Source organism: Schistocerca americana, chromosome 5 (assembly GCF_021461395.2).
Source record: "Schistocerca americana isolate TAMUIC-IGC-003095 chromosome 5, iqSchAmer2.1, whole genome shotgun sequence".
Lineage (NCBI taxonomy): Eukaryota > Metazoa > Arthropoda > Insecta > Orthoptera > Acrididae > Schistocerca > Schistocerca americana.
The window spans coordinates 610,125,460-610,197,548 of record NC_060123.1 but is presented as its reverse complement, the minus strand read 5'-3'; the positions used below and the strand labels follow the sequence as shown (position 1 = coordinate 610,197,548).

General features: G+C 44.6%; 1 protein-coding gene across 1 annotated transcript; it reads right to left on the bottom strand.

Moving 5' to 3' along the window:
* Window positions 1-35,566: 35,566 nt before the first annotated feature.
* Window positions 35,567-59,410, bottom strand: LOC124615582 (probable cytochrome b5 2). The gene is made up of 4 exons (XM_047143567.1): window positions 59,234-59,410; window positions 43,626-43,711; window positions 39,955-40,137; window positions 35,567-36,771 (listed from the first exon to the last, which is right to left on the bottom strand). The coding sequence occupies exons 2-4, from the start codon at window positions 43,677-43,679 to the stop codon at window positions 36,592-36,594; spliced, it is 417 nt and encodes a 138-aa protein (XP_046999523.1). The 5' UTR covers window positions 43,680-43,711; window positions 59,234-59,410; the 3' UTR covers window positions 35,567-36,591.
* Window positions 59,411-72,089: the final 12,679 nt, after the last annotated feature.

The window sequence follows — 72,089 nt, the reverse complement described above, 5'->3', positions numbered from 1 at the left end:
ATCCAAGTTTTCTCACCTCCCGCTTAACTGTCATTGTTAGGAATTCCTGTGAGATGGTCTGTATGGAGGTCTGCTATTATACATTACGACCGTCTTCAACTGCCGGCGGTCTCTGTCAGTCAACAGACGAGGTAGGCCTGTACACTTTTGTGCTGTAAATGTCTCTTGACGTTTCCACTTCGCCATCACGTCGGAAACAATGGACCTAGTGATGTTTAAGAGTGTGGAAATCTCGCGTACGGACGTATGACACAAGTGACACACAATCACGCGACCACGTTCTAAGTCCGTGAGTTACGCGGAGTGTCCCATTCTGCCCTCTCACGATGTCTAAAGACTACTGAGGTCGGTGATGTAGAGTTCCTGGCAGTAGGTGAGAGCACAATGCAACTAATATGAAAAACGTATGTTTTTCCGGGTGTTCGGATACTTTTGATCCCATAATGTATAGAAATAATGAACGTCTAAGTCTTCCCATGTGAGCACTGATTTTACATGTTTTATTACGATGGTCACTTCTCGCTATGTAAGTCTGAGTCCTTAAAATATTTTCACATTCGGAGAAGAAAGTCGATGACTAATGCTTTATGAAAAGATCTAGCCGCAACAAATGCCGCCTTTGTTTTAATGATTGTCGTCCCAGTTCACTTATCATACCCGTGAGCGTCTCTTTCCTTTTTCGTGATGGTACGAAACGAGCTCCCATTCCTTGGAGCTTTTCAATGTCCTTCATCAATCCTGTCTGGTAAGGATCCCAAAGCGCGCACCAGTACTCTAGCAGAGGACGAAAAAGCCTACTGCACGCAATTTCTTTCGTAGATCTGTTGCATCTTCTGAGTGTTCAGCCAATTACGCGCAATCGATGGCTCATCTTCCCCACATTTTCTGTCTGGTGGTTCCAATTTAAATTGACTGTAACTGTAATCCATAGGTATTCAGTTGAATGTGCGATCTTCAAACATGGGTCATTTATCGTGTAAACGAAATTTAACGGAGTTTTAATACTCGTGTGGAGAACTCGACAATTTTTATTGTTTAGAGTCGATTACCACTTATTGCACCATGAAGTATCTTGTCTAAATCACTTCTCGAATCGTTTTGATCTTCTGATGACTTTACTAGCGGTGAAAAACAGCATCATCTGCAAACAATGTGAGGGGACTGCAAAGATTGTCTCCCTATTAAGAACAGCAGAGGGCCTATAACACTTCCTTGGAGATCACAACATACCACTCTGATTTCACTTGGTGACTTCCCGTCATTTACTAAGACCTGAATCCTTTCTGACAGCAAGTCACGAATCCATTCTCAAAACAGACGATACTCCATAGGCACAAAGTTTGACTAGCAACCGCTCGCGATAAATATTATCAAAAGCCTTCTGCAATTTTAGAAATATGATATCAGTCTGAGACTTCCTGTCGATAGCACTCAATATTTTGTATGAATAAAGGGCCAGTTGTATTTTCCAAGAATGATACTTTCTGAATCAGTATTGGTCATGTGTCAATAGATCGTTTCCTTCGAGGTAGCTCATAATGTTGGAACACAACGTATCACCTAACATCCTCCAGCAAATCAATGTCAGAGATACGAGTTAGTAATTTAATGAATTACTTCTATTTCCTTTCTTTTGTGGTGTTGTGCCCGTGCGGTTTTGTAGTCTTTAGGTGCGGATTCTTCGTCGAGCGACAGTTGTATATGATTGCTGAAAATGGAAGTATTTTATCAGCATGCTGTGAAGGAAACGGAGTTAGTATACAGTCTGGACCGAACTACTTGACTATATTAAGAGAATTGAGTTGCTTCGCTACATTGCTGCATCATCTCTGGAGCTAGACAGACGCGCATATACGAAGCTCTCGCCAAGTTAAGTGATTAATATTGAAATAAGAGCTAATTTAGTTAATATTACATTTTAAACTAGTGTATGTATTCTTCTCTAGGCTATCTATTGAAGGTTTCGCTTTTCTGACCATATTCTTTGTCGAGCGACAGTTGTATATGATTGCTGAAAATGGAGGTATTTTATCAGCACGCTGTGAAGGAAACGGAGTTAGTATACAGTCTGGACCGAACTACTTGACTATATTAAGAGACTTGAGTTGCTTCGCTACATTGCTGCATCATCTCTGGAGCTAGACAGACGCGCATATACGAAGCTCTCGCCAAGTTAAGTGATTAATATTGAAATAAGAGCTAAATTAGTTAATATTACATTTTAAACTAGAGTATGTATTCTTCTCTAGGCTATCTATTGAAGGTTTCGCTTTTCTGACCATATTTAGATCGAAAAATAAGTATTTCGTAAAAGGCCGGTAGTCGCTAGTTTTGTTTACGTTTTTTAGGTGTAAATTTCGCGCGAGTGTAGATTTTCCTTTTTCACTAGAGTTATCGCTTCAAAGTCAAATTAATTCGTGCCGGTCACACAGAGTTTAAGTAGTTAAAACTTTCGGAAGCTAGTTTAAAAGTTTGTTTACATTAGTGTTTATTTACGGATTAGTAGGCTAAAGGTTACAAAACGTCTGTGGTCTTGTGCCAACTTATTCTCTGCTGTTGTGTTAAGTTTTTCTATCAAACCATGTGTGACAAATGTGGTGGTTGCCGTAGAATTTTGAAAGAGGGGGTGTTTTGTATAGACTGTAAGTTATGGTTTCATTGGGGCGAATGTAGCGGCGAGGAAACGAGGGTAGAAAATGAGGCTCTTCCATGGCAGTGTAGGTTATGTAGAAAGGACAGAAAAATCGCGAAACAGGAGGCAAAAATTTGTGCCCTTAAGGCTGAATTAGAAAATGCGAACTTGGAGTTACGTAGGTTAATGGAGGAAAATGAGACTGGGAATTGGGAAAAGGTAGCAAGCAAAGGGAGAAAAAGGGAAACAGTGGAAAAAATTCCAGAAATTCAATTAGTAAATCAGTATGGCTTGCAGTCAGAAGCGGAGGAAGGGCCTCATCCAGATGTAGTTGAAAGTAGGTTGAAGCAGAATATTAGCTTAAAGAAAAAAGACATGTCGGGATCAAACTAGAATCGGAAAAGAAGAATTCTGCTTGTAGGCAGCAGTCATGGAAGGGGGTGGGCCAGCAGTTTCAGGAGAAATTAGGAGCAGGGTACCAGGTCACAAGTTTTGTGAAACCTAGTCCTAGCCTTAGCCAGGTGACAGAAAACTTAGGTCAGCTATGCAAGGACTTTGAGAAGGAGGAATAGGTAATTATGTTTGGGGAAGCAGGAAACATCCAAGAGTGACCTGGATAAAATAGGACCAGAAAATGAGCACACAAATGTGTGGTTTGTGGAGGTCTTTTAGCGCCATGATCAGCCCTGGGTAAACACTGCTGTAAGGCATGTTAACACTGAGCTGAACAGGATGTTCCAGGCACCGGCAAAATCTCACAAAAGTGTTGTTCCAGTAAATGCTATTGGTAGGTGGGGATACACTACACATGGGCTGCACCTGAATTGGATGGGGAAACGTAAGTTAGCTTCTCTATTAGCAGAAACTGTAAGGGGGTCCACAGTCACACAAGGGGTGATCCCTGTGGTTAATGGGTCCAGGCAGACAAGTTTTTTAGGTTAAAGCCAAAGTCCAAAGAGATGACAATCAAGATAAATAGAATAAAATAAACTTCAAGTACAGTTAATTGGGGTAAAGCTAAGGGCAGCATCAACATACTTCATCAAAATATCAGGGGAATAAAAAATAAAGTAGATGAGCTATCAGTCGGTTTAGATTATCTCAAAAATAAGAATGAGATTGATACACTCTGTCTGTCTGAACACCATGTAACTGTGGGCATGGATAGCGTCAGTATAAGTGGGTATAATTTAGCATCTTACACTTGTAGATCTAGGATGGATAAAGGAGGAGTTGCACATTTTCATGAAACAAGGGTATAAATGCAAAACTGTAGAAGTAAGCTAATTTTATGTTGATCAGCACTTTGAGGTTGGTGCATGTGAACTTCAGCTAGATAATATAGTATTCATATTAGCAACAGTGTACAGGTCCCCATTAGGAGACTGGGAGCTGTTCATAAAAAAGTTTGACTCCCTATTATGCTGTCTGTCAAACAAAAAGAAAAAGTTATTAATCTGTAGTGATTTCAATGTAAACTTTCTAAGTAATTCTGATAGGAAAAGTGAACTAGAAGTGTTATTAACAACATATAACTTAGAATCAGTGATCAATTTCCCTACACATATAGTTCAGGACAGTAGCACACTAAAAGATAATGTATTTTTACAGAAAGAGAATGTAAAACAAACATGTGCTTTCCCTATGGTAAATGGATTGTCACACCATGATTCACAACTCATTAACTTACAAAACTTAACAGGGTGCACAGTTCAGAAACCATTAAGTAAAAGTGTGAGGTCACTCAACCCGGTATCTATACAGCACTTCAGAGAAAGCCTAAGAAATATTAATCGAGGAGATGTATATAATGAGCCAAATGCTAATGATAAATGCAACATAAATCTTGATAAATTTATATCCCACTTTGAACATTGTTTCCCAAAGAAAATTACTAAGTGTAACACCACACACTTTTCAAAGAAACCTTGGATTACTACAGGTATTAAAGTGTCTTCAGAAAGAATAAGAAAACTGTATGAGACAGCAAGAACTAGTAAAGATCCAGAAGTAGTTTCACGCTATAAAAATTATTGTAATATACTGAGAAAAGTTGAAATCAAGAAATATGTATGTTAGAGAAGAAATTAACAACTCTGGCAATAAAATCAAATCAATATGGAATGTTGTTAGAAGGGAGACAGGAAAAGTAACCACTGGGGTAGGTGGTATTACTTTTAAAGAGAAAGAGACCATCCAACAGTACACAAGTAGCTAATGTATTTAACAATCATCTCCTAAGTGTAGGAGAAAAAATTGGTAAGAAGAGTTCAAAAGAAAAAGCTAGGCAGTACATGGAAGAGTCCGTTTTGAAAAAATTTAGTCAGATTTAGTTTCACCTAACAACCTCTTGTGAAATAAGTAAAATTATTAAATCTCTGAAAAATAAATGTTCTGTTGAAGTTGATGACATCTCTAATAAGATATTAAAACAATGTGGAGCATTACAGCTGATGTTCTGAGTCACATATGTAATGCATCACTAACTCAGGGTATTTTCCCAGACAGGTTAAAATATGCTACTGTCAGGCCTCTCTGCAAAAAGAGGGACACCACAGATGTCAATGATTATCGGCCAGTATCCTTGCTTACAACATTCTCAAAAATCTTCGAGAAAGTAATGTACTCAAGAGTGGTTAGCCATCACAACAGTAATGGGATACTTAGTAAATCACAGTTCGGATTTCAAAAATGCTGTTCCACTGAGACAGCAATATACAATTTCACTGTCCACATAATAGAGTCTTTAATAGTAAAATGTCACGAATAGGAATTTCCTGTGACTTGTCCAAAGCATTTGATTGTGTGAACCATGACATTATGTCACAGAAATTACAATTCTATGGTATAAATGGAATAGCATATGAGTAGTTTAAGTCATACCTACAGAACAGGAAGCAAAAAGTTTCCTTATATAGGTCAAGTGGTTTAAATAAGTTTGCCACTTCATCTAACTGGGGTGAAATTACATTAGCTGTTCCACAGGATTCAATCATGGGTCCCCTTCTGTTCTTGATATATGTGAACGACCTCCCTTCCTATCTGAAACAGGAAGGTGATCTGACACCGTTTGCTGATGATACAAGCATAATTATTAATCCAGTAAAAGTAATTCCACTTGAAAATGATACAAATAAGGTCTTTGGAAAAGTCATTAATTGGTCTTCTGCAAATGGGCTTGCTCTAAACTTTGAAAAAAACACGGTACATCCAGTTTTCTTCTGCAAAAAGTGCAGTTCCTTCAATAAATATAACACATCAACAGAAGTCAGCAGACAGGGTAGAGCATAGGCTACTAAGTTTTTGGGTGTACATATAGATGAGAATCTTAATTGAAAAATTCATATTTTGGATCTCCTAAAGCGACTAGGTTCAGCAACTTTTGCGATCAGAATAATTGCCAATTTTGAGGATATAGAAATTAGTAAGCTAACATACTTTGCATCCTTTCACTCTCTGATATCATATGGAATAATTTTTTGGTGTAACTCAACATTTAGACTAAAAGTATTCGCTGCTCAAAAGAAAATGGTTAGAATAATGTGTGACGTTCATAGTCGCACATCTTATAGACATCTTTTTAAAAGATTGGGAATTCTTACAACAGCCTCACAATTCATCTACTCACTAGTGAAATTTGTTCTCAGCAACATGGACCAGTTTAAAAACAACAGTGATATTCATGATTATAATGCCAGAAGAAAGAAAGACTCAACCTATCTTTGGCGCAGAAAGGGGTAAAATATGCTGCTATAAAAATTTTCGACAAATTACCGGATGAAATAAGGTATCTGACAGACAGCAGTAATAGCTTCAAAAATAAATGAAAATCATATCTCCTTGACAACTATATATATATATATATATATATATATATATATATATATATATATATATATTAAAAAATTTGTTTCATATCTGCATTTCTTGTGCACTTGACACATTCCACATCATAACTGCTACCTTACCCAGCAATTGATCAATGGAGCACGCAACCAACTAACTAACTTGCGGGTATCTACTTCAAAATTACTCATGTCGGCAGCTGTTCTTGATTTAAAATTTAGAACATTAACTGTATCTTCCTTGGGGTATTCGTATTTACTGCATCTTCCTTGGTGAAGGAATTTCGGGAAACTGTGTTTAGTAACTCCACTTTAGCACAGCTGTCGTCAGTGACATTGACATCATGCAGTAAAGGTATCAGCTGTGCCTTGCTGCTGGTATACTTTGCATATGATCAGAATCTCTTCGGATATTCTGCCAGATTTCGAGACGGAGCGTACAGAAAAAAATGGTACTGTCAATGGAAAGAATCAAACACTAGCAAAGGACATTGTGTGCCGTCAAGTAGCAACATCACCCTACCGTCATATCACACATGCAAGTTTCCGTGAGACGCAGATAGCAGTCGTCCAGGATCCGGCTGACGCAATGGACCACGCCCACTGAGCGACGCCTGTGGTAGCTGTACAGTTCGAGTGCCCTCTGCCGCCTCAACATAGACCGGTCACTTGGCGGCGCTCCGTCCATTCGCGCTCGGAGCCACTTTTCTACAGGACACCGCTCGTATGCTGCCTAGTCGTGGCCCCAACATCACCGTTGTTGCCATTGTATGAATTGGACTCTATTTCTTGTTGCACCGTTTGGAATGAGTCTTCCGGCATTTGAAGAAATACAAGTTAAGATGGACCGACAGGGTGACGGATGAAAAAACTCGATTTTTTTAAATTACGGAATTCGAATGTATACGGGTTGAAGAATTATTCGCCAAAATATTGTGCGCGAACTCCGTACAGTAATGATTCTGTGAGCGTTCGAAGCTGAGCGTGCACACCCTGAGATGTTTAGGGTTGATTCTAATGGGTGACGGCTGATCCCAAGCAGGCTTCCCATTGTCTTTCGAACCATGCTGCTTATACCGCCCCAATGGATAAAGCTTTTTGCCAGTGTCTGGAACAAATAGCAGACTTTCACTTTTCTTCTTTGGAGATACGCTACAAAACTAACATTCAGCCAAAGCGAAACTGTTAACATTGCTTCCAATTTGGCCTTATGTCTATTCAGTGTAGACCATACTGCATTGAGGCAAGTGGCAAATGCCGTTCAAATCAAAATCGGCGATGAAATACGCCGATTCTGTGAGGGTAGAGACGCCAGCGGCGATGCATTCAGCGACGAAAAGTGAGGGCTTATCAGGCCAGAGTAGGAGAAAGCGACAATGCAGAAGCCGGGGCGATATATGATAAATACTTGCCAAACGCTAAACGCATTTTTCTCTAAACCATGTTTTTCGGCATGGTGGTCGTCGCCCACGCTACAATTTTCATCCGATTTTAATGATTTTTGGTCTGCCTTGAAGCAAACTGAGTTTTCTTCAGTTCATCGCAGCCGATTTTTTATTTGATATTTAATATATTTTGCGGGCAAGAAAGAGGGGTACAAAAATGACCATTTTTTCAAATATCTATAATTTCGTCATAAATATTTTTTTTGCAAATCCCTACGACGAACTAAAATTTGATCTGTAAGGATCAGGATGATTTGTTAAAGTCATGTTTCAGATAACCGCTAACCGCAACTGGAGTTACAGCGACAACTGGCGATCTACCGTTTTGCAGAGCTGCCTCGGGAAAATCCTAATTACACAGTGAAGATATTAATATTTATCAAAAAAAACCTAATAAAAACGTCAATATATGCTTTATTCATTGCAGCAAATCCCATTTGTGTACTACATTCCAGTACGGAGAAAAAAATGCTGAATTTGACCTATATATTCGTTCGTCACCATGCCGTCCGTTCCCCCTCAAGTAAGTCTCGTTTTCTGTGTTACTTATTCGCTAATCATTTCTGCTCCTGTCTGCTTTCCTACTACGACAGTTGCCGCACCATTTTGTGGGCCACCTCTCCTCACTGTTGAGTCCGATGTCGTACAGGACACATCGCTATACTGAGTACACCCGTATGTATGAGCATCTTAAGGTACGCTATACGAAACGTACCACTAAGATAACGCAGCCGTAGAACGTCCAAAATTCCAAAATGATGCCTTAAACAATATCTACCTCAGAATGGCAAGGTAATATATGCTATGTAATCAAAAATATCCGGACACACCCAAAAACATACGTTTTTCATATTAGGTGCATTGTGCTGCTATCTACTGCCAGGTACTCTATATAAACGACCTCAGTAGTCATTAAACATCGTGAGAGAGCAGAATGGGGCGCTCCGGGGAACTCACGGACTTCGAACGTGGTCAGGTGATTGGGTGTCACTTGTGTCATACGTCAGTACGCGAGATTTCCGCACTCCTTAACATCACTAGGTCCACTGTTTCCGATGTGATAGTGAAGCGGAAACATGAAGGGACACGTACAGCACAAAAGCGCAAGGCCGACCTCGTCTGTTGATTGACAGAGTCCGTCAACAGTTGAAGAGCGCCGAAATGTGTAATAGGCAGACATTTTCCAGACCATCACACAGGAATTCCAAACTGCTCAGGATCCATTGCAAATACTATGACAGTTAGGCGGGGGGTGAGAAAACTTGGTTTTCATGTTCGAGCGGCTGCTCCTAAGCCACACATCACGCCGGTAAATTCCAAACGACGCTTCGCTTAATGTAAGGAGCGTAAACATTGGACGATTGAACATTGAGAAAACGTTGTGTGGATTGACGAATCACGGTTCACAATGTAGAGAGCCGATCGCAGGGTGTGGGCATGGCGAATGCACGGTGAACGCCATCTGCCAGCGTATGTAGTGCCAACAGTAAAATTCGGAGGCGGTGGTGTTATAGTGTGGTTGTGTGTTTCATGGACACCTTGTTGTTTTGCATGGCACTATCGCACAACAAGCCTACGCTGATGTTTTTAAGCACATCTTGCTTCCCACTGTTGAAGAGTAATTCGGGGATGGCGATTGCATCTTTCAACACGATCGAACACTTGTTCATAATGCGCGGCCTGTGGCGGAGTGGTTACATGAAAATAACATCCCTATAATGGACTGGCCTGCACAGAGTCCTGACCTGAAGGACACGTTTGGGATGTTTTGGAACGCCAACTTCGTGCCAGGCCTCACCGACCGACATCGATACCTCTCCTCAGTGCAGCACTCCGTGAAGAATGGCCTGCCATTCCCCAAGAAACCTTCCAGCACCCGACTGAACGTATGCCTGCGGGAGTGGAGGCTGTCATCAAGGCTAAGGATGGGCCAACACCATATTGAATTCCAGCATTACTGACGGAGGGCGCCACGAACTTGGAAGTCATTTTGAGCCAGGTGTCCGGATACTTTTAATCACTTAGTGTATATCATACTGTGAGTGGTGGAGGGCAACAGGATATTAACCAAGGTGTCCTCGCCTGCCTAGAAGGTAAACATACAAAGGCTATCCCACTTGATCTGCTGCTGAACTTGGTTTGCATGGGACCTCACAGCATCACTACCCACGTGTCTACCGCCAGTGTCAGTGTCTTCACTCTACCGTAGAACTCGCATACTGCAGATGGGATGAGATGAGAGCGAAGCCTTAAAACAAAGAAGAGTTGTGTAATGATCTGTATGTTTGAAGTTCAACGAAAAAAATTTTGACATGAGAGTGTGTGTGTGTGTGTGGGAGAACGTATGCTTGAAACAGTGTCCTCATCGAAAGAAGATTACGTGAATGTATGCTTTAACAATCATGTTAATAGTATAATATGCGTGATGGTTGCATCATGATCTAATCAGAGCCAACATTGGACGAGTATAGTGCAGTAAAAACTGAACTAAACTTCACCCGAAGAGGCCATGGAGGTCCGACGGTACCGACGGGCGGCCGTGTCGTCCTCAGCCCACAGGCGTCGCTATATGTGGTTATGGACGGGCACGCGATCAGCACACTGCTCTCCCAGCCGTACATCAATTTACAAGGCCGGAGCCGCTACTTCTCATTTATGTAGCTCCACAGATTGCCAAACAAAAGCTGAGTGCACCCCGTTTGCAAACAGCGCTTGGCAGACCGAATGGTCACCCATCCAAGTGCTAGCCCAGCCCGACAGCGCTTAACTTTGGTGAGATGACGGAAACCGCTGTTACCACTGCGGCAAGGCCGTTGGGAGCATAGAGTAGTACCCGGCAAAAAAGTAAAGCACACGGAAGGGGAGAAGAAAACGAAATTAAATTTCGCAGATTGAGAGGGTTTGTCACATTATTTCAGTGATTACAACATCGGTTGTCAGTGTGACGTTACGCCACCTGTAGGCTGTATGCGTGCTCTGATTCGACTCGTAGGGGTATCGGGGGAGTGGCTACATCGGTGTCGCTCATTCGCTGATTGGGCTTCCAGTGACTGTCTTCTGTTATGGTCGCGTTGCTAGGTACCAACCTTGCTTTAGCACCTCACTCTTCAGACGGCACCACAACTTTCACTACATTTTATTATGAAATCTATCAGAAAATGGATGTACAGGAAATAACTGAGCGGAGAGAAACTGCTGCCTCCACTACAATATATGGAACTTGTGCTACGAAAGCAGTAGAAGCTAAGAAAAAGTAGTTAAAGAGTTATTCTTCATTCTTGATCATTTTATTCTAGTCGCTTCAGATTATTCTATAAGTCACCAGTTTGTATCGAAGAAAGCGTGCCCATCACTTCACACCAGGCTGGGCCCATGCTGGAGCAATTCAGATGGGCGTTTAGCTATGTTCATTACTCTGTGTTGCCTTATTGTTCACTTAATATTGGACTTACATATAGTAGGATCCGTCACCAATGAGCTCCAAAAACATTAAGCACGACTTATATACAGGGTGTAGCACTGACGCACTGTGCTACCTAACCACAAAGCATGTAGAAGCAAGGTATCAACTGATAAAGATAAAGTACTCTGACGAAAGGGGAGTGCCCACGTAAAATTTAGTTAATACTTGTGATTACATATTACTAGCCGACTGATACTGGTCACAAGCTAATCGGTCCCTGGTTTAAAAGTCGATTTAGTTGAATGCCTATTAAATCATATTGTGGTGCGGCGGGTGGAAAAGTTTCTATTGTTGCCGTTCTCGAGACAGACTCTCTAACAACGATGTTGGCAACCAGAAAGTGATTAGCATAAAGGCCTGTAATTAAAGCTCACAGTGCCCACTCTGATGAAGAAATAAAGTTATTGATCATTGGAGTTCATAACGCAGAGAATTTAGGATGATGTCTGGAATTCATAGAAAATGCAGTTTACTATTACAATTTTCACTATATTCTGAAAACGATAAAGTGTAATGTTCCTGACAAAAGTTTATCCAAGCAATGCTACTATGAGCTCTTGTACTATCAGAACTGTTATCCCTAGACAACGAAACTGTTCAATAATAGTTATCGATGTAAATTTTGAAAGTGAATGCTCGCCGAAATTTGACGTTAATACTTATCAAACGCCACACTAGTAATGATAGAAGGTATGTCCTGCGCCGACACGTGAAAATACGACAAACTGACAGTAAATCACTGAGGTCGTTCCACAATTAACACTTTGACCCAATGCGAACTCATTGTTATGTGCATACCGAGTTACGTAATATGGCATCCAAGGCTGTTCCTATCAACTGCACAGACGCGACGCGGCTTCCATCACGGAGTGCATGCTGATACAAATCTAAAAGAGAACTGGGGCCTCACTCTAGCTCGCAGCGCTCTTATTTATATAGCCGCGGTGCGGACCGCCGAAAGCCCAGCCGATAAAATTTGCCTCCCTGACTAGTTGCTCGGGCTAGTAGAGCACCACTTCAAGTTACTAAATAATTAATTGCTTCATTCACTGTAGGCTGATGAAGCTCTCAATTTAATTGTGCAATCAGCACACAGGTACGTATCTATGATAAAATTCTGATGTGGCTAGGTTAAATACTTTTGGCGAGAGAATTATTTTGTTGCGCTGCACGCAATAGACGAGCTCTGAAGTTGCCGTTTGGAGAGATGCTACAGCTATAGTCTTATAGCTACCTTTTGGAAACTTCTCACATCTTTGTTATTATAGCGTATCTCCATCCTACCTAAATCTAAACATCCTAGCTTTATCTAATCACTTACTTAATCCATTCCGGAACTGCGCGACTGCTACGGTCGCAGGTTCGAATCCTGCCTCGGGCATGGATGTGTGTGATGTCCTTAGGTTAGTTAGGTGTAAGTAGTTCTAAGTTCTGGGGGACTGATGACCTCCGACGTTAAGTCCCATAGTGCTCAAAGCCATTTGAATCATTTGAACTTAATCCATCTCGCTTTCGTACTTTTAGGACACAAAAACAGAAAATCATCAATTTCGTCCAAAATATTACTTTGTGAGATCCAGCATGCTGTTTCCTTTAAATTAAAATGAAAAAGGGATCCGAACATAAAGTTTGAAGTTTCTAGCTTCTGCCTGTTGTGCCGATGATTTTTATGTAAAACGTTCAAATTTCGAAAACTGTTAAAGTTACTAAACTGAAACTTAACACATTATCATTTTAGCATCACTATTGACATGCTATTAACTTTTCAGATTATTTACTTTACTTTTAAGGTAATGCGGCACATTCGTGACGTCATAGCTAGTTACAGCGGACTAAGCTGGCATACAATGGAAAGCATATGAATTCTATATGGTGTGAGTTGGCTGCTTCCCTACAATATGAATGGAATTTTCCTCAGAATCTATGGACCTCCGCAGGCTTGCCTGATCACAAGACTCCTGTTTCGTGAAGACATTATGATTTCTGACCTCTGGTTTAATTAATATAGAATTTGTAAAATACGACATATTCGTGGAACGCCAAGGTAGCCATTAGTTTGAATTTCAGTTCTTCTTCACCAGTGGCGAGGGACACACCTGGCCAGCCGTTTTCGTGGAAGACCCGTTATTCCAGGTCTCCCAACCTGTGCGCCATTCGCAAGAGTTGTTAGGTGGCTCACAGGGCTCCTCTTTTTACCAGCAGAGGCGTACTGTGTCACTAGGTCTTCTACACAAAACTGACGAGAGACGCCATATCTTCGGCCTCCAGAAGAGTTAAGTTCTCGTTTGGAGCAGGTTCGTGACCATCGTCAGCTAGTCAGTTGCTGCCATTATGCACAGGTGTGGAAGCTAATTGCATCGGTAGCGGCCATTGGTCGCGCGACTACCCACATTACTGGACGATAGCTGTTATGCAGTGCAAGGATTCAAGGTTCAGGGATTCATCCCGATGCCCGTTATTTGTTCCCTGTTTACCTGTTTAACTGTTCTTGTGGCTTTGACCTGCAGCAAGACTAGTTCTCGCTAGTTTCTTCCATTTATTTGTATGCAGTAACCGGTGTTCACTTGTAACAGGCTACCTCTCGTTTAATTTGTTCTTCCAGGTTAATATGTGCAACATTTTACCGGATCTGTCTCTTTTCCTTGGTCTGTATCTTCCCCATGTTGTCTCTCCTTATTATCATTTCGAATACAGACACCCCAGCTAGAAGTGATGCAATCTGACGCCAGGCGCAGTCGGGACGACTGCAGAACCACAGGCGATGTTTAACATAGCCAACTCATTAGGGGAACATGGCTGACTGACAGCCAGTTCAATCGTTGATATCATACATTCAATTAATCGCATCATCTCACGCCTTCACAAGAAACAGCAGCCACAGAACCACCCCGTTTATCTGAAATTGCAATCCTTTCTTTGTCAGTACATGTACATCACGTCTACTGATAACCGACAGGAACTGTCGATGACATGCCTCGCTCAGGCCGCCCAAGGGCTATTACTGCAGTAGATGACCGCTACCTACGGATTACGACTCGGAGGAACCCTGACAGCCACGCCACCATGTTGAATACTGCTTTTCGTGCAGCCACAAGACGTCGTGTTACGACTCAAACTGTGCGCAATAGACTGCATGATGCGCAAAGTATGGCCTTGCTTGAGGCAAAGGAAACAGCGGTTACACAACTTCATTATTCTGAGACGCCATTGTATCTTCAGAACAGTTTGCCATGCCAGTGACGCCTTTGGGCAGAACATGTAATACGATTCTAGTGTCCGCTTAATATTCCATTTAGAGCGAGTTTGTTTAGGCTATATATTAAGAGGGTAGCGTGTTTGAGTTTGGTTGTGGTGATATCAGATCTGGGGACTCGAAAATTCAGACCATCGTTGGCATTACATCAAACACGTGCCACAGCGACTGATCCGGATTTTCCCGAAGAGATTTATGAAATGAATCTCAGTGACGCATCATCAAAGACGAATTCAACGAGGTAGTAAATACTAAACTTAAAACTGGGAAACATACTGTAAACATTGTACTAGAAGTCACCCTGAGGGTCTGTTTCCTGCTACTACAAAGTGAGAGAATGTGGTACAATTCGAGGAACTAAGCACCATGGATTTGGTAGCGGTACACAAGTGCTTTACCTGCTGGGGCCTAAGAATTTAGAATTTCTCCGGCTGTGACAGAGAACAGGTCTCTGGAAGATGTGAGAAAGCTGGCCTTAGGAGGGCAGACTGCCGTGAAGAAACAGCTGATGGGTGTATTCCGTGCAAATATCGAACAGGGTTTGTGAGAAAACTAGGGGGCCTAAAGGTCCGGTATATAGGGTGTTATATGACCGACAGACTGAGCGCAACGATGATAATGTTTACTAATACAGAATATAACTAAACTGGCGGTACAACAACCCATATCTGAAACACGGGTGCAGACTATACTATGGATAATATAGTTAAGAGTAATTACACATCACTGTCAACTAGGGTCAGCGGTCACTGGAGGAAACACATGGGCTTACGCCAACCAGGGCCTAAAAACAGTGGCTGTCGCTTCATTCGTGTGATAAAATTCAGCAGACAGACTACATCTACGGTGTAAATATGCATGTAAGATGTCACAGACAACTACGAAGCCAGGAAAATTAAGCACGGCATATATCAATGGGCCACCTTCCAAACCAGGACCTTACAGTACTTAAAATGGGGAACATTAGAGTGGGAATTTATCTGTCGAGATACTGGTAATACACACACACATGTAGATACACCGAATAACCAATGGAGCAGCTGGAGTACTCAGCATCAGAACACCGAAATTAGTTAAATAGCTGTACACCTGGACACATATACACGTCACACATCACATTCACGCTAACACGCCACCAGATAGTAATAAAACACAAACCCCTAACACACCCAATGCAGAGACACCGAGATTAAAACCAGAATATGACAAAATAAAATGTAGACCATACATAAAACTTGTGTTCTTTGCTTGTGAATGATATCAACACAATTATCACATTGAAGTACCTGTAATAGACAGATCAGCAACATGCGAGCAGAATGCAAATAAATCAAAGGTTAAAACAACGTCAATGTGAAGCGAGAGGAGACCAGGAGGAGATAGGTAGGGAGAGGGGGCATGGGGTGATGAATAGAGAGAATGGGACAAGGAGAGGTAGAGAGAGAGAGGAGGAGGAGGAGATGGACAAGAAGAAAGAGGGGAAGACGAGGTGGACAAAGAAGAAAGGGAGAAGTGAAGATGGACAGAGAGAGATGGGGGAGGAGGAGTAGATTGATGGAGAGGGGAAGGGAAGACGGAGGTGGCAGGAAGAGATGGGTGGATATGGAGGAGGAGGAGATGGGTGACGAGATGAAAAGGATGAGATGGGGAGAGCGGAAGGGAGGATGAGATGGATCAAGTACGGGAAGTGCGAGATGTGTACAAGATATGCGCCGAAAACGAATGCGACCAAAGCCACAGGGAAAAGGCTAGAGGAAATAAAGACAAACATCAGGACATATCGCCAGATGAAGACCAGAAATATGAATTTTACATAATAAATGTAATCGATTATGATGACATTGTGACACAACGACGTAACACCAGGCTCCTTTATAAATATACAGGGTGTTACAAAAAGGTACGGCCAAACTTTCAGGAAACATTCCTCACACACAAATAAAGAAAAGATTTTTTGTGGACATGTGTCCGGAAACGCTTAATTTCCATGTTAGAGCTCATTTTAGTTTCGTCAGTATGTACTGTACTTCCTCGATTCACCGCCAGTTGGCCCAATTGAAGGAAGGTAATGTTGACTTCGCTGCTTGTGTTGACATGCAACTCATTGCTCTACAGTACTAGCATCAAGCACATCAGTACGTAGCATCAACAGGTTAGTGTTCATCACGAACGTGGTTTTGCAGTCAGTGCAATGTTTACAAATGCGGAGTTGGCACATGCCCATTTGATGTATGGATTAGCACGGGGCAATAGCCGTGGCGCGGTACGTTTGTATCGAGACAGATTTCCAGAACGAAGGTGTCCCGACAGGAAGACGATCGAAGCAATTGATCGGCGTCTTAGGGAGCACGAAAGGTTTCAGCCTATTACTCGCGACTGGGGAAGACCTAGAACGACGAGGACACCTGCAATGGACGAGGCAATTCTTCGTGCAGTTGACGATAAGCCCTAATGTCAGCGTCAAAGAAGTTGCTGCTGTACAAGGTAACGTTGACCACGTCACTGTATGGAGAGTGCTACGGGAAAACCAGTTGTTTCCGTACCATGTACAGCGTGTGCGGGCAATATCAGCGGCTGATTGGCCTCCACGGGTACACTTCTGCGAATGGTTCATCCAACAACGTGTCAATCCTCAATTCAGTGCAGATGTTCTCTTTACGGATGAGGCTTCATTCCAACGTGATCAAATTGTAAATTTTCACAATCAACATGTGTGGGCTGACGAGAAGCCGCACGCAATTGTGCAATCACGTCATCAACACAGATTTTCTGTGAACGTTTGGGCAGGCATTGTTGATAATGTCTTGATTGGGCCCAATGTTCTTCCACCTACTCTCAATGGAGCACGTTATCATGATTTCATACGGGATACTCTACCTGTGCTGCTAGAACATGTGCCTTTACGACACATGTTGTTCATGCACGATGGAGCTCCTGCACATTTCAGTCGAAGTGTTCGTGCGCTTCTCAACAACAGATTCAGTGACCGATGAATTGGTAGAGGCGGACCAATTCGATGACCTCCACGCTCTCCTGACCTCAACCCTCTTGACTTTCATTTACAGGGGCATTTGAAAGCTCTTGTCTACGCAACCCCGGTACCAAATGTAGAGACTCTTTGTGCTCGTATTGTGGACGCTGTGATACAATACGCCATTCTCCAGGGCTGCATCAGCGCATCAGGGATTCCATGCGACGGATGGTGGATGCATGTATCGTCGCTAACGGAGGATATTTTGAACATTTCCTGTAACAAAGTGTTTGAACTCACGCTGGTACGTTCTGTTGCTGTGTGTCCATTCCCTGATTAATGTGATTTGAGGAGAAGTAATAAAATGAGCTCTAACATGGAAAGTAAGCGTTTCCGGACACATGTCCACATAACATATTTTCTTTCTTTGTGTGTGAGGAATGTTTCCTGAAAGTTTGGCCGTACCTTTTTATAACACCCTGCATATATATATCAGACTGTACTACACTTAGTTACACGTCTTAATCAGCCAGACGGACAAACAATATACTATCCGACCACAGTGCAGACAGACCACATGATCTTCTGGACTGTTAACCTCCGAACTGACAAGTGTGAACTCTGCGACTTCTTGGAAGCAAAATGCATATGGTGAGGAGAGGATTTGAACATCGAGAAAGCCTATAAGAAATTTGTAAGAACACACGAACGTGTCTATTGCGACCCCAATGAGACTACACTAAAATGTTTCGCTTACACGAAATATCCATTCTAAAGAATAATACAGCTACATCGTGTGAGTAGTACATTAGTAGGCATATAATTTATCGGCTTCTGGATGAAGCAGGAGCGGATGTACTCTGCCTCCGGGAACAGCCGGCCGCGGTGGTCTCGTGGTTCTAGGCGCTCAGTCCGGAACCGCGCGACTGCTACGGTCGCAGGTTCGAATCCTGCCAAGGGCATGGATGTGTGTGATGTCCTTAGGTTAGTTAGGTTTAAGTAGTTCTAAGTTCTAGGGGACTGATGACCACAGATGTTAAGTCCCATAGTGCTCAGAGCCATTTGAACCATTCTGATCCTCCGGGAACGATATATACTTGGTGTACGGAGTACATCAAAAAAGTTCAGAGAAAGGCTGCACGTTTTGTATTATCGCGAAATATGGGAGAGAATGTAGCAGAAATGATACAGGATTTGGGCTGGAAATCATTAAAAGAAAGGCGTTTCTCGTTGCCACGGAATCTTCTCACAAAATTCCAATCACCAACTTTCTCCTCCGAATGATAAAATATTTTGTTGACACCGACCTACATAGGGAGGTACGATCACCACCATAAAATAAGGTAAATCAGAGCCAGCTGTGGTCACTCATCGTCACGACAGATGGATAAACACACCGATGTATGCACAATACTCGTACGAAATTGAACTTTCGCAGACCTAATCAGAAAATTTGCACAATTCTCTATAGATCGAAGGCTAGTTATACTCACAAACATTAATGCCCGCTCTATTTTCTGGCGTGTTGACGGAACAAATACGTGAGGACAAATAACAGATGGTAGCATAAATGAGTGCAATCTCTTTGTATTAAGCAAGGCAGGACAAGCGCCAACATACTGTGGTAACACTGGAAGAGTCAGTAATATAAAAATATCAGTAGCAAACAAAAAGTCACTAGCACACGTAACAAATGGAAAGTACTGGGCCATGCACCACACAATGACCACAATAATTCACACAGATACATAGAAGAAGACAGACACACCACAACCTCACATCATCAGCGATTACTTTTAAGTAGTGCCAATTGCCAGAAAATTAGGGATATAGTATCAGCCTTTCTCCTACACGCTAAACGTGGCAGCACAGACTACAAGACACACGTTTTAACGGTCTTAGTCCAAATAGCGGAGTCGGCAACCTTTACACGAGCGAACGCCGCACGGAAACACAAAATACCATAGTCTACAGAGTTGACAAGACTACAGAAACACTCACGTGACACAAGAATATGCTACCAAAGAGCCAAAACAACATAATAAAGACAGCCCAGACTTGAAATATACTGTGACGCGGAAAGGAGAGACCATTGGGACAACTTGGCTAAAACACAGCACCAGAATACCTGATGGGGAGAACCGTTTAAGTATGGCAGATGGCACGACGTCACTGGGCTGAGTATCTTCCTAGCATGCTCCTCCCTGTTGACGAACCTACGCATTACCAGCAACACAATACGTGCTTACATGACAAAATGAGCAATATTTACACAAATGGCGGTGTTACCACCTCTTAGTCCCGTCAAGAGGTAGCTCTAGCAATAGCTAGACCTGCTGTCACACATGTCACCACCTTTCTGACATGCTAAACGACGCCCTACAAAAAGTAAGAGTTCCTGCTCTTTGGAAAATCTCCAGCGTGTTCATTATTTAGAAATCAGAGGACAGGGATCCAACTGTCCTCAAAATATGCAGACCAGTCTGACTCCTAAGCACATTGGCTAAGGTCTAGGAGGTTCCTTTGTGATCGGCTACAACCACACAGGCAGCTGCTTCGCCTTAGTCACACCAATAAGGTTTTAGGGCAAATTATTAATAGACGATTCAGTCAACGGCGCATTAGAAATAATAAAGATGAGAAACGATAAAAGTACATCCATATACATCCTGCAGTGACAGGCCCTGAACACAACGCGCTGGTTTTATAAATTTTCTCCATTCCTTTCTGTTTCGCACTTGTTTCTTCCAGGTGTTCCATCTCCAGGGCTGCCAGGACTTTCGCCTTGGTTGTCTTATAGGACGTCTGGTGGTTTGTTTCCCCTTAAGTACCTTCTTCTCCTGTGTTTCTTCTGGCATTCGGACACGATGGCCCGCCCATTGGATTCTTTTGCTCTTCGGCTTCTGTAGGACTGTTGGTTGTTGCATAAAGAGGTAGATTCCTTCGTTCTTCCTCCTCCTCCATTTTTCTTTATCTAAGATCGGTCTCCATCTCTTCCTCATTAGTCTTCTTTTAAATATTAATAGTTTTTCCATTTCTCTTTTAGTCTTGCCTCAGGTCTCTGAGCCGTACATAATTGCTGAGTGCATCACTGTGTTACAGATTCTCGTCTTAGAGATCACTGATACTGATCTTAAGTTGAGCGTCTTCCTGAGGGAATACATGCATTTCATTCCCACTGATGGTCTTTCCGTGCTGCTCATTTATAAGCTGTTGTCACTGGTAAGCCAAGATTCCGAGTATTTGAATTGGTGAAGTCTCTTGAACCTTATGCCATCTAATATCAAGAAATTCTCCCTGTTCTTGCCTTCTTCCTAATAAATTGCATGAACTGTGTTTTGTGCAGATTCATCTGTGGTCCAACTTCTATACGTAGACGTCCATTTTCTGGTGCATTTGTTTCAACTCATGGTTTACTTGCTTAGTAGAACTGCACCATCTACGTATGCGAGACAATTGAAATTACCATCCATGTGTACTCCAGCCCACTCCCGTTTCCTACATTCCCTTGTTACTTTCTCTAAGATGTCATTGAACGTAATATGTGAGAGAGCATCCCCTTGCCGAGACCTTCCTGAATCTCGAACGTTTCTGATGTGACCCTTCGTAAAGGCACTGCCGCTCCTGACCTATCCACATAAGTCTGCATATAACGACCAGCTTCTCAGGTATTCCACTGTCACGCAATGTACTGTATAGGCTTTCCCTGTCTACGCTGTCGTATGCACGATGAAAGTCGGCGAACGCACTATAAATATCTTTATCATATGCCCAGTGTTTTTAAGACAATTGTCTTAGAGCTAAAATGTGACCTATTGTCGATCGGTTTGGTTGAAAGCTATCTTGGTGTTCCTGTATGTTGTTCTTTATTAATGGCTCTAATTTTCTGAGCGTAATGATAGACAGTACCTTGTAGTTTACATTCAGCAAGCTGTTACCTCTGTAGTTACCACAGTACATTTTGTTTTCCTTCTTGTATATCGAACATATTTTGGCCGATTTCCTTTCTTCTGGCAATGTCTCATTCTTCCACATCATCTGGATCAGGCTATATATCTCTAAGCTTTTTGATTAATTCTCCTGTTCTTCTGTCCTGCCCTGGGGCTTTGATGTTTCTGAGCTTTTGATTGCAATCTCCACATCTTCTTCAGTCAGTTCCCATTCTTCTTCATCTTTCGTTTACTCTGTGGTATCTGCAGATAACATTTGATCTTGGTCTGGGCGGTTCAAGAATTGTATGACGTAGTCTTTCCATCTTTCTACAATTATTTCCTTGTAATTTATCAAGTTGCCATTCTTATCTCAAACGAAAATGGTTGGGGCCTGAAATCCACGTTTCCGATTTTTGATGCATTGGAAAAATTGTCTTGAATTCTTGTTGTGGCGTTCTGCCTAAATTTTTCCTGGCAGACTGGTTTGATACATTGTCTACTCTGTTCTCTGGATTCTCTTCGTCTGCCTTCTAATGCTGAAAAAAGTTTCCCTTTTCTGCTCATTCTCATTGTCAGCCGGCCACTTCTCTATTATCTTCCTTCTATTTTCTATAGCTTCCTGGCATGTCTCGTTGAAATACATATTTATTGGGACGACAGACTTAAAAAGATAAATACGCAGTTTCATCTTAAATGGACATCGGAGGTGCATTTGACAACATGTGGTGGCGTGCGTCGTTCGCTAGGTTGAGGCAAATGCAACTACCAACTGCCCTGTACTACAGTTTACCGGATTTGTGCAAAAAATATGGGCAGGAAGGTGACAAGCAGGACACTTGCAAGTAGACAAGGAAATTATGAAAGAATGCCAGCAAGGCTCAATCTGTGAACTAATATTTTGGGACATTGCTATCGAGTCGCTGCTAAACAACATGGATGTGGATGACAAGGAAACAAGTTTGTCGCTTACACGGAGATATATTGCTGTTGGGCCTAGAAAACAAAACCACACAACTTCTCATCAGTATGAGAAACTGGTGTACCGAAAACAATCTCAAAACAAATGGAAACAGAACAGTATATCTGTTACTGAAAAGGGCACTAGAACAGAAGTGAGTTTAAATGCTTGTGAAGATTATTCTTATTTCTAGTATTGATTCACTGAATTGAACTGGTGGTTTGAAAAAGTGATATTTTTTAATGACAAATTTCATTAAGGAAACAATCTCAAAGCAGATGGAAACAGAACAGTATATCTGTTACTCAAAAGGGCACTAGAACAGAACCCAATATAATTACAGTGCATAGCGTTAACATAAAATGGTTCAAATGGCTCTGAGCACTATGGGACTTAACTTCTCAGGTCATCAGTCCCCTAGAACTTAGAACTACTTAAACCTAACTAACCTAAGGACATCACACACATCCATGCCCGAGGCAGGATTCGGACCTGCGACGGTAGCGGTCGCGCAGTTCAAGACTGTAGCGCCTAGAACCGTTCGGTCACTACGGCCGGCCATTAACGTAACGTAGAAGGGAGAAACACGGTATCTGGGTATACATATTGCCGAACGACTTACATTCAATGTGCACACCAGATCTGCTATTGACAAAGCGACGGAACTAATGCAAAGACTTGCAAGACTAAATACCACACAGTACAGACTACCTTTGAAGGTGCTACGCACGTATAGCCGCAGTACGTTTTGCAGCAAGGACATGGGCGCATAGCTTGTGTCTAGGGACCTGTCGAAACACAGTAAGGCAAGCACAGAGGAGTTAATTGCTAAAAACGTCGGGTGCTTTTGGCACAGCATCAATAGAAGCCTTGTGTGTAGTTCTGGGGACTTGCCACATTGACATTGTTATACGTCACAAAGCGGCGGCACACTGTCTAAAGAGAGCCAGACACGACAAGATTCATGAAATGAAGGGGGAAAGCATTGAAAACAGGCTTCAGACAAACAGCTGGCGCCTTTACGCGTGGCGACGAGAGTGGGAGGTGACCGACGAGGTCGTCGCGTTTTCTCCTCGTCTCCCCAATATGCGGGAACGACTGAAGTTGAAGCACGCGGATCCAAGGCGTGACACGGTTCACTTTTTGACGGGCCACGGCGCGCACCCAGCACATAAGAACTACGAGGGCCTCAGCCACGCACATGTGGGGCATATGGGTTTCCTGAACACGTGACACTACATTACAACACTCTCACCCACGTAAGAATACGGTGAAATCAAAGACGTGTTACGAGACCCAGACAATATCGCTGATAAGGTTTCAAGGACTCTGCACGACGACTGTAAACAAGCAAATCCACACGGCAAATCTCGGACAGACACAACAGCAGGTCCTTGGGATGACACAATCACAGACACAGGTGTAGAAACAGAAACACAGACAGGCTGCTAACATGAGCATAGCACCTGAAGTAGATAAGTTAGGTAAATGTAAGAAAAACAGACATAGCACGTGATTGGTCCACGTACCTAAACTGCATTTTAAATATGATAACTAAATAATGAGTAACGTAAACAATGAGACTATCGTCAAACGTATGGAACACGCCATTCGGAGAGACGATGATGATGATAAGGTTCTGAGGGAGTATGACAGCAAGTCTTTAGCGCCTCGGGCAGGCGAGGCTCGAAGTTTAAATTCAGAGGCTCTCCTCCTGCCTATGTGATTGGTTATTGGTTAGGGGGGGGGGGGGCAGCGTCATGTAGACAAAAATACGACCTAACAGCACACATACAACGTGCAGATCTAAGTCTATACAGAGCAAAAGAAATAGTGCAATTGGTACGTGGTTCATGAGTTCTTAGACACTAGAAAGAAATAGAGCCGGCCGCGGTGACCGAGCGGTTGTAGGCGCTTCAGTCTAGAACCGCGCTGCTGCTACGGTCGCAGGTTCGAATCCTGCTTCGGGCATGGAGGTGTGTGATGTCCTTAGGTTAGTTAGGTTTAAGTAGTTCTAAGTCTAGGGGATTGATGACCTCAGATGTTGTCCCATAGTGCTTAGAGCCATTTGAACCATTTGAAACAAATACACACAGAATCACTCTAGGTGTATTTCATTTAGTAATGTAATAATTCTGTATGCTGCTTCAGGTGAGACAGGCTCAATGTTTGGAAATGTACTTCTCCTCGGATCTTCTGAGCAATGAACGCTCTATCTAATTCGACCGCTGGCAACTTCATTAATTTTAAAACTTTCTCTTCGGAGAAGTTATGTCTTTGTAAGCGAATTATCCAGAGACGACGAAATTCTTTTGGGAAGGCGCGCAATATCTTCGGAAGTAAGACTCTGCCATTGGCATTGATATCTTACCCTAATCATTTTAATGCCCGCATTCTTCGATTAAATTCTATGAATTTAAAATAGAGGTTATCCGGAGATACGAACTGAATTTGCACAATTGCTTCCAAAAACTCTAGGTGCGACTGAATGATGCTGTTACCATCTCCGTAGCGTTCCCGAAGAATTTTCCTTGTATCCTCGTAAGTGGACGCGAATACAGCAATACCGGCAAGGAGAAATTTAGGTTCACCTTCGAGATAGACTCCAAGAAATAAATGCTTATTAACGGAGGACAAAGAGGGGTTACTATCTACCGAGGTTTCAAAATGTTCCCAAAATCAAAGCCAGCTCTCAGCGCCTCCTGAGAAGGGCCCAAATTTAATTGATGGCAATGTGAGTGTCGTAGTTACTGCGCTGGCAGGAGGGACCACATTATTCGTCCTTCAAGACAAATGGATTCGAAGAGTTTCCTTCCAATGCTGTTGAACGCGACGTTAAGCGAGCGCTTCGGTTTATCAGTATAATCCACACACGCAATTATATCACTTTTATAGTCCTCCTCTGACAAAAGGTCGTCTAGCAGCACAACGTGACCTCTAATAGAGCCTTGCAGTGTCTAAATTCGGAGAGCGGTGTCTTGGCTGAGAATTCTACGATTGCGGTGACGAATCGAGTCATATTCGACTTCTGATAAAAAAAATGGCTCTAAGCACTATGGGACTTAACATGTGAGGTCATCAGTCCCCTAGGCTTCGAACTACTTAAACCTAACTAACCTAAGGACATCACACACATCCATGGCCGAGGCAGGATTCGAACCTGCGACTGTAGCAGCAGCGCTGTTCCGGACTGAAACACCTAGAACCACTCGGCCACAGCGGCCGGCCGACCTGTGATGAGTTCACTTCCTTTTCACAATATGTAGTTTTTCTGTCGAGATTTCTAGAGTACAGTCAGAACTTAATAATCTTCTCATAAAATAGTAACTGTCTTGTACGAATCAAAATTATGGCAGCAGCGAGCAAACAAAAGATGACACGTGCTGTTAACAAAAGCAGCGAAGAAATCAACCAGGGATAATAACAATCGCAAGCTATGCCGCTCTTCAGTTCACCAAGATTTACACTAAATATCACACAGCAATATTAATAGAAGTAATAGCCTTGTAATATGCTCGTAATTTTCTCAAAAAGCAGATCAAGGCGAATTATATAAGCGGCGTGAAACATCACCTTCCCGCTAGCGTGAATGTAATTATCCTCGCCAGACTTTAATATGAATGCGTGGCTGCTCCTCCATATTAGCATTGGCTTCTCGCAACAATTCGTCCAAGTGTCAACTGCAGCGCATCAAAATATCAGTGTCGCTTCAAGTTAAATAATTAAGAAGCGCCGCTTGCTTTCACAACAACAAGAACGTTTATTTATACCACAGACAAAAAGAGTAACACGAAGATATTATAATACATAATTCTACTGAGGCGCCATATAGCCCTTAAAAAGTTCAAGGGAAAAGCCCCAGGAATTTAAATAGGAATCCTTGGAAGAAAGTTTCGTAGTTTTCGCGAAATACTGTAAATTATCAGAACTTGTATTCGAATTCTGCGACCATTCTATTGTCGCCATTGTGTGTCTTGCATAGCGATCATGAGAGTCAGACAAACATTAGGGCACCGACATAGGCATATAGATCTTTGTTTTTCCATCTCTCAATACGCGAATAGAATATGAGTGTTGCTGATATTGGCACCGAATACCGTCCGTTATGTAATTAACAGTGGCTTGTCGAGTGTATATGCAAATGTAGAAATGGGCTTGCTATGGAAATCAGTGATGCTTGACTCAAAGGATCTTTCGCAGTATGTGGGCACAATAGGTCCCAGTCACTGTCAACAAAATTGAGAACTACACACTTCAAAAAAAGTTTTGCATCACCTCGGTTCCGAGAGTTCCGGAACTTGTACACAAAACTGGAATAAGGATCAACATAAACATCATTTCCGCCATTTTTATTGCTCATGAAAACCACACATTGCATGTTATAACTAAACCTGATGGGGGTGCGATGGGGAGGTTCCCTTGTAAGATACAACTTTCCCCTAAAGTAACGGGGCGGGGGGGGGAGAGGTCCACTAGAGGCCAAACCGCACAACAACCCTGGACTCGGTGTGGGGCGGCGGTGGGGTGGGTGGACTGCTGTGGCCTGTTGTGGGCTTGTGAGCCACTCAGGGCTATGGTGGGACGAAGCCTCTTCGTCGTTTCTAGGTCCCTGGTTTAAATACACAATACGTCTCTTTTAGCAGGGTTTTCTGATTATTAATTAAGGGTTTATGGGAGACAAGAGGGGGACTCGGCTTATCAGAAATCGGGTTGTATTTTCGTAAACAAATGTGATGTTGCTTGTTACAATTAAAATACCGGATGTTATACTCAAATGAATACCACAAATTTGACACAGCAAACGTCTTGCTGCAGGACAACAAGACAGAGGGAAAATCTTACAACATAAACGAGCGTCCTGTTAACTCGTCCAGCCCTTCATAAGCGAGAGAGAGAGAGAGAGAGAGACAGAGACAGAGACAGAGAGAGTATGTCTTCTTCAAAGTGTCGAAACTATGTCCTCTACAAGAATTGGGACTTGTTCTATAAACTTTCTCTATTTAACACGTTATAACATGGAAAATAATTACCGTATGAGTATCACATTCGGTAGCAATAATGTCCAAGAGTACGGAGTGCGTGATTTCCATGCGTCACAGCGCCACCGTCCAGTTCCAACTATGGCCACCAGGTGCCGTGATCAGTCATCGTGATTCATAATCTCACACAACAGACCAGTCGCAGTGCGATTCTTGCGTGTCAACATGAGCTTGGACAAAAGGAGCAGGGCATTATTGGTGAAGCTCTGTTATCAAAACAAAAGTAATGCTGCAGCTGCACTTCGAGAATACCGCCGGCTGAAACGATTACGGAAGGGTCCTCTTTCTCCACCTGCTGCGTGGATCATGAAGAAGAAGTTCGAATCCACTGGAGAACTGGGCGTCGCTCCGGGAAGAGGCCGACGGCCGGTTGCACTACAAGTGGTTGATGAAATCGCTGTTGCTACGGCAGACAGCGCTTCGTGCAATTTCCGATCGTCAGGTAGTGCGTGGCCCACTGTAATGGTATCCGTACAAGACCCATATCGCACAGCAGCTTGCACCGCTGGATGCAGAACGACGTGTTGACTTCGCTCTCCACTTTCTCGCAAGGATTGTGAACCGTGGTACTACTCAGTTCTTTAGAAAATCAAAATTATAATCTCACCACAGTTATTTAAAGGAAATAGGAAGCCCGGGGTCACTGGTCATGGACAAGCTTGTGATTGTTTTACAATTTTAATTTGACTCAAAGAGACTTTATTATAAACTTCAATTCGGACATTTGCTCTCTTACTCATGCAATATACAAATTTTCACTTTAATTGGATTACATAAACACGAATAAGAATCATATTTTGCATCCGCAACCAAAAACATAGATAGTACGCACGGTGAAAAATCAATCATAAACAATCGTTCTCGTTTAACCATATCTCAGAAGGCTAGTAACACTATATACTCTCCTGGAAATTGAAATAAGAACACCGTGAATTCATTGTCCCAGGAAGGGGAAACTTTATTGACACATTCCTGGGGTCAGATACATCACATGATCACACTGACAGAACCACAGGCACATAGACACAGGCAACAGAGCATGCACAATGTCGGCACTAGTACAATGTATATCCACCTTTCGCAGCAATGCAGACTGCTATTCTCCCATGGAGACGATCGTAGAGATGCTGGATGTAGTCCTGTGGAACGGCTTGCCATGCCATTTCCACCTGGCGCCTCAGTTGGACCAGCGTTCGTGCTGGACGTGCAGACCGCGTGAGACGACGCTTCATCCAGTCCCAAACATGCTCAATGGGGGACAGATCCGGAGATCTTGCTGGCCAGGATAGTTGACTTACACCTTCTAGAGCACGTTGGGTGGCACGGGATACATGCGGACGTGCATTGTCCTGTTGGAACAGCAAGTTCCCTTGCCGGTCTAGGAATGGTAGAACGATGGGTTCGATGACGGTTTGGATGTACCGTGCACTATTCAGTGTCCCCTCGACGATCACCAGTGGTGTACGGCCAGTGTAGGAGATCGCTCCCCACACCATGATGCCGGGTGTTGGCCCTGTGTGCCTCGGTCGTATGCAGTCCTGATTGTGGCGCTCACCTGCACGGCGCCAAACACGCATACGACCATCATTGGCACCAAGGCAGAAACGACTCTCATCGCTGAAGACGACACGTCTCCATTCGTCCCTCCATTCACGCCTGTCGCGACACCACTGGAGGCGGGCTGCACGATGTTGGGGCGTGAGCGGAAGACGGCCTAACGGTGTGCGGGACCGTAGCCCAGCTTCATGGAGACGGTTGCGAATGGTCCTCGCCGATACCCCAGGAGCAACAGTGTCCCTAATTTGCTGGGAAGTGGCGGTGCGGTCCCCTACGGCACTGCGTAGGATCCTACGGTCTTGGCGTGCATCCGTGCGTCGCTGCGGTCCGGTCCCAGGTCGACGGGCACGTGCACCTTCCGCCGACCACTGGCGACAACATCGATGTACTGTGGAGACCTCACGCCCCACGTGTTGAGCAATTCGGCGGTACGTCCACCCGGCCTCCCGCATGCCCACTATACGCTCTCGCTCAAAGTCCGTCAACTGCACATACGGTTCACGTCCACGCTGTCGCGGCATGCTACCAGTGTTAAAGACTGCGATGGAGCTCCGTATGCCACGGCAAACTGGCTGACACTGACGGCGGCGGTGCACAAATGCTGCGCAGCTAGCGCCATTTGGCGGCCAACACCGCGGTTCCTGGTGTGTCCGCTGTGCTGTGCGTGTGATCATTGCTTGTACAGCCCTCTCGCAGTGTCCGGAGCAAGTATGGTGGGTCTGACACACCGGTGTCAATGTGTTCTTTTTTCCATTTCCAGGAGTGTATTTATATATAGTCCGACCGGCCTCACAATGCGCGGTCCAGACAAGGATCCATAACCGCACCTACGCCAGGAAACGAGCAGACTTAACAAATGGCCTGCAGCACAAATAGACTGCAATGAAAACAAGGTCAAATCGCAGCCACACTGGAATATATAATAAACATGCCCCAAAATTCTTATGGAGCAATACTCTAACTGTACCCGTCTCCCAGTAAATTAGCAGGAAACTTAGAGATCACTTGCAGTTGCCTTAAGACACTTTCAGCATTAAGTAAACATACCAGATCCTGCCGTGACAAATGATTAAAAGATTAACTCTACGGCTGCCGGGCGCCTACACAATGGCAACCAGTCCCCAAGCGGTCAATACGTCCTAAAACAAGTTAAAACGTGCATGAAAACCACTTAAAACACACACTCCACAAATGATGAGAAACGAAATCAGGAACATCGGCCTCCTTTAAATAGCCACTGTGGAACCAAGTTCAGAACCATCACCGGCAGCTACCCATGCCACAATAAGTTTCAACAATCTTCTTAGTTAAACACAGAATAACTTGGAGCTTGCAAGTTACGCGCTGGGAAGTTGTTCACCGTGAGACGACGAGCCCACCACAATTTTGCACATCAATGCGTCCAATGATCGGCACCGTACATCCGACGCGAAAAAGACAAGGGCGGCGAGCACGGCGAGGCCCATGCACCACGGTTAGGGACGCAGGCTTGTTTTCAACACAAGTTGGCTCGTTGAACGCCGACCGGAGACTCTCCCGTCACACGTTCACCCGGAAAACCCGCCGGGGGGTGGGGGTGGGGGGGGGGGATGAAGGAATCAGTCAAAGATAACAAGACAGCCGAATATCGATATCAACGATGCAAGTAGAACTCCCTAGCGCCAGCCGCCACGGCTCAGATTGAAATTGACGAGGGTTGGCCCTGGACCATCCTATGAGCATACGAAGCTCATTTCTCTCTGAGGGTGAGGCGATCACACACAATTGCTGAGTGTGGGAATCTTCACTTCCAGTCGCTGTGCTTGAAGTTCCTCTGTATGGCGAACGTGACACCGTATTGTGTGGCCCATTCTCTTTTGAACAGGTTGGCGCTCGAGGACCAAAGACGTGCATTGTGGCTGGCCAGCGTTACTGCGATATGCTTCGCCAGCATACCATACCCGCCCAAATGAAGAGAGACGCACTGAACATAACAGTTTTCATGCAAGATGGTTCCCCGCCGCACATCGCTCGTGAAGTTCACCTGCTTCTTCTAAACACATTTGGAAACGATCGAATTATCAGCCGGTCGTTTCCAGATGATTGGCCAGCACGATCACCTGATCTCACTCCCTGTGATTTCTGGTTGTGGGGGTACCAGGAGGACAGGTCTTACCAGAGGAACATTTACACATGTACTGATGTGCTGAAGCGCATGATATCAAGAGAGGTAGCGAGCATACATACGGACAAGCTTCGTTCTGCTGTGCAGAATGCAATCCTGCGCTTTCAGATTCTTCATGATACTGAGGTGCCATATTGAGCCCTTTTTGTAGCAGTAATAGTATCGGTATGTAAAGGTATGATGTACCATAGCAGCACATTAAAAGTTATAGCACTTGCCGGTGAAAGTCAAAGGTCCCGAGTTCGAGTCTCTCTCCGGCACACAGTTTTAATCTGCCAGGAAGATTCATATCAGCGCACACTCCAACGCGGGGTGAAAATCTCCTTCTGGAAACATTCCCCAGGCTATGGTTAAGCCATGTCTCCGCAATATCCTTTCTTCCAGGAGTGCTATTTCCGCAAGGTTCGCAAAAGAGCTTCTGTGAAGTTTGGAGGATACTAGACGAGGTACTGGCAGAGTTGAAGCTGTGAGAACGGGTCATGAGTCGTGCTTGGGTACCTCAGTCGTTAAGAGCACTTGCCCGCGAAAGGCAAATGTCCCCAGTTCAAGTCTCGGTCCGGGACACACGTTTAATCTGCCAGGAAGTTTCATATCAAATCACACTCCGCTGCAGAGTGAAAAATCTCATTCTGGAAACATTAAAAGTATTTCAGTTGAACTGATTCTACATTATTTCTCTTTCCCATGTCCTTAGCATTAATACTACTAAGTTTTGTCCTCTTACGGTAATAAGTTCCCGTGTTATAACGTGTCAAATTGAGAAATTTTATTTATGACCACCCGGTATACGGGGAGCAACGCAGCTGCATATGCAGTCGTAGAAGTACAAATTCTGCTGTCTAGTTGACACGACTTTGCAGTAATGTAACAAACTAAGGAGACGAGGACAGCCTTTATTTGCTCCTAAGCTGTAAACACTGATTTTACTGGCCAATTTGAACGCAGTCTTGGGAGACTTCCCGGATTGATCCAATCGACGCTGGCCATGTGTTACGCTCTTTCCAACCAACACAAAAAAGTTAACGTTTAAAACACGTTTTATTCAACTTTTGCTGTGTCTGGTTAGAAATAGAAAACGAGCTATAAATCCATTGACGTGATCACATATGAAGTTTCGTAAGGAACCAGAGTGTTTAAATGTCACCGAAGTCGAAGTGTTTTTTTAAAGTCCGTTCCCTGTTTCATCACTTTGTAAAGCACTAAAAGTTGTATTTTTTGTTGGTTGATTTTGTCCAACAGATTTTCTTAGTTGTTATGAATATCGGTATTAGCCTAATATTATTGCAACATAATAAATTTTTTTGGAATATTTCCACCTGTATTTCATAATTCAAAATATAGCTTGAATCTAATCGCACACAGACGACGTCGATCCTGACGGTATATTCCAACTGTAGGGTAGTATATGTGCTGGTAATGGTTTGAACGTTGTCCGCCAACACAAAGCGTAGTGGCATAGCTGCCAGAGCGCCATCTGTGTCTATCTCACAATAGGGAATGCTCACAGCCAGAAGGTTCAGCATCGTTCAGACATGTGAAGCAAGAAGGCAACCATGCCACATATACGATCTCGTGCTTCCTACAGCCAATCGAGCGAGTCTGAAATTGGTGAAATTGTGGTCTTCCGGGAAACGGGATGGTCCTTTCGGAGAACTTCCACACAACTTGGATGTATGCTGCTTCAATCGTGCAACGATGCTCGTATCAGTGGCCACGTGAACATTCTCACACGAGTAGACGGGGTTCTGGACGTCCACACATCACAGGTGTCCGCAAGGATCGTCGAACTGTAAGGCAAGCAATGGCAGAACGTACAGCTGCCACTGCACAGATAAGAGGGCTTTTGAGGCCTGACAGCAAGAACTGTTGCGAACCAGTTATTAGCTCAAAAATGGTTCAAATGGCTCTGAGCAGTATGGGACTTAATATCGGAGGTCATCAGTCTCCTAGAACTTAGAACTACTTAAACCTAACTTACCTAAGGACATCAGACACATCCATGCCCGAGGCAGGATTCGAACCTGCGACCGTAGCGGTCTCGCGGTTCCAGACTGCAGCGCCAGAACCGCGCGGCCACTTCGGCCGGCAAGTCCCATAGTGCTCAGAGCCATTTGAACAGGCTGCAGCAGTCCACTCACCCAACCACCGCTCCACGCCGAACCCAGGGTTATTGTGAGGTTCGGCCCCCAGTGGACACCCCGGGAACGACTCATTCCAGGCAAGTGTAACGCCAATGTTTGCGTGGTAGAGCAAGTATGGCGTACGCATACGTGGAGACAGTGTTCGCGCAGCAATCGCCGACATAGTGTAACTGACGCGGTATAAGGGGAACAAGCCCGCATTCGCCGAAGCAGATGGAAAACCGCCTTAAAAGCCATCCACAGGCTGGCCGGCACACCGGCCCTCGACACTAAAATCCGCCGGGCGGAGTTCTGCCGGCGACCGGCACGCCTTCCCGCTCGGGAAGCAGCGCGTTAGACTGCGGGGCTACCTGGGAGGGCGAACCCACGACAGTATTTGCCATCAGTGCGATCGAGCGGATATCAGAATCAGCTCCTGTATTGCTGCCTCTAGAGGCTACACCACGTACTAATAAGAGTGTTTCAGCACGCTCGATACCTGGTACCGCTTGTCCTATTGATCTGTAAACGTAATCATTTAATGTACCTACTATATGCATTGTTTTAACAAAAAATCTTGAGTGAACTGAAAACGTCTAATAGGGGGTAGTAACATCTTTTCCGGTGGTGTATGATGATATAATTTCAGATAGTTGAACAGAAAACCCATAATTCATATTCATATTAAAATCAAAAGATTCCATACACCACTGAACAACACGTAATGCTTCGATATCAAAGTAGTTTACGTTAAAAGCCCTAAGTGAATTATTATCAGTAGTTTGAGATACAATTAGTTTTGTATGCTTACGGCCCAACTGACCCACAGGATTTTCTTTGAACTTTGGTGTAAAAAATTATTGCCACGTTGATACAAGAATTGCCTACAATATTTGCCAATCCTGTCGTAGTGTGGGAAGCAAATTAATTTGGCGTTTAATTTCAATTAGAAGACAAACTTGACAGTTATTCCTGTATCTGTCGCCACTCTCTTCATCCGTTACATTTTTTTTATCTAAAGTTGATTTGAAGACCTCGGATGTAAAAGTTTGATAAGGGAAAATCGGTGAGAAACAGAGTAATTACGGGTAAAACATGGTACGTGGTGTGTTTTATTCATATTAGTTGATAGTTACACGACAAACTGAGAAATGGCGACTCTATATCTAATTCCAAATTCTCACTAATGGTAACTTTGTCAGGATGTGTGCTCGTAAACAGTAGTACTCCCAAAAAGATGGCTGCCAGTAGAGAAACTCCTCAGGTGTTCGTTCCAGGAAGACGCTTTTCAGGGACGATGTGTACAAATCCGAGGGTAATGATCCTGAATGTTTTCGTGAACGCAAATGCGCTTCAAAATCGGGTAAATGTGAATAATTATTTAAGCGGCTAAACAATGTTAACCAGTGCTGAGTACCAATGTTTACGCGAATTCTTGTGACCTTGTTATGTCAGAAATGTAATGAGCAATCCCTAAAATTGTTTACATGTTGTAGTAAGACGATAACAAGTTTAATTTTATTTTGTGCCGAATCATAGATTAATTTTGAGGTTGCTATGCTCTATCATTCCAAAACCTGAATATGCAAATCTTAGTATCTTAATTTTAAAGAATTCGGAATTTTTAAATCTGTATATTTGTAAAGTTTCACAGTAATGATTGGTTAACAATCGCAACAATTAATCAGTGGTAAGTCAATAAGAACTGACGTTAAATGCACTCAGTTTCAAGTAAACGATGTTATGTATCGATTGACGTATTTTTAGGAATAAAACTTTGGTTAGAATTAACAATTCTAAAAATATGTCGCTACTCTGGACATATTTCAAAACAAATAAATAAAAAATCACAGCCGATGTACTTGTCACATCTTATTTGCGAGATTTTATTCAAACTTTACTGCTCAGTTTCTCAAAACAACCATCTTGTCCCTTCCGTTTGTTTACTCGGTGGTAATTATTTTAAACCAGCATTCATTTGCTGCCACCATGTGTTTGTTTATAACTAACAATGAGTCATTACTTACGTCACAGGAGCTGGAAACGTGTTACTAGTAATGATGAAACATGTTAACAGTCATTTTTAGTTTAGTGGTGTAAAATACGAGCATATTCATGTGCACTGTGGTATGGGTGCTTATAAAAGAAACTGAAAGGATGGGAAAAAACTGAGATAACCACTTACAATTATTGGAAAAGCACATTTTATTGAAAACTGATAACGAATCGTCGAGCACAAACGTATAAAAATTCATACTTTGCTACCTCTAGGGCAGACACACACACACACACACACACACACACACACACACACACACACACGTGGTATGAACACACGTAAATACTATGATAATACTGGCGTGATCGCTCAGTGCTACACTTACGTAATACAATGACAATACAGTTCACTTACAGAAGAAATAATACTAGCGAAGTGAGCATCAATGGAGCTTCATAATACAAACACAGGACAGATTAGGCAAATAAATAGTAAAAAATTAATTAAGGATTCAGGAATGTGGATCTGATCTGTAGCTTTGCTACATGATATCTGGAGGAATCCACCCCTACAAACTAGGAACACCCTATTGACAACCAGTACCCATTAACGAAGAAGACCGCTGGTGCATCAAAGTCTGTAACGGAATTATCTCACAATGACATTTTCGCTGTCGGTAGAGGGAGTTGGCCTTTCTCTTCCGGTGCTAGCTGGGTGAGGATGTCACCTTAGCTACATATTAAGCCTCAGAAGTTGACAGTATGCCAGCTAACCGTAGTAGGGTTTTACCACTGGTGAATGAAGCAGAGAGTGTCTTGTTGGCTTGAGGAAGTAGATCCCTGCATGTAGGAAATGGCAGCTCATGCTTAGGATAGCAGTCTTTGACATCTACCAGATGACACCCAAGCATGGAGCGGTGTGGACCCTGGGAGACTCTGTGGGAGACCAGTCAACGGATGTGGGATTGCTGTCGTGACACTGACGGCGAGTTTTCAGTTCCAGCTATGCTGCAGTGGTTGGCGTCTGTGGCGCGTAGCACGCAGACGGGGGTTGTGATGATGAGGCGTGAGCCAGTCTTCCTCCTCCCTGTGACGTCACGGCGGGTTGGCCCAGGATGGGCCGGCCGGAGCTGCGAGCCTGTGAGATGTGGCGCTCGGAGGCGTGGAAGGGGACGTGCTGTCTGCTGTCTGCTGTCTCGCTGGAGGCGCCCCGCTTACAGCTCGACAGGGCGGATGCGTCCGTTGGCGTCGAAGAGGCGCTCACTGGGCGGCAACACGCCCACTAGGTTGGGCTCCAGCACGGCCACCATGTCCGGCCCGTGGCCGATGCCCTGGAAGGCGAGGCTGGCGTCGCGGCCTGCGTACTCCAGCAGAATCTCCTCGCCACCGGGGTGCTGCAAGGAAAGACGAGCTACGGTTACCCTCTGATCGACTCCTGTCCTTGTTAAATCGACCTTAAGGTATATATAACATGGACGTTATATCGCTGTGACTGAGATATATCATGAACCTGAAATGGGATGACTTCATATCCAACACGGCTGTTCTTGAGAAAGCAAAAATGTATAGATTGGAAGCTCTTATCATTGGGCATCAACTCAGATGGGTCGGACGTGTCCAGCGGATGAAAAATGACGGACTTCTACGCCAAATGCTGTGCACCAAAGTGAGCACAGGTAAAAGGCCACGAGGTGTCCCTCTCAAACGTTGTAAGGATCAGTACAAGAAAAATCTGAAAAACTTGAACATCGATCCAAGTAAGTGGTCCACAACAGTAGAAGATCGACGTCGCTGGCGCTCAGTTACCTCAAATGCTCTTCAAAACTTTGAGATGGAACGTCGAAGAATGGAGAATGACAAACGCCGGAGACGTAAACTCCTCCAGGCTCAGCCACGTCCTCCACCTTCCATCAGCTGTAATGTCTGTGGCCACCTGTTCAACTCTAGGATTGGGTTGCTAAGCCATCAACGATACTTCCACGCCAGAATCGTGACAAAGGAAATCTCAGGAGAGAAATGAAAACTCGGATACGAGTATCGGCCGGCGACGACTGATTGGCAAATGTCATATTTAGTACACAGGGTTAGCACACTGGACAGTGATTCGGGAGGACGATGGTTCAAACCCATGTCTGCTCTTTCTGATTTAGGTAATCCGTGATTTCCCTAGTCACTTGAGATGCATGCCGGGATGGTTCCTTAGAAAGGGCACGCCCGACTTCCTTCCCCATCCTTCCCTAATCCAATGGGTCCGATGATCTCGCTGTTTGATCCCCTCGCCCAAATCAGCCAACTAGTACACAGGGTTATTCTTAAGTACCTCTGGTGTTTCAAGAGACGATGCGTGAATAACAGAAGACACACAGAAAACTGACGCATATCAGTGGATAGACAATCTTTCCAAGTTCTGATTCGTAATACGCGCTGCAGCGTTGTTGCACTAGCGGGGTAGGTGTCGCAGAACGTGTAGAGCTATCATCCACAGTGTGTTGTCGCCTCAAATTAGCTGATGCTTGTCCGCGGCTCGTGGTCCCGCGCACGGGGTCCCGGGTTCGATTCCCGGCGGGGTCAGGGATTTTCTCTGCCTCGAGATGACTGGGTGTTGTGTGTCTTTCATCATCATTTCATCCTAATTCACTCGCAAGTCGCCGTAGTAGCGTTAAAGAACTTGTGGAGTGGCGGCCGAACCCCCCTGCAAGGGGTCTCCCGGCCACCAATGCCACACGCTCATTATTATTAGCTGATGCTTGAGGTTAGGCAACCCAGTGTACAGATATCCGAAGCAAGCTGCTGTCGTACGTTTCTGGGCAATTCTTGTCAACGACTTCAGTGAACTGCCCGCCTGCGTTGACATTCGACGCATCACAAACGGAGCCCGTGATGAGCACTTGTAATGTGAGTTACAAACTGGGAAAGATGCTCTGTCCTTTCACATGTGTATATTTTCGGAATGCCTTGTAGTATTCGCACAGTAGATTTCTGAAACCCTCGGAGGTATTTATGAATAAGCGTGTATGTAAGCTGCATGGATGAAATATTAGTCAGTCTAGGAGGCTTACGCTAGTACATTGCAATACAGCCTCTAGTTATATATGACGGTAGTATCTGTTCCCTAAAGAACAGTTACCGTTAATGGCCATTCAGCTTTGCTAGAAATGAAATGATAATTAAATGGACACCCTAGCTGCAAACAGGTGTTGATATACTTCATTGGGGACATGTTGAGAATGTGAGCCCCGACCGCGACTCGAACCCGGGTTTCCTGTAGGAGATCCCAGGTTCGAGTCCCGGTCGGGGCACACATTTTTATCATGTCCCCAATGACAGCCTCTAGTGTTGATAATGGTCTGATTTCACTGAGGAAGAGAAATCCCAACCTTCTTATGATATCCCATACGCAGCTAAAACTACTCATTGATGATTAGATCCCATTCAGATACCAAGTTGTGAAAATGGTGATTACTGTCTTTCACCTGTTGCTGTAAACAGTCCCTCACATTTTATATGGGAAAGCAGTAGTATCCACATGACATTCATCATGAAGATGTAGAAGAAAGGCACACCTAGTCACCGGGTCTTGAATAAACATCGTGGTTCATGTTCACAGTAACATGAATGAGTGGACCAAAATTATGGCAAGAAAAACACGTCATTAACCTTGCGTAGACACATCTGGCCTTAACTATACCCTCCAAATACTTCAGCTTAAACGCATAACTGCGCCGCCAGTTCATGCAGTGCCTTTTATCATCTGAAAAGAGGTAAAAGCGTGACCTGCATGACCACAGTACATGCCAGCCACCAGTCAACTAGTGTCAAGTATACGTTTGTTTGGACCATTCAGTATCTACAGCTTTATGTACCGCTGTGAGCTACGTCTCTTTGCGAGGCACCCGATTCCATATGACCATTGCACGCTGCTCCTTTCATTATGTTTGATTGGACATTAGTTAGATGGACCTACATTCACTGGGAGGTTTATAACCGATCGCCACTGATAAGGCATGACACTCATCTTTCGTTCCCTGTACATTCGAATGTTTCTACAACCAGTATTCTTACTTCATCTCACATGGCTGACAGTGGTTCATCATTCCTTTTAGAAGAGAGTGAGAGTGACCAGTATCTTGTCTAGACGGCTTATATGCACATTGTAGCGGGTATAAGTGCAGATGTCTCTACTGGTAACTGAGGATAGCATACTGAACAACATTACATCACTATTTACGCCATTTGCTGACTAATAAGTATAATTGTTACAAGTCGTATATTTTTAGGTTGGTTAGTACCTCCAAATGTATGTGACAAGCAGGGGCAGCAGATCAGGTATTGAAGTCAGGTTGCATGAACGCAAAACGGTTAGTCTATACTGATAGGTACAGCCCACTTAGTGGTGCAGTTACAGCAGTGCGGAAGACATTACGTCGTAAAGCTTGTGACGCTTTTGTGGAAAGACCAGTCGATGCGGAGACAAAACAACCAACACACGGTTGTGGGTACATATTAAGGTCCACATATAAAAATATCTGAAATTATACCCGTTACACCCTGACAGAGAGAGAGAGATAGGTAGTTACCTTGGAGAGGAAGTCCGTGATGTCATAGACGCGGTCATTGATAATGATCCAGCAGTCATCAGGGCAGTCATGGCAGGCGACTTCTGATAAGGACACCTGTGGCGGCTGCTGGTCCCTGAGCCGCAGCGCGGTCACAGCGAGGCATAGGGCATCACCAGCCAGCGAGAGCAGGTTGGCCGCCGCCTGTAACAATGCCATACTACTTTGCAGACTGCTGCAGCAGGTGTCGAGGTGTCAAGCGCAGTTGCATGGGGCAGTTTCAGCATGGCAGTGTTGTGAGGGAGGGGCAGACAGAGGGGAGCACGAAGGAAGGAAGGATAAGCTCCAGTCCAGGGCCAAGTTCTGACGTGCAGGGCAGTCAGCACTGTGTACATCAACACGGGTGTGCGGTAGATGGGCAGATAGAGGTGGGGAGCAGGAAGGAAGGAAGGACAAGCGTGTATGAGGAGTCAATACTGCTGCGTGGGGCACGCCAACATGGCACTGTTGTGAGAGAGACATAGAGAGAGAAAAAAATGGGGAGGGGGAATGAAGGATTGGTGAGCGAGTGTTTACGTTCAAAATGGTTCAAATGGCTCTAAGCACTACGGGGCTTAACATCTGAGGTCATCAGTCCCCTAGACTTAGTACTAGTTAAAGCTAACTAACCTAAGGACATCACACACATCCATGCCCGAGGCAGGATTCGAACCTGCGAACGTAGCAGCAGTGCGGGAGTGCTTAGGGATCAGGCTTTGCAGCACAGGTGCGTCAACATGGCAGCATTCTGTGAGAGAGACAGAAAGGGAGGAAACAAGAAAATAGGGAAGCGGGGCAGGATAGGAAGGATAAGCAACCTGTGCTGCATGGGACATGTCAGCAATTGAAGCGTTAGCAATAGAGAGGCAGAAAGGAAGAGACTGAGAATACAGTGGGGGGGGGGGGGGGGTAGGAGGAAGGAAATATGAGTCTGTGGAGGGGACAGGCACTGATACATGGAGTGCGCCGATCTGGCAGCATTGAGATAGATAGAGAGAGAGAGAGAGAGAGAGAGAGGGAGAGGGAGGGAGAGAGAGAGGGGGGGGGGAGAAAGAGAGGGAGAGAGAGAGAGAGAGAGAGAGAGAGAGAGAGAGAGAGATAGACAGAAAGAGAAAAAAAGACGGAAGGGAGAAGAAAGGAAGGATGAGAGTGTGTATGAGGGTCAGACTGTCCAGCATGGCCCCGTAAACGTAGCAGCATTGCGAGAGAGTGACAGAAAGAGAGAGACAAGAAAAGGGAGAAGGGAGGAGTGGGGAGAAAGGAAGGATAGTCGTATGTCTAGGGGTCAAGGTCTCGTACCCAGTCACAAGCTCAGGATGGGGGAAGGATATGGAAGGCAAAGCCCACAAACCATGGACTTTGCCGTGGTGGGGCACATAGACAATACACTTAGCCTTATTACAGGTAAGGTATGGATGGGTGTTGCAGCCTTCTCAGTAGCTGAAGGATCGAGAGTCTCGATGGCTGATGTATCTGACCTTTTAACATATATATGGGTATGCTAAATTGTGCTGCGAACAGCTGAAAGTAGGGACAATGCTACAGTTTTTACGTTTCGTGATGCCTTGTAGCACAACTGTACCGTTTAAGCATATTGTCACCTTCTTGGGTAGCATATTCCAGAGTTAAAATATTCTCTCATTCAGGTCTCTGGGAGCCGATTATTGAGGAGGATATCATCAGAAAAAAAGAAATCTGGCGTTTTGGTGGTTGAAACATGACATGTTAGATATCTTAATCGGATTGGTAGCTTAGAGAATTTGAAAAGAGAAGTGGGTAAGTTGAAGTTAGATGCAGTGGGAATTAATAAAGTGTCGTGGCAGGAAGATTAGCCTGGGTTCCAGAGAAAAGCAGGAACATGAAAGGCAATGCTCATCCTACGATTCGTCTTGTACGATATGTTAAAGAGAGGTAAATCCATATGTACAGCATTTTTACATTTAGAAAAAGTTATATGAATAACATTTTTAGATTTAGCGAAACTTTTGACAATGTTGACTGGAATGCTCTTTGCAATTTGAGGACAGAAGGGATAAAATTCAGGGAGTGAAAATTTGTTCACAGTTTGTACAGAAACCAGACTGCAGTTATAAGAATTGAAGGACATGAAAAGGAGACATTACCTAAGAAGGGAATGAGACAGGGTTGTAGCCCACACGAGATGTTATTCAATCTGTACATTGAACAAGCAGTAAAGGGAACGTGAGGAAACTTGAAAAGGTATTATTTCGTGACATCTTAATTAAGCTGGAGACGACATAGGATTTGGAAGAGCAATGGAACGGAATTGGTAACGTCTTGAAACGAATTTATAAGTTAGAAATCAACAGAAGCGAAACAAGGGTAATGGAATGTAGTCGAATTAAATAAAGTGATGCTGAAGGAATTATATTAGGAAATTAGATACTGGTACTAAAATTATGAGATGAGTCTTGCTATTTTAGCAGTGAAACAATTGATGATGGCTGAAGCACGGAAGGTATAAAAGGCAGAGCTGCAATACCTCGAAAGCTTTTCCGATCAAGAGAAATTTGCTACTGTCGAACACAAATTGAAGTGTTGGGAAGTCTTTACCGAAGATGTTTTATCTGAATGAAGTAATACAAAGACTATAAATGCTTGAGGCAAGAAGAGAACAGAAGTTTATGAAATGTGGTGTTACAGAAGAATAAGAGATCAAATGGGTAGGCGAGATAGCTAATGAGGAAGTTTATATGAGATGCCGAAAGGGGATGGAAAGGGAAGGACAGGTGAGAAGCTCATGACTTCCAACGGCACAGGGAATTATGGTAATGCAATGGCGAAAAGATGAAAATTTTAACTTCACATGTGCACACAAATATGTTGCCTGGAGAATCTTAAAAATAATACAGAATTTTAGTCTAGGAATTAATTCTTACTCCTCTGGATGCAGTAGAATTTTAGGAGATGGCTTGTGATATATAGAGTGGAGTGTTTGTGATCTGGCCCATTACAGGTTCAAAAATGGCTCTGAGCACTATGGGACTTAACTTCTGAGGTCATCAGTCCCCTAGATCTTAGAACTACTTAAACCTAACCAACCTAAGGACATCACACACATCCATGCCCGAGGCAGGTTTCGAACCTGCGACCGTGGCGGTCGCGCGGTTCCGGACTGTAGCGTCTAGAACCGCTCGGCCACTCCGGCCGCCCCATTACAGGGACACAGTTCTTTCGATCCAACTACTAGGAGATAAGGTTGTGTGGTAGAAAGATGACCAAATTGGAGTAAGCAGGAGAGGCTTAATAGTTCCTGTGTTTGCCTTAAAACCAAGGTAATCATCCCGAAAACCTTGGTAGCAATCAGCTGATTCGCACTATTTTTAACCTAATTATGGGATAATCAAGTCCCAGGCAAAAATAAAAAAAAATGTTTGTGTTCATGTGTGTGTGTGTGTGTGTGTGTGTGTGTGTGTGTGTGTGTGTGTGATGCACCGCATGGTCCGTGTATTGGGCTGTACCCTTCTATCGCAAGCAGCAAGCTACGACAGTAAACTGTGCTAACACCTAACACTTAACCTGAAGATATCAAAAAAATTTGTTAGGGACTGACTGATTATATGCATTTTAAGCCGCACGTGCTATGACAGCGATTGACGCCTGCGCACTGAGTAAAGATGATGGAAACTTACCGTGGTGGGAGGAACTGTGATTGGCTGACTTTCACTGCCGAGAGAAGCTGCCATCTTGCTGGCGACTCAGAAGTCTGCTCTGGCACCTGCAACAGCAGAAACAACATCGCTCGTTTATACAGTGCTGCGGAATACCTTTTAAAAATTTGATATATAATTACTTGTTACTTTGTTGCGTCACTTTCGTGTTTTACTGTCCAAATTAATACACATCGATGAGGTAAATATCATCTTCACTGTGAGCATAGCGTATAAAGACATTATTTATGCGTGAGATAAGTCGTCGTATTATTTACACGTATCGAAACATTTTATACCAAGTGATTCCAAACATTTAGTGCAGCTGACCTCTTCGTCCCTTCTAATTCGGAATTACGGGTTTGGATTTTAAGGATCTCATATTTAGCATCCCTCGACTAGTCCTGAGTCTCAATTCTCAAAGTTTTAACGTATTTGTGACTTCAGTTATGGGCTGAAATTTCGGGCAGTGGAATTACATGCAATAACAAAAGTTCTGAGCCTAGTATCTAAACAGAAAAACCTAAAGAAATGGCACAGAGTCACAATTATTGAACTATATGAGGATTGGGGAGAAGAGAAGTTTGTGGCACAACTTGACCAGAAGAAGGGATCGGTTGGTAGGACATGTTCTGAGGCATCAAGGGATCATCAATTTAGTATTGGAGGGCAGCGTGGAGGGTAAAAATCATAGAGGGAGACCAAGAGATGAATACACTAAACAGATTCAGAAGGATGTAGGTTGCAGTAGGTACTGGGAGATGAAGAAGCTTGCACAGGATAGAGTAGCATGGAGATCTGCATCAAACCAGTCTCAGGACTGAAGACCACAACAACACATGAAAAACCATACAGAAACTACGGCGTGCACACACTTAATTCAATATGTAAACGTCACCGCAGGTATTCGGATTTAGGTTATGACATATTCGATATGCCTGGCGTCATTGGCGATGATGTAGCGCTGACGAATAGCGAAATTCTGCATGACCTGCTGAAGTGGCGGAACATCGATGCTCTTGATGATTTCTTGAATGGATCTTTTCAGCTCATCAATGGTTTTGGGGTTACTGCTTACACCTTGCCTATAATATAGCCCCACAAAAAGGTGTGTTCAGATTCGGAGAACATGGCGGCCAATCGAGGCCCATGGTAGTGGTCTCTGGGTCGTCATAGCCAGAATGCGAAGTGCTCCTCCAGCACATCAAATACTCTCCTGCTTCGATGGGGTCGAGCTCCGTCTTGCATGAATCACATCTTGTCGAAATAAGGGTCATTTTGGATAATGGAGATGAAATCATCTTCCAAAACCTGCAAATACCGTTCGGTAGTCACGTTGCCATCAAGGAATATCGCACCGATTATTCCGTTACGACGGTTTTATTTCATATAGTTCAGTAGTTGTCACCCTGTGTATCTCTCTACGCGTCTTACATCTGGTGTCCCTCCTCAAAGCAGTCAGACGCATTTTTTAAAATTAAAGTTCGACATTTTCTTGCAATTTCGTTACTGCAATGTACAAATGGACTTATCCCGAAGAAGTAGTACTAGTTACGTATTCCATGCAGTGTCCAGGAAAAACTTCCATTTGGCTATGGTTATAAACCTTTTTTTTCCAAAATGGAGATGAGACACGTTGCCATCAGTTCAGATACAACCGAAAACATGCTGGGTAGCAGTCAGCCAAAAAATCCAAAGCCACCCACACAAGTGCGGGAAAGGTAGTGCTCACCTTCTTATCGATTACTTGTAGCATGGGACAACGGTGAATGGCTGTGATACAGACCTTGACCACCTTTCGCAAAACGGTCAAATCCAACCGTCCAGGGCGGTTCACCCGCGGTCTCGTTCTGCTCCACATCACTGCAAGGCCACAAGCAGCAAACGATGTCAAGGAGTTCTTGCAGACGTTTAAATGGGAGGTTTCCGGTCATCCTCCACGCAGTCCGGGCCTGCCATTTTTGGAGAGCTAAAGACGGCTTTCAAAGGCAAACCGTTCACCTCGAACGAGGACGTTAAGTCGTACGTTCGGAACTTTTTCAGAATGCAGGCGCAGGAACTTTACCTGGCGGACATTCACTGCCACGTGTTACAGCGGCAGAGTGCTGGGTAATGAATAGTTTTGAAACAAAGGTACACATGTCTGTTTACAGGGTTCAGGATCGTTTTGTTGTGAATGGCCCCGTCATAACAGTTGCTGTGCTGAAGAGAGCAGTGACTGACGGTGACAGCAGAAGATAATGGTTTCAGCCGAACAGACACAATTTAAATTGCTGTCCATGGCTGGTTATGTTATACACGAATTTTTCGCAAAGTTTACAGGATAAAGGATGACTAATAATGTGAAACGAAATGATCGTGTGACATTATTGGCCTGTAGGCCTCGTCCGGCGAAGTTCGGCCACCGGGTTGCATATCTTATTTCAGGTGACGCCACATTGGGAATTGCGTCGGTGATGATGAGAACAACACAACACCCAGTCCTCGGGCGGAGAAAAAATCTCCTATCCGGCCGAGAATCCAACCCGGGCCCGCTGCACGGTAGGCAAACATATTAGCACTGAGCTAAGCAGGCGGAGAGACTGGCTACTAAATCAACTATTATGAAACTAACGCGGTGCTAATTTGTTAATATAAGGGGGCGATCAAAAAGATTCCGTCTGAGGGCCACAGCAAGTCCTTGCTTTCGTGTCGATGCTTACATACCTGCATCAGAGTAGCGCTCGACTGCATATACTCTGCAGCAGCGCACTCAAACGAATACTTTTTAATCGCCCCTTGTATAAGAAAGCTGTAGGGCAGAAAGAGCACTGCAGTAAGATAGTGTAAGATGCAGTATTATAAATACCGAAGCTCGATTGCTGCATGCATTACACTTTGATAATGTACAGAGAGACTGAATGAACTAGTACAGTAGATCGGCTTAGTCGATCAAAAATGCTCTTCTAGACACACCCAGACACATTCGCTTACCGGAAGAACTTCCGTGCAATCGTCGCTGGCTGGCCGTCGTGATCGTATGTACGAAGTTCCACAACCGGGCATTTCCGATCTGTGGTCGTGTGGAAACTCTCTCTCAATTCGATGCCCCTTACCGTGCCCCAACCTAATTACCTGGTCGTTCTTTCCACCCTGCATACTAGGAACTTGTAAGGTTTATCTGTCACAGCTGTTTTGCCAGCCTAAGCTGGACCTCGCAGGGTCAGGTGCATGTGTGTGTGTGTGTGAGTGAGCGGCACGCATCGTTCGTGCATCGCGATATCGGCCAGCTGGTGTGCTGGTTGCCTCGCGACTGGCGCTGCGTTGCGTTGCCGGGAGACCGGTCTGCGGCCGGCGGTCACGTGAGGCTCGCCCGCCGTCAGGTGAGGCTCACGTTCTGCTCACCTGGCCCGGTCGCGCGTCCCGCACGAGGAAAAGCCAGCCGACCGCTAGCGTCGACCAATGGCCGGCCTCGGCTGCGTTGCACTGCCGCAGCCACCTGCCTTACGTAAGGCAGCCACAGCCGCCCGAACGCTGGGGGCACAGCAGCGCCCGTTCCTCGGCGTGCCGGCCGCTCGCAGCGGACACTGGACGCATTTCATGGTACCCTACTTGCGGCCGAGTAGGGGATCGAGAACGTCAGTTGTGGGGTGTCCAGCGTTTGCTGGCAACTCTTCGTACGGCGAGTAGGACGTAAGCACGAACTCGGTCAGGATGCAATTCGAGTAATCTCAGTTAAACCTCGGCTACCACGTTCAGCAGTCAATGTTATACAGAAACTTCGTCCACAGCCCATTGAGACCGACCGACCGCCGTGTCGTCCTCCGCCAATAGCGTCACTCGATGCGGTGTGGAACGGCTGTGGGGCCATTTACATCTACATCTACATCCACATGATTACACTGCAATTCACATTTAAGTGCTTGGCAGAGGGTTCATCGAACCACAATCATAGTATCTCTTGTACATGTCAGGATGTGGCTGAGATGGAAGTGGGGTCTAAAAAAGAACAAGTGTTAATTTTTCAACTCCGGTCGGCAAACTGCCTCCCGTTTATTGAAAAAAAAAATTACTGATGACCTAACCGGGGTACATTATGTGAGTTTAGCAGCCCTAAGGCGCAAACAGATTGAGCCAGGGCTCGAAAAGCGCACGGAGGCAACCGGCCAATGCGTCTGATCTCTTTGGGGGCCTGTCAGTAAAAGAGAGCGATCCACACGCCTCGTACGCGCAGCTCGGCGCGGTGGGCGCGCACACGTGATCTCCTGTACCTTTCTGATTGGCTGCTGTAGGAGCTCTGCCTAGGCAAGCCACGCTTCCCTAAGAGTCACCCCGTCAGCAGAAAGGTTGTTTGTTCGTCGAACACGTGAACAAGCCGTGGGATAGCGGCACATACTGGAAAAATCTTGTGTCGCCAACCCAGGGTCCGTGCACGGCTTTGTGAAGATCCATTTCCATCCATAGCTCACGCATTTAGGAAAAAAATTCCCTTTTCTTGTATTGAAAATAAATGACTCCCGTACTCAGTCTGTGAGCACCTGTACACTCTCTACCATTCCTCTCCCGAACAGCGCGCGGGAAAAACGAACACCTAAACCTTTCTGTTCGAGCTCTGATTTCTCTTATTTTATTTTGATGATCATTCTTACCTATGTAGGTTGGGCTCAACAAAATATTTTCGCATTCGGAAGAGGAAGTTGGTGACTGAAATTTCGTAAATAGATCTCGCCGCGACGAAAAACGTCTTTGCTTTAATGACTTCCATCCCAACTCGCGTATCATATCTGCCACACTTTCTCCCCTATTACGTGATAATACAAAACGAGCTGCCCTTTTTTGCACCCTTTCGACCACCTCCGTCAATCCCACCTGGTAAGGATCCCACACCGCGCAGCAATATTCTAACAGAGGACGAACGAGTGTAGTGTAAGCCGTCTCTTTAGTGGACTTGTTGCATCTTCTAAGTGTCCTGCCAATGAAACCCAACCTTTGGCTCGCCTTCCCCACAATATTATCTGTGTGGCCATTCCAACTGAAGTTGTTCGTAATTTTAACACCCAGGTACTTAATTGAATTGACAGCCTTGAGAATTGTACTATTTATCGAGTAGTCGAATTCCAACGGATTTCTTTTCGAACTCATGTGGATCACCTCACAGTTTTCGTTATTTAGCGTCAACTGCCACCTGCCACACCATACAGCAATCTTTTCTAAATCGCTTTGCAACTGGTACTGGTCTTCGGATGACCTTACTAGACGGTAAATTACAGCAACATCTGCGAACAACCGAAGAGAACTGCTCAGATTGTCACCCAGGTCATTTATATAGATCAGGAACAGCAGAGGTCCCAGGGCGCTTCCCTGGGGAACACCTGGTATCACTTCAGTTTTACTCGATGATTTGCCGTCTGTTACTACGAACTGCGACCTCCCTGACAGGAAATCACGAATCCAGTCGCACAAACTGAGACGATACCCCATAGGACCGCAGCTTGATTTGAAGTCGCTTGTGAGGAACGGTGTCAAAAGCTCTCCCGGTTGTCGTCAGTTTTCGTGACCTGGAGCCGCCACTACTGGCTCAAGTAGCTCTTCAACTGACATCACGAGCCTGACTGAACTCCACTGCAGTCCTCCCACCGAGGAGAAATCTCCGGTAGGACCGCGAACTGTACACTAGTCCTACACAGACAAAGCTATAGCTGCAAAATATAAACGCCAGGGAGTCATAAAACCCAAAAATCGTAGTCAGATGTACACCCAGATGGGGACCCTTCATGCCTTTGACACAATGGTGTTTCAGACTCAGAGACTCCTTCTAAGACATGGATAAAAACTCTCTATAAGCATCAGGAACCATTTATAAATTTATTTCACTCATCCTTTGTTAACTGTTCAGTTTTTCTTTTTTTTATCTTACTAGGAGGAGTATGTAACAAGTTAACATAATGGTGAGAAGGGTAAGTTGAAGCAGACAGAGTAGACAAAGACAAATACCTACAGGAGCTTTACAGTAGCTGTATTTGTCCAGCAGAGTGAAAAATGCGTGTGGAGTCTAACATTGTCTGTACCACAGGAAGGGGGGAGGGGTGGAGCGGAGGGAAGGGAGAGATTCCACCAGTCTCACACGTAGCGCAAATAGTAGGATTCAACTCTCTAGCTACCATAATGAAAACCAAAATTAAGAAATGTACGAAAGAGTAACATTATAAACCCGAGAAAGATGAGGGAAATATTCAAATGAGGCCTTGGTACTGAGATGACACCAGCATTCACTGAACGGATTGTAGTGAGGGTTGCTGTGCAGTTGTAACCCGCTCCTCTTGAATACGCTTTCTGTGTCACAGACTTTCAAATAGAAACGCCGTTGAACAGAAGGCTGCATGAAACACTCCAATGAGAGAAGGGTGCCGGCCGCTGTGACCGAGCAGTTCTAGGCGCTTCAGTCTGGAACTGCGCGACCGCTACGGTCGCAGGCTCGAATCCTGCCTCGGGCATGGATGTGTGTGATGTCCTTAGGTTAGTTAGGTTTAAGTAGTTCCAAGTTCTGGGGGACTGATGACCTCAGATGTTAAGTCCCATAGTGCTCAGAGCCATTCGAACCATTTGAAAGAAGGGTAACTGGAGGAACCTGAACAGTTTGCCTCGAGGAGCTGTCCCGTAACCTGTGTTGTACAACATCTCTTCAAGCGACGTCGCAAATACTCAAAGAACACGGCTCTTCAGCAATGCTGATGAGACAGTCATAACCGCTTAAAGTAGATCATTCGAAGTTGCAGTTGGTAGACGCCATGAAGCATTTCGTTACGCACCTCGAAGAGAACGTCAACGCAGTTTCCAGCAAAGCCTAATGGAGGGGTAGTCATCCTGAAGTACAATGCACACGCGACGTGCCTAGGAGATAAAGTCGACCAGAACTACTCTTATATCAGCAGGACGACTGAAGTACCCGGGAAGTTGACCGGGGCTCAGAGTCAATCCAGATCTCTTACTTATGTCAGCTGTTTGTGGCAAGTTCCACAGGGTGTTTAGTGTCTGCCCAAGTAACCAGAGTCAACCGTTGGAACACCAGCTGTAACGGAAGAACATTTAAGGAAGAAGCAAGTGTTCTACCGTAGGCATCCCATCTACCACAACACCATCCGAGAATTAGGCCCCTGGAGTCTCCCTGCAGTGTCCAGTTTTGAACGAAATCGTCGACAGAAGATGGAGAATTCGTCGCCCAACGAAAAGTTCGAGGTGGTCACCATAGCGGTCGATAGGTGAGCGACAATAGTCTTTACGCGTCCTTGCGTGTCGGATCGTATGGAGGTCTTACATTTGGACCGGCGCGGGCCAATGAGAGGTCAGGCCATGAAATTCTGCTTGCTGCTTAGTAATATTAAAATTATATCTGCAACAAACTGGGAGCACATTTTCGAGGCACGAATCGAGTCCATAGGTCAGGATTCAGAACGCTTTTCGTTCTTGTTTAGGCACGAAGTACGCATAATATTCAGTCAGTACTGGTTGGAAATGCTTTGCAGAAAACAAACCCTCTGCGCTTATGAAGGTTCTATCACGTCTTTACATAAGTTGTTCGAGTCGTATTTGCTTTATGTACGGTTACAAATTTGAAATCTGATAAAATTCAATGCGGCCGCTGTGGACGAGCGGCTCTAGGTGCTTCAGTCCGGAACCGCGCTGCTGCTACGGTCGCAGGTTCGAATGCTGCCTCGGGCATGGCTGTGTGTGATGTCCTAAGGTTAGTTAGGTTTAAGTAGTTCTAAGCCTAGGGGACTGATGACCTCAGATGCTAATCCCGATAGTGCTCAGAGCCATTTGAACCAATTTGATAAAATACAGGATCCTGAACATCTCAGCCGTAATGTAAGACAAAGCTGAGAGTCGACAGTATGGAAGTATAGCCCGTGGACGTTAACGGACACGGAGAGTAATGGAGTCTGGACGGACGACGGCCGCAGTACCTTACGGTACGCCGCCACCTCGCTCGGTGGTTGGTTCCTCCTGGGGCTAGACTCTCCGCAGAAACGCACGGCTGCAGCAGGGAGCCCTGGCGGTGCTGAGAGAGCGTCATTGTGTGGCGGAAGCGGCTCGGCGCGCCGCGGCGTGGCCTTGGCAGTGAACCCGGCGAACACTGCAGCGGCTTTCGCCTCGCTGCTGCCGCAGCCTGTCTTTCCACCGTCACGTTTCGCCACTGTTCGCTTTCCCACCAGGACAAGTCCTAGATCGGGAGCTAGAAAGGCCAAAGTGCTGCAGTCTACTGCAGGTCTCTTCGTGTAGCGGTTCTCCGTACTGACATCCACCCTGATCAACTGAAACGTCCCCTTTGAACAATTATACACGACTGTGCTTAAACTGACACACAATATTTTTAGCGCAACGCAATCTGACTTTCAAAATTCCCTACTAAAGAATGGCCCTGACAAACATTAAACTATACCTTTCACAAATCACTTACCTCACAAAAATCTTCGCTGCTCAAGCTACTGCAATACAGCGAGCGCCACTACTGCCAGCTAAATAAAAGATTCAAACTATGGAAGGCACTAACTACTGATAGGGATAGTTAGCAAATGAAAGATATTAATAGAGAACAAACAATGTATTTACCTTGATATCATCATGTATAAATATAGCAGTTCATGACAAATTACAAATCTCCGCCATCTCTCTCCCCACATCCACCACTGCTGGCGGCTCACCTCCAACTGCGCAACACTACGCGCTGTTCACATCCAGCTGCCGCTGCCCAACACTACAATGGCAGACAACAATGCAAACTAGCCACAGACTGCACACAGCACAGCCAGTGATTTTCATACAGAGGTGGCGTTACCAATAAAAAAACCTAAACAGCCTACTTACACAACGTCACAGAAAGTCATACTCACTGTGCCCCTACTCTCACACCACCACCCATCCTCTTGGCATCTTTTCACAACTGAAGTAGTTCAATTCCTATTGAGTTCGGAAACGTCAGGAGAGCTATCAGCTGACTACGCTTCTATCTACACTACTGGCCATTATAATTGCTACACCACGAATATAACGTGCTACAGACGCGAAATTTAACCGACAGGAAGAAGATGCTGTGATATGCAAATGATTAGCTTTCCAGAGCATTCACACAAGGCTGGCGCCAGTGGCGACACCTACAACGTGCTGACATTTGGAAGGTTTCCAACCGATTTCTCATACACAAAGAGCAGTTCCCCGGCGTTGCCTGGAGAAACGTTGTTGTGATGCCTTGTGTGAGGAGGAGAAATGCGTACCATCACGTTTCCGACTTTGATAAAGGTCGGATTGTAGCCTATCGCGATTGCGGTTTTCGCGTACCATCACGTTTCCGACTTTGATAAAGGTCGAATTGTAGCCCGCGTACCATCACGTTTCCGACTTTGATAAAGGTCGGATTGTAGCCTATCGCGATTGCGGTTTATCGTATCGCGACATTGCTGCTCGCGTTGCTCGAGATCCAATGACTGTGTCCTAGATCGGCCTCGTATCACTAGCAGTCGAGATGACAGGAATCTTATCCGCATGGCTGTAACGGATCGCGCAGCCACGTCTCGATCCCTGAGTCAAGAGAGGGGGTTACGCGTCTCGGTCACCTCTTGTTCGCATTGACGGCACTTTGAACAGTGGACGTTACATTTCAGATGCGTTACGACCCGTGGCTCTACCCTTCATTCGATCCCTGCGAAACCCTACATTTCAGCAGGATAATGCACGACCGCATGTTGCAGGTGTTGTACGGGCCTTTCTGGATTCAGAAAATGTTCGACTGCTGTCCTGGCCAGCACATTCTCCAGATCTCTCACCAACTGGATCGTCACAATACGCCAGTCACTACTCTTGATGAACTGTGGTATCGTGTTGAAGCTGTATGGGCAGCTGCACCTGTACACGCCATCAAGGCCGTTATCGTGGCCAGAGGTGGTTGTTCTGGGTACTGATTTCTCAAGATCTATGCACCCAGATTGCATGAAAATGTAATCACATGTCAGTTCTAGCATAATATATTTGTCCAATGAATACCCGTTTATCATATGCATTTCTTCTTGATGTAGCAATTTTAATGGGCAGTAGTGTATAAGAAAGACTCATGTGTGGGCCACAGTAAGGCAATGCAGAAAAAGAAACGAGCTCCTCGTCCAGGTCGTGAAGGCATAAAGGATGATAACCGACCGCCGTGTCATCCTCTGCCTTGCAGTGTCATGCTGACGTGGCATGCAGGGCACTTGGTCAGCACACCTCTTTCCCGGCCATTTTACGATGCGACTTTCCAGACTGTTGAGCCACTACATGTCATTCTAGCATCTCCACAATTGGCATCACGAGTCTGAGAGCACCCTCTTCCAGTTCTGCCACCAAGGGAAAGTCCTTGTTAGTACCGAGAATCGAACCTGGGTCCTCAGCATGGTGCCCACTCAGCTACCGTGGCAACGGAATGTAGAAACATCTGGAGAAACACCATATCAGCATCACCTATTAGAACTGCTCACTTTGCTTCCAGACCAGGTGCACTAGAAATGCTTCGCATCAGTTCTTTGATAAGGCCGCGTTTAAAGTTGGAGTAAGACACGCACGAAGCAGTCACTAATGTCAATAGGGTGAAACATGTTTTCCCCTTCGTTGAAAATGGATTCCTTCGATAAAGGTTCAAATGGTTCAAATGGCTCTGAACACTATGGGACTTAACTTCTGAGGTCACCAGTCCCCTAGAACTTAGAACGACTTACACCTAATTAACCTAAGGACATCACAGAGATCCATGCCCGAGGCAGGATTCGAACCTGCGACCATAGCGGTCGCGCAGTTCCAGACTGTAGCGCCTAGAACCTCTCGGCCACTCCGGCAGGCTTTCGATAAAGGAAGCCTAATGTCAGCAGAGAGGCGCAGCTACTGTTGGGAAGATACATTTGATTATTAATCTGTGTCACAGTTACAAATTAATATGGCCGAGTATCGGTTTCTTTCGTTATCAGCATTCTTCAGAACAACAAAAAACTGAACAAAAATGACCAATATGTAAAGAGAGCTAAGCTGTATCAGTAAATGTACTCGTACACAATACGCCACATGATCAAGGTCACTAGCAGTAACCAACTGTGAGAGCGAAATTAAAAAGACCGCAACGGCAGTGTAATTATGTCCCTTGAGTTTACAAACATAGCTGATTATCGCTCAATGTTCTTCTTGCTGGCTTTCTCATGGTATCTGTTGACTGAGACTCTAGATGTGGAGTCCGGCTTAACAAAGTCAGTAGAAGGCACAGGGCAAACGTAATATTTCTATAGCTTTGTAATAAAAGTACGGAGAAGCGGTGACTCAGACAGGTTCGTTATTTACAGGAAGCCTGTTTAGCGTTGTGCTGACGTATTAATGAATGTATAGATGAGTAAAGAAGGCAACGCCAATAAAAGAATAAGTTGAGCAGACTAAATACAGAGACTGAAATACCTTTGTCGCGGGTGTATTTCTTCACCGGAGTATGTATGGAGTGCAGCACTGACTTTTTCGTGGAAGGTCCGAGTGGAGGGGGTAGGGTAGGGGAGAGACGGATTCCGTGAGACACTGCAAAAACTTCGGGTACACTAAGCACGAACAGTCCGGTGATCACGAACCGATTAACGACTGGTGTCAACGTCTGTCACCGCTGAGAATCGAACCGACTTAATCCAGCAGGACTGACGATCGTATACGACAGGAGAGTGAACGATATGTGCTACGCAGCGCAAAGTTTGCTACTCCCAGCCTCACATGATGCGCACGCAGTAGGGTTCAACTCTTTCCAAAACGAGCGAGAACCGAACTCGGGCGTATTGCGAATGTCATGACCGGACTTGCGTCAGCTCTTGCGTCAGATAGCGAGACCTGAAACTCGAGTGGCCAGCAGCTTTCATTGCCATACAAAGCATAACAGTTCGGGCCGAAAGCCTCAAAATGAGCTCGTACAACAGGGAAGCGTGTTTAACACGCGGAGCAGTACGCTACCGTTCTGAAACTTGAAGCAGTTATTACCTGGATACAGTAAAACGCAGGCAAAACGTACCTATCTTCTCATCATTTTCATAACAGGCCGCGTAATGAGCGTATTAGAATATCTTTAAACTGACAACAAAGTGCTGAAAAACTCAAGTTCCTTTGTACAGAAGAATAATATCGCTGGAGAATAGTCACAACACCTACTGCGCCATAGGGAGAAACCATGGAACTGACGTTAAACGTTTTCTGGGAAGCTTTCGCGCTCCTGATTTTACGTTCCACGCAAAAGATACTAGATTCACTTCGACAAATACTCTTTTTTCGTGAATGGGAACATCAGTTAAAAATACTGCTACGAACATCACAATATATCCAAGCAGGAATCGATATGTGAGAAATCAGCGATGTATCTATTTGTACATTTCTGGGAATAGAGATGCGTACTTCACATTGTTCTGTGACAACCTGTGATTAACATTAAAGTTTACTGCAGTCAGATGCCCTCGTGAATTCTTTAATGACTACACCGGTTTCGACGTGGAACTGAAAATGACTTGTCCATCGAATCTGGTTTCGCCATTACAGAATTTACGAGAGAATTTGACTGCAATATACTTTCCTGCCGGTCGGTGTGGCCGAGCGGTTCTAGGCGCTTCAGTCTGGAACAGCTACGGTCGCAGGTTCGAATCCTGCCTGGGGAATGGATGTGTATGATATCCTTAGGTTGGTTAGGTTTAAGTAGTTCTAAGTTCTGGGGGACTGATGGCCTCAGATGTTAAGTCCCATAGTGCTCAGTGCTAATATACTTTCCTGTTCCTCTCTGCCAATAAAGTTGCAATTGTGAAACCGAAATTTACCACCAGTAACCACTACCACAAATTGCATTTGCGTACTCTTCTTAACGACACCGCACTGCAAGCATCGATAATAGGTAGAGACCTGTTCAAAAAGGTACGCGTAAAGAATGGAGCTCCGTTAGCCTCAGACTAAAAATAGATCTCTTCTCGCGCCATTCTTCAAACTTTCCTATGCTTTTAGCTACTAACTGTAATACAAATATTATTTTTGTGCGGCAGATATACCATTTCGAAGGCATCCTGTTATTATAATTAACGGGTCAATTTTGAAACTAAACGAAGACCAATTAGCGCCGTGATGCAACCCGGCAGGCATCACGCACGACACGGAGGCAACGCTTTGCCTACTAACAGGCGCGACCTCCCAGTCCGAGTTCTTGAACTTCGTTTAGACGTTCGGGTCGGAGGTTCATTGCTCTACACGCCTCTCTGTGGTGATCGACATCTGCAGCAGGCGCACGCTGTCAGATACGTCTAGAAATGAATATTCGAAGAGACGACTACGGAAGTTTCCAAGGAAAGCGCTTAAACGTCGAAAAAGGGAAAATGTCGATCGACGAAGAGTAACGTTGAAAACGCGTTAGATTAGATGTTTAGTTTACTTACCACGTACCGATATCGGAGGATAGTAACTCCTGAACCAAATTGCAGATTTTATTTGCTCCCTATCTACAGATAACCGCTCATAAGGAATGCACTGTGAGAATCCGATTTCCGTACTAAAAACATAGTTGCATAGTTTCTACGTCTGGAGAAAAATTAATGCATTCTGTTCCCCAATGCATGAACGAGTGTAGCATTTTATATTTATAATACAACGATGTTTCTCGTATATTTTAGCTATTCTGGCAATTATATGTGCTAAAGACACAAGTTTGATTTCCTCTTGGCCGCTACAGCGTACAACTGAAAGAAGGAAACACGTTTTACGATTGAAATGAAGCCAAACTAGAAACTATTAACGATTAATTTGGTAGCAACAAAGACTACATTTTACGTGGCCTTTATACCGTTGATCTGCCTGCCATGTGGGATTGATTTCAGCATTACCAGAGAACATCGTTATCGCAAGCGGTAAGTTTTTGCTTCTTTACGTTAGATACACTAGATTGATATTTTTAACATGATGAGATACTTTGCTACAGACATTTTCATCTCATCGTTCATGGACTTAAGAAACGCAAACCAAATAATTATTTTCTAGCAGAGGTACACTGCTTCAGTTTCTATTCGCCAGCCCCTTATTTAAAATATTCACATTGCACTATCGACTTCTAAGCAATACAACCACGTCTTCAGATACGCAAAAAGTTCTTCTGATTAACTGAAATACACATGCGACATTCAAATCAAAATGGCGTTCATATGTTTGAAAGGTGTAACAGGAGATTAGTATTTTCCTGCCATTTCAGTCGCGTATGATACCCTTAGATGTGACGCGAATTTTGAAATCTGCGAATGCCGTTTATGTTACGACGACATATTAGGATTTCGAGTAATGGTAACAGCTATACTGACAGGTGAACATGTGACTCTATAGTCGAGAAATTGATAAAGCAATATAAATATGCCTTAAATAAGAGAAAGCTAAGTATAAATCCACACAATATACGGTTAACAGATTACATTTGTCTCATCTGTAATGGACGTTAAAAGTGAGGCTACGGCAAAAATAGCGAATGCTTTGTTTTATTACTGCAACCAGGCACTTTATAATACTTTTCATAAATGATTTACTTTTAGATTACGTATCTTTCGAGTCAGTGAAAAAGATCATCTTCAGATGGTTAGTAATAACAGGCAGTCCACCTGGAGTAATGTATGAAGTGCTTGTAAATACCGACCATCTGAAGATGAGACTCCAGTGCAATGGAAAAGTAAACGTTTTCTGAAAAGTGTTATAAAGCAACTGGCTGCAGTATTAGTACAAAGCATCCGCTGTTTTAATAAAGTGCATATGGAAGCGCCAGCAGATTGTTCTGCTGCGGTGGAGTCTACGAAATTTTCTGTCTCTTTTCAAAGTACCCGAACAAGGAAGGAGGATTGTGGTTTAAGATGCCATCGATGTTGAGGTCATCAGGGAGCGTCGAAACGTTGCAGTTTTCTTTTTTGTGGAGATTTGCATACGTGCACAGTACGAAAGCCTTCCTTTGCAGAACAGAGGTATGAAAGAGCGCTTGGGCAAATCTTTGGATGGTTTTGCAGTACACTGCGCAGTGGAAAAGTAAACGTTTTCTGAAAAGTGTTATAAAGCAACTGGCTGCAGTATTAGTACAAAGCATCCGCTGTTTTAATAAAGTGCATATGGAAGCGCCAGCAGATTGTTCTGCAGCGGTGGGGTCTACGAAATTTTCTGCTCTTTTCAAAGTATCCCAACAAGGAAGGAGGATTGTGGTTTAAGATGCCATCGATGTTGAGGTCATCAGAGAGCGTCGAAGCGTTGCCGTTTTCTTCTTTGTGAAGATTTGCATACGCGCACAGTACAAAAGCGTTCCATTGCAGAACAGAGGTATAAAGAGCACTTGGGTAAATCTTTGGATGGTTTTGCAGTACACGGTCGAAAAGGAGCAGTGTTTTTATTTATGCCGATTTGTGCCTCTGCATATTATAAACAACTGTTTGTGGAGCAGGAGTCGGAAGAGAGAGAGAGAGAGAGACAGAGGAAGGGAGAGAGAATGAGGGACGGGAAATGGGACACAGAGAGAGAGGAGACGTTGATAATGGAGATTAAGAACGTAGGGAAGCTGTTGCGGTGGCCGCCCTTACCTGTGGAGGAACTGCGTTCGGGGTTTCGGGTGACGTGCGAGCGATAAGTGGTGCTACACGGGGCTGCGAGAGCGGCAACGTCAGAGTGGCTCGCCTGCGCTGTGGTGCGACGTCGACCGCGAACTGATAAGCGGGCGGCGCGCGTTTGGCTATAAGTAGCGCCGGGTCGGCTGACGAAACGCGGCCCGCGGCGGCCGAAGCCCGGTGGTGGCGTGGCCCGCCATTGGCTACCTGTGGGCGTGCCGCGGGGGCTGCGGCGGCGGCTGCCATTGGCGTTGCCGCCGCCGCCGCCGCCGCCGGCACCTGCTTTCCTGGTCCGCGGATATCGGGACGGCTCCTGCAGCGTCTCTCGCTCGCCGGCCGCGCCGCGCCGGGGCCGCCCTTGGCTCGCGGGGTGCGGAAACTGGTCATGCGGCAGCCGAGGTGGCGGCCGGCGGCCAACTCTTCCCGCGTGCAGGAAGTGCCTTACGTAACTGGACGCCGGCCAACCAGCGCCGCCGCACGCACCGATCGCTCGCGTCCCCTCGTTCGTGTGCAGGTGTCGAGCGCTCCCCGCCGTAATTACTCTCCGCAAGGAGCGGCCTTGCCGCCGTAACTAACTACGCCTCTCAATGAAATGACACTTGCCGTGCAGAAAAAATGAAAATGTTCAGAACGTGAGTCACCACAGAAACTAGTAACCACTACAATTTCCTTAAAATGTTTCTCGACGTCGCGTTTTATGGCCCGTGTTGTTTCTATGTTTTCACCAATGAGGTGGCCGCAAAGTGGGTTGTATGTTAACCGGGGACCTAGAAACGACGGAGAGGCTCCGTCCTCGCCGCAGCCGCAGTGGTCCACAACCGCAGTCCACTTCACCCCTCCGCCGCCCCACACCGAACCCAGGGTTGTTGTGCTGTTAGGCCCCTGGTGGACCCCCCCCCCCCCTCCCTCAGGGAAGTCTCACACCACACGAGTGTAACCCCTATGTTTGCGTGGTAGAGTAATGGTGGTGTACGCGTATGCGGAGTACTTGTTTGCGCAGCAATCGCCGACATAGTGTAGCTAAGACGGAATAAGGGGAACGAGCCCGCATTCGCGGAGGCAGATGGAAAACCGCCTAAAAACCATCCACAGACTGGTCGGGCGGATTCGTGCTGGGGACCAGGCGCTCCTCCCCGTCGTGCGTTAGACCTCTCGCCTAACCAAAAAAAAAAAAATGTTCAAATGTGTGTGAAATCTTATGGGACTTAACTGCTAAGGTCGTCAGTCCCTAAGCTTGCACACTACTTAACATAAATTATCCTAAAGACAAACACATACACCCATGCCCGAGGGAGGACTCGAACCTCAGCTGGGACCCGCCGCACAGTCCGTGACTGCAGCGGCTCAGCCCGCTCGGCCAATCCCGCGCGGCGAGTCGAGTACTCGTAAACTTTCGTCAGTGAGCGTGAAACCTGAAGACGGTATTAGTCCTCGAGGGTGTGGACTACTTTAGAGCATAACTGATTTCTGAAGTTTGAGTCAAGCTATGAGGACAGCAGTCTGATGGTTTAGAGTAACACACGAAGGTATTCTGTACTCAGAGCAAATTGTTAATCAAAAAGTAAGCGTAATTTTTCGTTCTCCAAATTACTCGTATGTGCAGAACGAATGCAAAGCAAATAGGACCGTAGGAGGCCCAGAGTACGAGGCAGTTTTCTCACCCCCCCCCCCTCCCCCCCCCCCCCCCCCCCCCCACACACACACACACTTGGCTTGGTCCTTTTTTCTATGTCACCAGACTTCTAATTGGTTGTATGTGCCCGTCACTTTTTTATATCCTTCACCATCCTCTTCATGTCGGAGTAGCACTAACGCTCAACGTCCTCTCTTGTATGTACTCTAATCTCAGTCTTCACCAACAATTTTTGCCATCTACTATCGTCTGAGCACAACGGAAGCTATTCCCTGACGTCTTAATACATATACTATCTGAGAGTTCCTTCTTCTGTTTTTAACAAAATGAAGTAGCACATTTGTTAAGACAGTGGCTTCAGATTCAGGATGACAGAGGCTAATGCTCTGCCCAGATGTCCTAATGTGGTTTTCTTAAATCAGTTCACGCAAATGCCACAATCTTTCCTGCAACAGCCGGCCGAAGTGGCCGTACGGTTAAAGGCGCTGCAGTCTGGAACCGAAAGACCGCTACGGTCGCAGGTTCGAATCCTGCCTCGGGCATGGATGTTTGTCATGTCCTTAGGTTAGTTAGGTTTAACTAGTTCTAAGGTCTAGGGGACTAATGACCTCAGCAGTTGAGTCCCATAGTGCTCAGAGCCATTTGAACCATTTTTTCCTGCAACAATGCTTCACCTGACCACCTGGCCTCACTTTATTAAACTTTCATGTCTTTACTCCAGTGTCTGTATACTTGACATTATTTTCCCTGTATTAAGCTGAAAAATCGTATATCGTCGCAAAATGATCCTTCATCGAGTAATTTACTAATTCTTTTCGTACCTGGTTCTGCACACTCCGTTGTAGATTGAAAATGAACCCTAGGAACAATCCCCTAGCCTGTTGCTAAGCCATTTGTGTCATAGAATGAGATTTTCACTCTGCAGGGTAGTGTGCACTGATATGAAACTTCCTGGCAAATTAAAACTGTGTGCCGGACCGAGACTCGAATTTGGAACCTCTTCCTTTCGCGGGCAAGTGCTCTACCATCTAAGCTCCCCAAGCACGACTCACGCTCCGTCCTCGCAGCTTTACATCTGCCAGCACCTCTTCTCCTACCTTCCAAACTTCACAGAAACTCTCTTGCGAACCTTGCAGAACTAACACTCCTGGAAGAAGGGATATAGAGCACTTTCCCACGAAAGGCAATGGTCCCGAGTTCGAGTCTCGGTCGGGCACACAGTTTTAATTTTCCAGGAAGTTTCATTTCTGTCATATTTCCTTTCTCCCAGGAGTGCTAATTCTGCAAGGTATGTAGGAGAACTTATGAGAAACTTGAAAGGTAGGACATGGGGTACTGTCGGCAGTATAGCTATCACGACCAATCTTGAATGCTGCTCCGGTAGTTCAGTCGGTTCACCACTTGCCCGCGAAACGCAAAGGACTATTTTTTGTCGTAAACTCCGATTGGTCCTGAAATTAAAACCACAGCGAAAATCCTCTGAAGCGTTGCGCAGATGGATTGTGCAGTGCCTCTAGTACGTTCTGAGTGCACAGTGTGCAAATAAAGATGCCCAGAACAATACAGTCTCCCACCAAGTGTGAAGTGCGTGCTGCCATTCACTGAGAATTTTCGCCTGATTTCATGCAGCCCACATAACGTAATTGTCATGCATTTTCTTTTTCACGACAGTCCTCTGCCGCGCACTGCAGATGCATTGAAGACGGTTCTGCAGCGTTTTCGATGAGAAATGTTTGATCACCCTGCGCACAGCGCAGACATGTTCCCTCTCATTTTCATCTCCTCGTTCACATGAACCACTGGCTGTGAGGACAGCATTTTGGCACAGACCACTAGCTGCTGACCAGTGTACGGAACGGACGGAATTCACAGGCTGCATGACTAGGGTATTGGAAATTTAGCATAGCGCTACGACATACAATTAAGTCGGAGCGGTGACTATGTAGAGAAGTATCTGGAAGATGTAGCTAAATGTTTCCATTTCGCGATCGATCGGATGTTGAAAAAGAAACAACCCTCGTAGATAGAACATGCTAAGGTAGTCCGTGCTGTTATGCAAAGCCACTGTGCCAGGTTGGTGCAGTGGTTAGCGAATCTGCCTGTGAGCAGCATACCCCGGTTCGAATTCCGTCCATGTTGCAAATTTTCATTTACCGCTTCAGTCTACATATGTACGTCATAGATGTTCCATGATCGTTGTGTCTTCGCGTATTTGGGCGTTGGTGGATCTACTTGTTTCCACTGCTTGCTTTACTCGCTTGTCTCAGAGTCATAGTGATTCACCCATCGATGGTGAATAGGTGGCTACAGGACACATTTGGATGGGCTTATGCACCCGCATTTCCGCTGCTGCCCCAGTTCGACGGGTATTTTGAAAGACTGTGAGCAGTCACGGGACCCAGCGGGTGGTCGACCCTTGTCATGTTGAAAATGTCGTGCAAGATGTTGAAAACTGATCCGGGAATGATTTTCACCTTTCCCACTGTGGCCTCGATTGTGATACCCCGGAATCCCAGCACCTGGTATTCCAATTCTCTTTCGACTGTCGGTTCATCACAAAGAGATTGTCTACCATTTCGCTGCGTCTCATTTAGACTTGACTGGCCACAATGCAAATGTCAGGGCCACGTACCACTTTATCATACAACGCTGCATTGTTGCCTACACTTGCAACAGATCGGCATAGATTGTTCTAGTTTTCTTCCCCTAGAAATGCAGAAAACGAATTACCACAAGATACTCCATCTCATTTATGGGCTGCTGCATTCTTTTGGTCCCTCTAGCGCCATGCTAAAGTGCAGTGGTGCGGGGATTTCAATGTGTACCAGGACTGCAGACATGTACCTATAAACAAACAAAATATTCATTGTTGTTGTTGTTGTCTTCAGTCCTGAGACTGGTTTGATGCAGCTCTCCATGCTACTCTACCCTGTGCAAGCTTTTTCATCTCCCAGTACCTACTGCAACCTACATCCTTCTGAATCTGCTTAGTGTATTCATCTCTTGGTCTCCCTCTACGATTTTTACCCTCCACGCTGCCCTCCAATACTAAATTGGTGATCCCTTGATGCCTCAGAACATGTCCTACCAACCGATCCCTTCTTCTGGTCAAGTTGTGCCACACACTTCTCTTCTCCCCAATCCTATTCAATACTTCCTCATTAGTTATGTGATCTACCCATCTAATCTTCAGCATTCTTCTGTAGCACCACATTTCGAAAGCTTCTATTCTCTTCTTGCCCAAACTATTTATCGTCCATGTTTCACTTCCATACGTGGCTACACTCCATACAAATACTTTCAGAAATGACTTCCTGACACTTAAATCTATACTCGATGTTAACAAATTTCTCTTCTTCAGAAACGCTTTCCTTGCCATTGCCAATCTACATTTTATATCCATTTAATATTGACATCTGTCAATATTCATTACCAACCTTTATTTTTTCGAGGTGATGATAAAAAGTCTCCATGTGAGCCGTTCCACTGATCTTGGAAAGCAACCTTCGGTTTTGCTACAGTTCTTACATCTACATCTACATTTATACTTCGCAAGACACCCAACGGTGTGTGGCGGAGGGCACTTTACGTGCCATTGTCATTACCTCCCTTTCCTGTTCCAGTCGCGCATGGTTCGTGGGAAGAACGACTGCCGGAAAGCCTCCGTGCGCGCTCGAATCTCTCTAATTTTACATTCGTGATCTCCTCGGGAGGTATAAGTAGGGGGAAGCAATATGTTCGATACCTCATCCAGAAACGGACCCTCTCGGAACCTGGACAGCAAGCTACACCGCGGTGCAGAGCGCCTCTCTTGCAGTCTGCCACTTGAGTTCGCTAAACATCTTCGTAACGCTATTACGCTTACCAAATAACCCTGTGACGAAACGCGCAGCTCTTCTTTGGATCTTCTCTATCTCCTTCGTCAACCCGACCTGGTACGGATCCCACACTGATGAGCAATACTTAAGTATAGGTCGAACGAGTGTTTTGTAAGCCACCTCCTTTGTTGATGGTCTACATTTTCTGAGGACTCTCCCAATGAATCTCAACCTGGCACCCACCATACTAACAATTAATTTTATATGATCATTCCACTTCAAATCGTTCCGCACGCATACTCCCAGATATTTTACACAAGTAACTGCTACCAGTGTTTGTTTCGCTATCATATAATCATACAATAAAGGATCCTTCTTTCTATGTATTCTTAACGATTCAGATGTTCAGTACGTCTATACGTGGTGAGAAAGATAGACGAGAGAGTGCGTGATGTAACAGGGGCATTTCTCAGCGGCATTTCAACGCCGAATGAGAACGTATACTTCAGGTCAAAATTCATAACAATGTTCTGTACGTATCTGTGTAATCCATTATCATGTGTTCATGTCATATCTTTCCTGTCCCCACTGTAGTCTGCTAGTATGAATTTGTGGTTTTTCTGTAGCTGGCACTTCGGGTTTTCTTGTTGCCAGAAGATTTCCTTGAATGTTAAGGGCAGCTTAGCGAACCTTTCTGTAGAGCTTCGAATACGGTTGCGTTGGGTCAGAGAGGCATCAGTGGCCACTGGTCAGCATCCATTGTGAGGTTGGTACAAGTAGTGACTGCTTAAGCTCTCTCAGCCCTTCCAGGTCACTGTGTGGACCCCGACGACGCGCAGGTTAGTTTTTCTCTTCCCTAGAACGCCGATGAGTTCGTATGCTCCTAGTAGTACCTCTAGTTGCAAAGTTGAAATGTGTAGGAGTTAGCTTCCTTTCAGTTTCTGATAGTCACTCTGGTGTGTAGCATTGATAATCATACAGCATCACCTATTTCAGTCAGAGAACGGTATTAATCTCATTAGTATCCAGTTTATTCGATTAGATCTTTTGTGCAACTTCATCTTGAGGTGGACTAGCTGTTTACCTCCACGTGATGTACAGTTTTAGTTAGTTTCGTGTATCATGTATGAATGTGTCGTGTGCTTTGTGGAATGATTGTGTTAAATTTCATTTACCGTCCAATTTGGTTTCATTCCCATGGACTTAGTAGCTCGTGCTCTGCTGTATCACGTGTGTTTCTTTGTAAACCATAAGGCTCCAACTCGGCGTAAATACCTCTCGTGTTCGAATTGAATCCTCAGTTTGATTGTGGAGTAGATGCGCTCACGTTTGGTAAATTTACTCTCAAAATTACTGAGTGCCTCTGAATTTCGGAAGTAGGCTTTGTTCTCTGAAATTGACAGATATAACCAGTCTCATTCTGGCCCAGTGAACTTACATGTGGAGTATGGAAGCTTTCTCCTAAATTCTATCTTCTGTTGTGTGAGTGATCAGTGCGAATGTGGTGTGTGTGATCTTGATAAATTTTAACCAGTAGTTTAGTAGACTTACCCCAACACGTGTCGGTTCAGTTGTTGCGTTGTATTATGTACCATGTCTCGAGATTCATGCGCCAGAATGCCAAGTAACTGTATTTTAACTTAACATCTGTATGTGTATTACCTTTAATGAGGAAATAAATGTTAATTATTCTTAAATTCGTTGCTATTACATCTTACAGCGCCACATCATTGCACTTCCTAGTTAGGATCCTTAAAAAATCCGTTTGCAGCCCCTCCCACCCCCCTTAGCGATGCTTCAATGAAATTTATCGTGATTATTTTATATCCAATATATGGATTGGTATTTTATTAAGTCATCAAATGATCTGTGAAGTGGCTCCTTTTCATTAGTTTAACTAATTAATATTTAAATAAATTTGGCCCACTATTCATAAATTTTGAGTAGGTACTTGTTCGAGGCAAGCGGTCGTAGACTCTACTTGCATAGTCATTCTTTGGATTTAGGAAATCGGAAATGAGATATTTCGCGAAGCTGATCCTCCCAGTACCTTGCACTATCATTCAATAATTAATACTTGATGAGTAACCCTTGTATTATGATGAAACTAGCACGGGTAAAGGGAAAATTCCTCACCGAAAGAGGGCTATTCGCACCATACATAGGGCGTAGGCCTTAATACGAGGAATAAATTTGTGACAATGTTCGTCTGGAGCACAGTATTGTACCGAAGAGAATCATGGATTGTCTGAATAGCGGGAAAGAAGATAATCCTAGAATTTCAGGTATTTTTTTTTACACAGGCATATTGAAAATTAAGGAGACTGATAAGAAACTGGGTTCTGCGCATACTCGCCAACTAAAGGAATATGTGGAAAAAGTTAGTACCAGAAATTCACTCGTCTAGTACCAGTAATTTACTCGTCTAAGGATCATTTTATAATGAGTGAAGACATGTGTGTTTAATAAGGAAAGGGTAAATGATCAGCTGCGACATTGTTCAAGGAAAGACCCTGGCATTTGAGTGAGCTGATTCAAGAAAATCACGGAAACCTAGCTCTGGATGGCTAGTCAGGGCATGAACCTCTATGATAAGAAGCCAATGTTTCTACAAAATGCACTATCTCACTCTGTTAGAATCAGAAGAAGAGGTACTCTGACAGAACATGTGGTAAGACGTCAGGGAATGGCTTCCATTCTACTCTGGCAGCCATTGAGGACAAAAATTTTAGGGAAAGACAGAGGTTAGAAAATATATAACAGAGCACGTTGAGTGTAAGTGCTACTCTGAGGTGAAGAGGCTGGTGCAGGACAGAGACAGTTACAGGAGTCTGATACCGAAAAAAAGTACCAAGACAAGTGTGTGTGTGGGAGAACAGCTACTTGAAGTGCAGTAGTCTGGGCTTTCTGTAGTAATTAAACCTTTGTATTCTTTCTTCAGAGACTAATAATTCGGTGAGTAAAAAATTATGATCGCTTTCGGATTCCTAATTTGCGCTTAGTATACAAGTAGCTCCACGCGCTACTGTAACACACTGCAGGTGTGTCATCATAGCTGGTCACACCACATAACCAGTTTGCCTCTAGACCAGTCCATCATCTCAAGGATTTCTCATTCATAAGCCACTAATAATTTAATGAAAGACTGAATAAAATAAAATGTTAGCATAGCGCAGGGAGCTTGTGGATTACTGGACGTCTTCAGTGCGTTATATTTTCGCCATCACTGAACAGTAATACACGCACGATCTTATCATCACCAAAGCTTCAAGATGCGTCATAGTAATTTCATGGCATATGGCGCGTATTAAGAAACATATACCAGTACGTTGTTATTCTTATAATATGAGATTGCAGGAATCCTTGGAGAATGTCACAAATCACATCTTCTCGGGTTATCAGTCGAGTTACAGTTTCATCTTAAAGTAACGTTTCAACATCTTTCTTACTCGTCATAGTCAGGCGAAGTCTGAAGGTGAGCAGAAAGAAACATGTTGAAATGTTGCTTCACGACGACGTTACCGTTCACTTGATAACGCGAGAAGAATTAGTCAGTTACCATTGTAGAACATTGCGTCTTTACCAAAGGATAGAGGACCCCGTGGCCGTAGCGGAAGCTGAGTAGTTTTGTAATAGTCCCAGGTCCCCTGTGTCATTTTCCCATAATTCACGCAGCAAAGTACATAGTGGCAAGAGCCTTTACGGACAGGCCGAAGAGCCGCTATTAATTTGCTGACGACGACAAGCTGAAAAGAGGACGGTAGTGACGGAGAAGGCGACCGAACGCGTTTGACGAGTGGTGACCCAAATACGGATAGAGAAAAGGAAGGCAGCTGCAGCTTAGCGTCCCGTTCAAGTCGGGATCGTTAGAGACGTAATCGAGGAACAGATACGATGGCGCGGTAAGAGGTAGACGACTGAGCTGATACGAAAAATGCTACTAGCACTGCATCCGCAATTACCTTAATCGCAACCACATCTCTGTTATCCACATTGGCGAATATCAAAAGTTGTAACGCGCTTTAAACCGTTCTATGCACCAGTGCTCTGGCGGTAGGCTAACGCGTGAGCTTAATTTTCTTCTTATCAATGTCGATCTCGAAATTTACATTCTACAGATTAAGAACATAGAGGACAATCATGATCATATGCAATGCTCCATAGTCTTGAACTACGATAACGATGGAAGCTGAAGAAATGAATTAAAATTTGTGCCACGCCCGGGATTTTTTATTTTTATTTTCAATAATTTCTTCAGCTTGCATCATTATCCTAGACAGAAGTGAGATTTAAATGTCTCTGGGAAAATTAATTATAAGATCTATAGCCTTGAAGTGTTCCTAAATCGCCTGTTTTGACATTTCGAGCAGAAGTTCTGCGGTTTCCTTAAAATTTCTCTAAGTGATAATTCGACGAGGTACCAGTTCTTTAAACGCCACTGCACCTCGTTAGCACCCTCCCCCCCCCCCCCTCCCCGCTCCCAGTCAATAAGGAACTGTGCAGTTTCAACATAACCATCTCCAAATGCGACGTTTAAAGCTAAAAAGAAAAGTCATTTTCGACGCCAAGCCTTCATATTCGGGGGAAATTCAAGAACTCTGACATCTCTGTTAACGTTATAAAATACCAGTTATGCGATTTTGTCCCGACTTACACTTCTGTTTTAACAAACTTGAAGTTACCGTTTTGTGTTCTCTGTGAGATTACATTTTTTTACGTAATTAATTCGCGTAGTCGAATGTCACGTAGTCGAATTAAATTAAGGACTGCTCAGGAAATTAGATTAGGAAATGAGACACGTAAAGTAGTTAATGAGTTTTGCTATTTGGAAGCAAAATAAATGATGCTGGTCGAAGTAGAGAGGATATAGTATGTAGATTGGCTATGGCAAGGAAATCGTTTCTGAAGAAGAGAAATTTGTTAACATCGAGCATAGATTTAAGCGTTAGGAAGTCTTTTGTGAAAGTATTTGTAGCGAGTGTAGCCATGTATGGAAGTGAAACATGGACTTTAAACGGTCTAGACGAGAACAGAATAGAAGCTTTCGAAATGTGGTGCTACAGGAGAATAGTGAAGATTAGATGGGTAGATCACGTAACTAATGAGAAGGTACTGAATAAAACTGGGGAGAATAGGAATTTCTTCTACAATTTGACTATAAGAAGCGATCGGTCGGTAGGTCCTGTTCTGATGCATTTAGGGATCACCAATTTAGTTCAAAAATGGATAAAATGGCTCTGAGCACTATGGGACTTAACATCTGAGGTCATCAGTCCCCTAGACTTAGAACTACTTAAACCTAACTAACCTAAGGACATCACACACATCCATGCCCGAGGCAGGATTCGAACCTGCGACCGTAGCAGCAGCGCGGTTCCGGACTGAAGCGCCTAGAACCGCTCGGCCACAACGGCCGACTACGAATTTAGTATTGGAGGGAAGCGTGGAGGGCAAAAACCGTGGAAGGACACCAAGAGATGAGTACACTAGGCAGATTCAGAAGGATATAGGTTGCAGTAGCTATTCGGAGATGAAGAGACTTGCACAAGATAGAGTTGCATGGAGAGCTGCATCAATCCAGTCTGGACTGAAGACCACAACAACAACAACAACAACAACAACAATTAAGTCACTGTTTTCTTTTTCTCCATGCCATCGAAAACGAAGCCAAATTTCTGTCTTCTGTTGATTTCAGTTTAGTTTTCCTCATTAGTTGCTTCAAATTACTCCAAATTATGTCAGTGTAGCTGATATCATTAACGCGCTCACGGCAGTCTGATGTTCGACACCGATTTAACTTACCACTCAAGTGCTACAGAGGGTTATCGGACGGTAGTCCCAAGGCAACAACTCAGTCAGCGGCCAGGTGAGTCAACCGTCAGGCGCTTCACAGACTGCAGCGAAGACAAGGTCTCGGCAATGTACAGTAAACAGCGGCCGCTTTAACGGTAGTAGTTACAAGGTAACTGAGGAAATGGACTTGCGAAGAGTGTGGCTTGGAAATATTTCAAAACTGAAAGATTTCAGCCGCCTTTACAATTGCCGTGCTGTGCAGTTTCATGCAGTCACGTCCATCGCATGTAATGCAGTTAGACAGAAAATCGTAATATAATCACAGTCTTTTAACTTTTACCCACGAAGCAATTATTACGGCTCATCCCATGTAATGCGATTAGACAGAAAATCGTAATATAATCACTGTCTTTTAACTTTTACCCCCGAAGCAATTATTACGGCTCATCCCATGTAATGCGATTAGACAGAAAATCGTAATATAATCACTGTCTTTTAACTTTTACCCCCGAAGCAATTATTACGGCTCATCCCTGTAGAAATACCAGCAGATATCCAGATCGACGTAATTATAACTCAGGATATCATTGGAGATATCCGCATCCATCAAAACCTCTGGCATCTAGACATCGACTGTCTGTCACAAACAAGTTAATGTTAGTTGCTCACAAGTATTCTATTTAAGACATATATCGACGCATTAAAAGTATTCTGACAGTTATTACTGGACACTAATATGGGATCGTGTCCACACGTCACCTTTACAACGGTTTCAACTTTGTTGAGAACGCTTTCAGTGAGGTGTCTGAATTTCAGTGGCAAATGGAAGCCCATTCTTCCTCAAGAGCCAAAACCAGAGACGTCATTGTTGTTGGACGATGGCGTCTGGAGCGAAGTCGGCGTTCTAACTTGTCGCCAAGGTACTCCAGTGGGTTCAGGTTGGGACTCCGGCCTTGTCAGTCCATTTCAGGAACGTTATTGTCCACAGGCCACTGCTTCACAGATGCAGCTTTATAACACGGTGCATTGTCACTTTGATACAAACAGCCATCACCTTCGAGCTATTTCTCAACTGTATGCAATACACGGTTCTGTAAAACATAGTGGAGATCCAAAGAAACTGGTACACCTGACTAATATGGTGTAGAGACCCCGTGAACACGCAGAAGTGCCGCAACGCGACGTGGCTTGGACACGAGTAATGTCTCAAGTAGTGCTGGCGGGAAATGACACCATGTATCCTGCAGGGCTGGCCATAAATCCGTAAGAGTACGAGGGGGTGGAGATCTCTTCTGGACAGCACTTTGCAAGGCATCCCAGATAAACTCGATAATGTTGATGTCTCGGGAGTCTGGTGGCCAGCTGAAGTGTTTAAACTCAGAAGAGTGTTCCTGGAGCCACTCTGTAGGAATTCTGGACGTGTGGGGTGTCGCATTGCCCTCCTGGAATTGCCCAAGTCCGTCGGAATGCACAATGGACATGAATGGATGTAGGTGATGAGACAGGATACTTACGTACGAGTCAACTGTCAGAGTCGTATCTAGATGTACCGTACCAAGGGTCCCATATCACTCCAAATGCAAACACC

What these genes read in the sequence shown, in the direction of transcription:
- LOC124615582 (XM_047143567.1), bottom strand. Translation starts at nt 43,679, where the DNA reads ATGGCAGCTTCTCTCGGCAGTGAAAGTCAGCCAATCACAGTTCCTCCC. An exon ending in TCACAGTTCCTCCCACCACG is followed by an intron (nt 40,138 to 43,625) that starts GTAAGTTTCCAT and finishes GCATTGTTACAG; the next exon opens with GCGGCGGCCAACCTGCTCTC. An exon ending in TCACGGACTTCCTCTCCAAG is followed by an intron (nt 36,772 to 39,954) that starts GTAACTACCTAT and finishes CTTTCCTTGCAG; the next exon opens with CACCCCGGTGGCGAGGAGAT.